Below are 70074 nucleotides of genomic sequence, written 5' to 3' on the forward strand. Positions count from 1 at the left end.
GCAGTGGGTCTGGAGTGAGCCCTCTGCTCCCAGCGCTGGGAGGGCAGAGTAGAGCAGCAGCTTTGCTGGCACCTCCGCTCCAGCCAGGCCAGGCGTGAGGGGCACAGGCCCTGGTGCTCCTGCGGTAAGTACTGCCTCTGGTTCTCTGCAGCCTGGGGCCGCTGCGCCCCAGCAGGATCCCCGTCCAGAAGGCAGCAGCATGCACCCCAGTTTGCTGGGACTCGGCAGCGAGCACCTCTGCCCTCAAGGTCTGGAAATACACCCACGCTGGAGCCCTGGCCCAAAGGTCTCTGCCAGGTAGGGCGCTGCGGGCACTCGGGCTGGTTCATCCATGTGTCCTGCCACAGGTGGGGCCCCCAGACTAGCTGCCAGGTGTCAGACCCCAGCAGCCTCTGCTGGGCTGTGCTGTCTGCGGTGCCGCTGGGGTTAGGAGCCAGGTGGCTGCAATCTTCAGTGCAGGCTGTCAGCTGGGCCCCCCTTCCAGCACTGTACCTGAGGGGGGCATTGCATGGTAATTGCTTGATGCCACTCAGCCCTGGGCACCAAAGCAGGAGCAGCTCAGGCAGCACCTGGGCAAGCTTCCTCCTCCTGAGCCAGCGCCACCCCTCCGGGGGCATTCAGCCTGCCTGGGAGCACAGCGCCTGTGCCCAGACCCTCTGAGGCTACGGACCAGCCGGCGGCTGGCACCTTCCCCACTCCCTGGCTGGCACTGGGGGCGGGGGGCTGCTGACACTCTGGCTCTGTTCCTCTGCAGCATTCCCAGAGGACACTGCATCACTCAGCATGGGGATGCAGACAACAGAGCCGCTCTTCATCTGCGACGACCCCGAGGGGCTGCTCAGCGAGGTACCGGCCCCCACGGACGTTGGGAGGGAGCTGGGGAGCCCGCCCCAAGCAGGGCCCATGTCTCCAGTGCTGCTCCCGGGGCAGGCAGCCCTGGCATCAGAGCTGCAGCTTGGCCCTGTCCTCGCCAGCTTGGGGGGAGCACTGGCGGGTGGCCATGCTCTGCGGTGCGCTGGCTTCTCAGGCTGGCACTGCTCTGGGCGAGCACGTGGCCTGCCACAGAGCCCCCCTCCCAGCCCCCTGAGCCTGCTCTTCTCTGTTGCAGCATCTGCCAAGCCAGGCCCCAGACTCGCCCCCACTCAGCTCCTACCACAAGATCCTGTCCTTCTGCACTGAAGCCTGAGTGCAGCCACCAGCTCCAGCTGTCGCCTGTCTGCACTCGCCTCCGTCTCTAGCTGGGTGCAGCACCTGCCCCCGCGCTGCCCTGCTGCAGGGGAAGTGGGGCTGAGCCGAGCAGCATCCCCACCCTGCCCAGGGCTTGCTCCAGCCTCCCCTTGCAAATGGAGGGAGAGGCTCCTGCTCGCCCTGCAGGGTCCCCTTGCCCAGTTCCCACAGAGCCATTGCTGGAGCAGCCAGGGCTCTGCAGAACACCCGGCCTGAGCAGAGGGGGACACTGCTGGGCTCCCCAGCTAGACCCAGAGCCCTGGGCGGGTCCCCGCTAACCTCCAGCCATGGCCATGTGGAGGACACTCGGTGCAGCCAGCTGGCTGATTTGGGTCACAAGCTTGGGGGTGCCAACAGCAGCCACGGTGCCAGGGGCTGGAGATGGGGGTGATGACCGGGGAGCAGCTGCAGACACCATCACTGTGGAGGCAACTTGAGGGAGCGTCCGTGGGCGTCTCCGCGGGCAGAGTACAGTGCCAGCAGCACCTCAGAGGGCTCCAGGGTGGGTCTCTCCAGTCGGGGCTCTCCCCGGCACACCCCACGGGAACAGCTTGTAACCCGGGCAGGCCCTTGCAAAGGCTGCTTCATGAGCAGAACCAAGTCAGGCCGCGGAGCTGCAGGTCGGCTCCCATCCCTGTGTGCCTGGGCCCCAGGCTAGCAGCTTTGGCCAGCCCCTCCGGGTGGGCAGGGTCAGGGCTGGAGCAGCTCTGCAGCCAGCCCCCAAGGCAGAGCCATCGGTTGCTGCCTCCCACTCAGCCCAGCCGCTCGGGAGTTGTTCAGGGCTTTGACGCTATTTGGATGAGAGAGGGTTTGTCCTGTGACGTGTTTCTATTAAAGTTTGTTTGGAAGAAATGTCCCCTGAGCTCTGTAGTCTGGGGCAGGCCTCTCAACGGTGCCAGGAGCCTGCGGCGCCCAGAGCAGCAGCGAGAGGGCTGCTGGTCCAGGAAGGCAGGAGTAGAGCCCACGGTGTTCACCCGCAGGAGCTGGCAGGCTGCTCGGGGGGAGGCCTAAAGACAAGGCTGGACTGATGGAGGAAGGGCAAGCGAGCCAAGGGCCAGCTTTGCCCCCTTGGAGGAGAAGGGGTTAATGCAGCCTGCATGCTGTGCCCACAGTACAACCGTCAGCACCGCCAGGCTGGCAGGAGCCACCGCTTCCCTCAGAGCCTCTCCCGGGACGGGAGCCCCCGCTGCCAGCAGAGCAGATGATCACTGGGGTCCCTTCTGGCCTGGGGATCTGCCTGGCGCTATCTGTACCCAGGGCTGCTCTGACGCAAGTCACCGGGAGACCTTCCTCAAACACCTGCCTCTTCCCCGGGGCTGCCAAGCCCAGATGTCTCTGCCCGAGAGCATGGGGAGCTGGGGGTGGGGCCAACGGCTTCCCTGTCCCGTCCCCCCCCGCCCCTTGTGATCTAACCTGGGCCCCAGCTGAAGGGCTCCTCCTCTCCTATCAGCCCGAGCAGCATGCTCTGCGCCCCACAGGTAGGGCTCTGCTGGCACCGCAGTGACACCCAGACGCCCGCACACGGGAGGTTCCAGCCCTTTATTTGTGTCTGCACAAAGCTACGGCGCGGTGCGATGTGGAGCCAGGCTGCGGGGCCAGGGGCGGCTGTCAGCTCTGCTTCTGGCCATGGCAGGCCCTGCTCAGGGCTCGGGCTCTGTCGGGGCAAACAAGAACAAACAGCTCAGGGTACAAGGGGAGTCGGGAGGGAGCCGGCGCTAATGCCACGGGGACCAGTCCCCGCCCCCTTACGCGGCTCGACTGCTGCATCTGAACGGCCCCCGGGCAGGCCCTGCAGCTCACAGGCCAGACGTGCTGCCAGGGAAACCAGCTCCAGCCAGACCCACTGGGCCAATGCCCAGCCTCACTGGCCAGCTAGGGGAAGGGGCATCATAAACCAGCCCCTCCCCCCCGGAGACCATGATGCTCATGGGGAGATGTCACCAGCCGCACGGTTCTAACGACCAAGTGCCCAGCGGTGTCTGTGCCACCAGGGGCTGAGACCCCACCCCAGCTCCCAGCAGCCAGCCAGTGCCCAGCGGTGTCTGTGCCACCAGGGGCCGAGACCCCACCCCAGCTCCGAGTCCCCAGCCAGTGCCCAGCGGTGTCTGTGCCACCAGGGGCCGAGACCCCACCCCAGCTCCGAGTCCCCAGCCAGTGCCCAGCGGTGTCTGTGCCACCAGGGGCCGAGACCCCACCCCAGCTCCGAGTCCCCAGCCAGTGCCCAGCGGTGTCTGTGCCACCAGGGGCCGAGACCCCACCCCAGCTCCGAGCTCCCAGCCAGTGCCCAGCGGTGTCTGTGCCACCAGGGGCCGAGACCCCACCCCAGCTCCGAGCAGCCAGCCAGCGCCCAGTGGTGTCTGTGCCACCAGGGGCTGAGACCCCACCCCAGCTCCGAGCTCCCAGTGCTGTCTCCCAGGGGCTGCGGTGCCCAGGTGCCAGAACTGAGGGGGCTGAGGGGGCTGCAGGCTGGGCATTACCTGCGGGGTGGCCCCTCACTCCTGCTTCTTGGGGTTGTTGACAGCCACGTAGTGGCAGAGAACCACGAGCAGGAAGAGCGACACGCCCAGCATGTTGGTGAAGATGGCGAGCTGCACGTCCGTGATCATCCTGCAGGGAGCGGGATGCGTCAGCAGGGGTGGGGAAGGGAGGGGGGGGGGTCCCGGAGCTGAGGGGGTGATCCAGAGGTTGGGGGAGGGAGGTGCCAGGGTGGATTTCACCTCTGCCTTGTCCTCGGGAAGCGGCATGGGGAGCCGGGGGGCCCTTCCCCATCACTCGTCTGGGAGGTCTCCTGGCTTCTCCTGCTGCTGCTCCCCAGGGCGGGTTGGGGCACTGCCTCAGGGCAGCTGGCTTTGCCCTCCTTCACCCCCATTGTGTGCCCGTGCTGGGACCGGTGGGTGAGGGGCTCCCCGGGGCCTGGCTGGAGCTCTCCTGATTGCCCCGTGGAGAGGCTGGAGGACCTTGGGGGGTGTATGGCAGACATGGAGCAGGGGCTGGGTTTGGCCTCTGGGCTCTGCTCCTGCTGGGGCAGGCGGCAGGAACATCCGTAAGGACTCCAGGATCCTCTTGGGCAGGCCCCATCTCCGCTCCAGGGCCGGTTTCCTCCCCTGCGACTCCAGGCGCTCCCTGCTTTCCCTGCGCAGGAAGAGCAGGCTGCCCGCGGAGCTCTCTCTGGCTGGGGCCTGGACCCGCCTCGGGGGCCCCCTCCCAGGTGGCGGGGGTGTGAACGCACCCAGCGGTCTCTGCACCACGCGCGCTAAACCCCACCTGTGCTGGAGCTTCTCCCGCAGGATGTGGCTCTCCAGACGCTCCCTGGCCTCGGCTGTGACCAGAGGCGGCCCCGGGTGGGGCACCAGCAGCTCGGCTGGGCTGGCTCCTGTCAGGGGAACCGGCTCGTAGCGATTCCTCGCCGGCTCCTCGGCCCCCACGCGTCCAGCCAGGCCCATCTGCGTCCAGGCCCCCCCAGCGGCACAGCTGGAGCCTCATCCCAGAGAGGGGAGGAGCAGCAGAGACATTCCTGCTCCCTGGAGGAGCCTTTGGCCTGCTGCGGGCGGGGCAGCCGCTCCTCATGCCCCCTGGCGGGCGGCGCTCCGTTTGCCAGCTGCCTGCCTGACGCTCAGGAGGGGAGCGGGACTCGCTGGGCGGGAAGGGGCCCGGCGCGGGCGGGAGGACCTGGTCGCCTACACGTGTCTGGAGCAGCAGCACCACTGCAGCACATCCAGGTCCCCCATGTGGAGCTGCCCTGCAGGTTCCTCCCTTTGGAGCCGGAGGCGAGACGGGGAGGTGGCCCTGGCCTGGCAGGGACCCACGCGCCGGCCTGGTCGGTGTACACCTGCCACTCGGCTTGCTGGGTCCCCTCATTGCACGGGGGCAGTCTGCAGCCTCACCCAGCAGCTGGCGGAGGGCGCGGTGTCTGGGGGCTCGGCAAGCACGGCTTGGGGGTCCCGGCACAGCTGGTCACGCGGCTGCTGCTTTGCACCTAGAACACAACAGCAGAGAGGGCTTCTGAGGAGAGACGGGGCCTGAACGTAGCGGGGGCCACGCGCACCTGAACCGTGACCCCGCCCACCCGTACCGTCCCAACCCCAAATCCCCCCACCCTCACTCCTAGCCCCGAGGCCCCGCCCCATGCCTGCCCTCCTGTGACCCATTCCCCCCAGGCCTCGCCCCCACACCAAGCTCTGCTCCTCCGCCACTGCTTCCCTCCAAGACCCTTCTTCTCTGCACCCCCTGCCTCCCGTTGCTCGCCCTTACAGTCAGTCACAAGTCAGAGGGCAGGGCCCCCCGGCCCCCCATTCCAGTGCCCTGGCCCCAGGCCACTCTGCGCTGCTGCTCCAGGACCTGGCATGCTGAGCTTGTGAGAGCCGGGGGCCCGATGAAACCCTCTGCCAGCACCACGCCGGGCCCCCTCTCAAACGCTGCCAGCGCCATGAACCCGGCCAGGGCATCGTGCCAGGGCTGTGAACCCGGCCGGTGCGCTGTCCCAGTACCAGAAACCCAGATGGCGCATCGTCCTGGTGCAAAGAACCCAGCCGGTGCCCCATCCTGCAGAAATGGGTCTCCCCAGTGTGCGGGATCCCAGGAAATCTCTCTGGCAAATGCCAGGGGCTGGCAGCACCTAGCAGCCTTGGCCTTGCAAGCCCTGGTACGATGTACAGCAATGGAGTGCCAGGGGCTACACCCCTAGCCAAGACACAGCAGACGGGGTGAAATGAAGATGACGATCTGCTGGGCAGTGAGCAGTGCCTCCTGCTGGCAAAGCTGCCGGGTTCTGCTGGCTCCTGGGATGGGCCAGTAGCCCCCCCCCCCCCCGCCCATGCTCACCATTAGCCTGCACAAAGCCCCGGAGGACATGGGGACAACCTGCCAGAGGGGACAGACAATCGGGCATTTGCCTCCATCGCGGCAAAGCCCCCAGACGACGGTTCGTTAGCACCGTGTCAGCTTATCCCAGCTCCAGGCAGCACCTTGGCTCCCGCTCCCATCCCCAGGGCCAGGCCAAGCCTCAGGGGCCTCGTGTGGGACCCCTGGGCCAGGCTGGAGGGCTTGGGAGAGGCCCTGGGATTCTGAGCCCGGGACCAGCAGGGAGCGTGAGGCAGGGCCTTACCTTCTCCCTCATCCTCCGTCCCCCTCCGCCAGAGCCTGCGGACCAGCAGAGCCTGCGGGAGCCAAGGAAGTGGCAGAGTTACGTGGTACCCAGACTGAGGCCGGGCAGTGCCAGCCTCCCGCCCAGCCCAGCCCGGTGCCAGGGGTGCCCACGCTTCCCTCCACCTCCCGCAGCTGGAGAACTCCAGGCTCCTTCGGCCATGCCCCGGGCTCCCCACCCGAGTGTCATTGGGACATCGGGGCATCGCCACACCAGAGTCACTATCAGAGGGGCAGCCGTGTTAGTCTGGATCTGTAAAAGCAGCAAAGAGTCTTGTGGCACCTTATAGACTAACAGACGTTTGGGAGCGTGAGCTTTCGTGGGTTAATACCCACTTCGTTGGATGCTTGTCTAGCACTAGCTGGTGGTCAGGGCAGTAAGGAGCAACCAATGAATGGCTAGTAGCCAGGATGGGTAAGGAACGGTGTCCCTAGCCTCTGTTTGTCAGAGGATGGAGATGGATGGCAGGAGAGAGATCACTTGATCATTGCCTGTTAGGTTCACTCCCTCTGGGGCACCTGGCATTGGCCACTGTCGGTAGACATGTTGCCAGCACAGAGTGTCCGAGGCAGCAACAGCGGTTCGTTGCCCGGTGTGCTTCGCTCCAATAAACACACCAAGGTGGAGAAGCAGACAAAGTTTATTTGAGATCTCAAAGCGGTGCCAGGAGACAGACACGTCTCAAATCAAGCACCCAGCTACAAGCAGCTTTTCTCTTTTTTATACATAACTTTAACTAAGCCTCTTCTATCCCCCCCCCCCTCTCCCCACCTTTCATTCCCATGCAGCAAATACACTTTGCAGTAGCAATTACATTAAGCAGTTAAGTCATACTTGGCAAAAACCAATCTAGCTCGTTAGTAACTCTTCTGTGAACTGTTATCTTGTCTTACTTTCTTTGATCTGTTATTTTGCCCCTTAGCCAGGAGCAAGCAGGCCTCATTATTGCAGGCCTCATTATTACCTTCTGGTACAGGTGTTGCAACTGATAACCATTCTCTGTTGCTGGCCTGTGAGGTCGATTAAAGTTCAAACATGGAAGCGCTTTGGTTAGACATGGAGTGACTTTAGTTCATTCAGGCCTACTACAGAAAGGCTTCATTGACACTGTGGTTTTCCACCCTCCTGAGTTACCTAGAGTCATGGCTAATGACACCAACAGCCCTGCCCCCACATAACCCCTTATCTCTCAGGCCCTAACCCCGCCCCTTCTCCCCAATCTGCTGCCCCCAGCCCGCCCCTACTCCCTGAGCCCCTGCCCTCACCTCATCCCTTCTCCCCAAGGCTGTGCCTCCATCCTGCCCCTTCTCCCCAAGGCTCTGCCCCACCCCCCCCGGGGCCTGAATGTACATTAAAAAGAGCCTCGGTTAAATGATGCCCCCACATGCAGGTCTAGTACCCAGAAAAAGTGGACGATTGCGACCTAAACTTGATGTAAGCGGGGGATGGTCCCGCTATTGTGGGGAACTTTCCTGGCTTCTGCACGACCCTGGTGAAATGGGCTAGCGAAAGGATCGGAGTCCTCGCTCCCACTCCCTGTACCCAGAGGCCTCCCTGCCCTCGAGGGCTCCCCTGCCACTCTGCTGTCTGGCAGAGTCCTCGTGACCTCCACAAGGCTGGGCCCAGGATTCCTGGGGGGCTCGACCCCCAACCCTGCTGTGGTCACCGGGGACAGGGGGGAGGGTGTCCCCACTCCGGGGTGCCCTCTCTGCACTGGGCACCTCCCTGACCCACTGATCACATCATACAATTTAAAGCAAATACATGTTATTTAATTAACAATTAATTTAAAAAAAGAAGGAAAAATGGGAAAGGTTAAAGGAAAACACGTCCCGCTGCTCTGTGGCAGGGACCATCACCACCAGTGTCTCTGGGATGTCAGGGCACTTCCCAGCCTGCTCCGTGTAGGTCCCAGACCCCTGCCCAGGCCCTGGCCGTGCTCCAGGGATGCTGCGGGTTGCACACTTGCTCTGGGGGTGGCCACATGCTCTCAGGCTCTGGGTGGCAGGACCCTTCCCCAGGGTCCCCCCGCCCTGTCAGGGTGACGATCCCCCCCAGTCTGGCCTGCAGGGCCCATTGGCTGGGGCGTCTCCCTGTGCTGGGCCCACGGCCCCCCTCGCTCTCCTCAGCTGCTCACCGCACCCAGCTCCGGACGGCTCCAGCTCTGGCCCCGGCTCCAGCTCTGGCTCCAGCTCCAGCTCCGGCCCCAGCCCTGGCCCTGGCTCCAGCCCTGGCTCCAGCTCCAGCACCGGCCCCAGCCCTGGCCCTAGCTCCAGCCCCGGCTCCGGCCCCAGCCCTGGCCCTGGCTCCAGCTCCGGCTCCGGCCCCAGCCCTGGCCCTGACTCCAGCCCCGGCTCCAGCTCCGGCTCCGGCCCCAGCCCTGGCCCTGGCTCCAGCCCCGGCTCCAGCTCCGGCTCCGGCCCCAGCCCTGGCCCTGGCTCCAGCCCCGGCTCCAGCGTCATCTTCTACCACTGAGAACAGTCTAGATCCATCCTCTTTGGAACCCCCTTTCAGGTAGTTGAAAGCAGCTATCAAATCCCCCCTCATTCTTCTCTTCTGCAGACTAAACAATCCCAGGTCCCTCAGCCTCTCCTCATAAGTCATGTGCTCCAGCCCCCTAATCATTTTTGTTGCCCTCCGCTGGACTCTCTCCAATTTATCCATTTCCTTCTTGTAGTGTGGGGCCCAAAACTGGACACAGTACTCCAGATGAGGCCTCACCAGCGCTGAGTAGAGGGGAACGATCACATCCCTCGATCTGCTGGAAATGCCCCTACTTATACAGCCCAAAATGCCATTAGCCTTCTTGGCAACAAGGGCACACTGTTGATTCATATTCAGCTTTTCGTCCGCCGTAACCCCTAGGTCCTTTTCTGCAGAACTGCTGCCTAGCCATTCGGTCCCTAGTCTGTAGCAGTGCATGGGATTCTTCCGTCCTAAGTGCAGGACTCTGCACTTGTCCTTGTTGAACCTCATCATATTTCTTTTGGCCCAAATCCTCTAATTTGTCTAGGTCCCTCTGTATCCTATCCCTGCCCTCCAGCATATCAACCACTCCTCCCAGTTTAGTGTCATCTGCAAACTTGCTAAGGGTGCAGTCCACACCATCCTCCAGATCGTTAATGAAGATATTGAATAAAACCGGCCCCAGCACCGACCCTTGGGGCACTCCACTTGATACCGGCTGCCAACTAGACATGGAACCATTGATCACTACCCGTTGAGCCCGACCATCTAGCCAGTTTTCTATCCACCTTACCGTCCATTCATCCAGCCCAGACTTCTTTAACTTGCTGGCAAGAATACTGTGGGAGATGTTCGCAGGCCTGCTTTGGCTACCTGCAGCAAGCAGATAACTGCCAGGAGAAGGATCCCAGCCGATTCAAAGAACAGGGTGCTTGCTGCTTGGTCAGCTCAGGAGGGTGTGAGGACATAAATGCCAAATAAGCAGCGCACGCTTTCAATGCATAGGATTAGCGGCCCGTGTACCTTTCAGTACTGAAGAAATCTGTATGTTAGATACTGTTATTTTTCTTTGACTGGTATGTGCTGTATTGCTGTAATGATAAGAGCATGTTTCGATTTATGAGGCGTCTTAGTTAACCCACAGATTGTCGTCTTATCAACAGAAGGATTTTTTTTTGTTTAGCCTGAGCAGCTTTACTACACTGTGGTGTCTTTCCTCCACATCGGAGCAACTCGGGCTACTGGCATCCCCAGCTGTCCCAATTTGCATATTTGTGTTGTTCTCCACAGGTGGGAGTTCCGCTGTCAGAACAGACTGAACCTGCTCCCTGTCCCTGCAATACAATGGAATTATTTCGGGTGCGGGTGGAATCAGAGTTTGGTGGGTTACACTCAGGCCAGGCCCTTGTCTCCGTCTCTTTAACGGAGCCCTGACTCTGCTCTCCCAGGAGCCCCGCTCTGCCTCAACACCGGTTGCTCCCACAGGCCCAGCTCACTAGGTGACATCTACCCTGTCTTTCCATCCAGACTCCATGGAAGAGTGGAGAACTGAGCAGGATTATGACATCACAGGTATCAAGGAGGCTGAACAGCTGTAACATAAGAATGGCCACACTGGGTCAGACCAAAGGTCCATCTAGCCCAGTATCCGGTCTTCCGACAGTGGCCAATGCCAGGTGTTTCAGAGGGAATGACCAGAACAGGGAATCATCAAGTGATCCATCCCCTGTCATCCACTTCCAATTTCTGGTAAACAGAACCTAGAGACCCTCAGAGCATGGTGGGGCATCCCTGCCCATCTTGGCTAATAGCCATTGATGGACCTATCTTTCATGAAATTATCTAGTTCTTTTTTGAATCCTCTTATAGTCTAGGCCTTCCCAACGTTCTTTGGCAAGGAGTTGACTGTGCATTGTGTGAAGAAATACTTCCTTTTGTTTCTTTTCGACCTGCTGCCTATTCATTTCATGTGGTGACCCCTAGTTCTTCTGTTCTGAGAAGGAGTAAATAACACTTCCTTATTTACTTTTTCCACACCAATCATGATTTTGTAGACCTCTATCATATCCCCTGTAGTTGTTTTTTCTAAGATGAAAAGTCCCAGTCTTATTAATCTCTCCTCCTATGCAAGCTGTTCCACACCCCTAATCATTTTTGTTGCCCTTTTCTGAACCTTTTCCAATTCCAAGATATCGTTTTTGAGATGGGGAGACCACATCTGCATGCAGTATTCCTACGCTTTGTTTCCTATGGTTCAGCCAGTTACTGATCCATGAGAGGACCCTTCCTGTGATCCCAGTACAGCTTCCTTTGCTTAAGAGCCTTTGCTGAGGACCTTGTCAAAGGCTTTCTGAAAACCCCAGTATGTCAGTGCACTGCAAGGCCTTCAGTGGCTTTTAAACTTTCCCATGGGGACATCGGAGACATGGTCCACTTAACTTGTGTTCAGGCCTAACAAGAACTCAGCTGCAACCTGCTGTGAGAAACTCATTTTAACAAGGATGCCCCTGTACCAGCACAGACCACAGGTCAACATGTGTAACTTCAATAACAATGGTATTGGAAGAGCCCAAAATCACCACCACAGGAATGTATTGACTATGACCCCTTACTTCAGATGCACTGTGGCCTAGTGGATAGAGCACTAGATGGAACTCAGGAGACTTAAGTGCTAGTCCTGGCTCTGCTATTGTCTTCCTGGGTGACCTTAGGCAAGTCACTGCTCTTCTCCGTGCCTCAATTTCCCATCTCGAAAAGGGGGCTAATGCTACAGACCTCCTTTGTAACGTGCTTTGAGATCTACTGATTGAACATGTTAGATAAGAGGTAGGGCTCTTTATTATCTTATGATATAGGGTGCTTTTCTTAAAGCGCCCACTGCTGGAGTCAAGTGATTTATCTGAGAATCTCTGCTCTTTATTTTATTGTATTTTATTTTATTTGTTAGCCAATTTTAAGCCCTCGTGGTTGCAAAGAGAAGCTGGAGAACATGAATTGAGTGCACCCTAATGGCTCAGACACCAGAAGGCAAATGAAGAGGTCCCCAGATGCATGTTTTTTGAAGATCTCATTATTTTGAAGCCAATCTCTTGATTTTGGTGGGGCCCAGCTCATGGTGTTGGAATGCTTGGGCTGGCGATACCATGAACGTTTTTCTGCACTGGTAGCACTAGAGAATCACTTCAGGGCTGCTTCTCACTTCAGGCTGGGAGATTCTGCCTCAGTCACAGGGGTTTTAGGAGTTCCCACAAGTAGGGAAAAAATGTCCCTTGCCTAAGGGCTGGAGAGTCCTAGAGCTCGGAAAAGACCCAGGGTTTTCCTGGGAAACCTGATGCCCTCTCTCCTGCCTTATTCTGAGCTCAGCCCACTTGGGCGGCTGCCCCAGCCCATCTCCTGATCTCAGTACAGCATTGACACCTCACAGACTAGAGGGAGATTGCAGGAGGGCAGCCCCATTGTGACCTAGAGATGACATCAGCGCCTGCCTGATGCCAGAGCAGCAACCTGCCCTCAGGTGTAGCCTGGGTACTTGGTGCTGTTTTGAGAGTGCCTGTGTTGAGAGTGTCTTAGTGCCTGAGCCCGGGGAAATGAGTTCACTCCTCCTCTGTCTGCTCTTTGTAGTCTTTTATGCTGTGCTGAGGCTCGTCAGATCTGAGGTAAGTGAGACTCCTAGAGAGATGGAAAGGCTGGATTGATGCCAGCTGAATGCAGGAACCAAACATAAGTATTTTTCAATCAGCAGGCTCGGATCAAACTGATATGGGAATCAATCAATAAAGAATTAAAGGACGGAATATATTTAAAGCAGGTTAACAATGTTTTATGGAAAATGGGCCATGTCAAACATAGATGTGACAAACTTAGACTTGTGTAAGGTGTTTTTCATAGATTCCAAGGCAAGATGGGCCCATTGGATCTTCTAGTCTGACCCTCCTGTCTAACGCAGGCCAAAGAACTTCCCCACAATCATGCCTAGTGCATACCTTTTATTAAAATGTCCAATCTTGATTTTAAAAATTGCCAGTGATGGAGAATCAATCCACCATGACTTTGGTCAATTGTTCCAATGGTTAATTCCTCCCCCTGTTAAAAATGGACGCCTTCTTTCCAGTCTGAATTTGTCTAGTTTCAACTTCCAGCCATTGGACCATGTTAGACCTTTCTCTGCTAGATTGAAGAGCCCATTTGTAATTGTTTCTTCCCCGGGTAGGTATTTATAGACTTTTCCTCAAACCACCCTTAACCTCTTTAAGCGACATTGACTGAGCTCCTAAAGTCTATCACTACAAGGCATGTTTTCTAATCCTTTAATCATTCTTATGGCTCTTCTCTGAACCTTCTGCAATTTATCAACATCCTTCCTGAATGTTAGACACCAGAACTGGACACAGGATTCCAGCACTGGTTGCACCAGTGCCAAAGACAGAGGTAAAATAACCTCTCTCCTCCAACTTGAGATTCCCCTGTTTATGCACACAAGTACCGCAGGACATTTGGATTAAAAATCAGCACTCTACAATATCAATGGAACACAGGTTAAAGGGATTGAGAACAGGCTAATGGCTAACTGACAGATCTTAAAAAGTAATTGTCAAAGGGCTCCTCGAATGTGGGTTTTTCTAATGGGGCTCTGCAGGGATCAGTACTAGGTTTGAGGCTATTCAACATTTTTTCAATGACTTGGAAGTAAATACAAAATTGCTGCTGATAAAAATGTGCTGATGACACAAAGATTGGCAGAATGGTAAATAACGACGAGGACAGGGCAGTCATACAGAGAGTTCCAGAGAGTTGGTTTGGCAAATGGGGCCCATTCAAACAAAATGCGTTTCACACAGCCCAACACAGAGTTATACATCTGGGAACAAGGAGGGCCTATTCAGCTTTGGATTTCACGATCTTTAGTTTTGTATCATCTGCAAATCTGGCCACTTCACTGTTTCCCCCCTTTTCTAGATCATTTATGCATACGTTGAACAACTCTGGTCCCAGTACAGATCCTTGGAAGACCTTGCTATTTATCTCTCTTCATAAGCTCACCATTTATTCCTACCTTTGATTTCCTATCTTTAAAACAGTTACTGGTCCATGTGAAGACCTTCCCTCCTATCCCACGACAACTTATTTTGCTTAAGAACCTTTGGGGAAGGATCTTGTTAAAGGCTTTCTGAAAGTTCAGGTACATGATCTCCACTGGATCGCCCTTGTCAAACAGAGCTGATTGCAGACTCGGTGTGATTCTACAGCTGGGTGTGTCCCTGCCAGTGTGTGTGTGCAGCAGGACAGGGTGAGGGAGCCCAGGCTGGTGGAACAGATGGGCTCAGTGGGACCCCAGTACATCAGGTGGCACCCTGGAATGGGGGTCCAACCCGTCACAACCCCCTCCAAGAATTCTAGTAGATTGGTGAGGCACGATTTCCCTTTTCAAAAGCCATGTTGACTCTTCCCCAACAAATCGTGTTCATCGATGTATCTGATCCTTCTGTTCTTTACTATAGTTTCAACTAATTTGCCTGGTACTGAAATTAGGCTCACTGGCCTGTAATTGCAAGGATTGCCTCTGGAACCTTTTTGAAAAATCAGCATTACATTAGCTACCCTTCAGACATCTGATACAGAGGCTGATTTAAGCAATAGGTTAAATACCACAATTAGTAGTTCTGCAATTTCATATGCGAGTTCCTGCAGTACTCTAGGGTGAATAGGGACTGCCTTCTCTAAAGCATTCATTTAGTCAAACACAAGTTATTGGACTCAATACAGGATGACATTTTCTGGCCTGTGTTATACAGGAGGTCAGACTAGATGATGTGATGATTGCGTCTAGCCTTAAATGCTATGAATCTATGACTGATTTTACACCTCTAGCATGTTCCCTCTTGAAATAGTCCCAGTCTTTTCAATCTCTCTCTGGATACAGGAGCCTTCCCAGGCCTTTCATCATTTTGGACCCTCCTATTTCACCTCATGGCAGGGTGCCCCACCCTTCCCCACTGCCCTCGTAAGGGGAGGTGAAAGTGCTTTGGAATGCAGGAAAAGTAGCTTCCACACCCCAAAGGGATGGGCCCTGATGACAGCTGGGTCTGGGTAAGAAGCTCTTCAAAGGAAGCTTTTGAGCCACGGGAGAAGTCCTTGCTCACCGAAAGAAGCACACTCAGTCTGGGCCTGGGTTGAGAAAACTTGTCCTACAGAAAGGACCCAGAGCTGAGCAGAGTGATGCGCTCTGAACTCAGGGTGCTCGGTACTCTTAGGACTTAGAGTACTTCCATTCCTTTGACAAATGGCATCTCGGCAGCCTCGGGGATCAGTGTTCCCATCGCACTCCCTGACCCGGTACCCAGGCTGGGCCAGGGACGCTAAGGATCCAAGCAACAGACCAAATTCCTTGATGAATCCTGGTCATGTGCCACTTGAGGCATGTTGTGCAGCCTGTAGCCTGATTTGGGGTGGGTTAGTGGGGTCGGTGGAATTTAGCCACTTAATTTAATTTGACTTGATAATTAATTTTCTAATTAATTAGTAATATTAATAATAATTAATCGATATTAATAATATGGGTATGGCTCGCCAATGTGTGTGATCAGAAGATAAAGTTCGTCCTGAATCAGGCTTCACAGAGTTTACACAAGGAGCTTCGGGGTATATGACAGGCACTTACACTGAGACAGAAATAGTCATCAAGACCTTTTATTAAAATCAATGAAACAATAAGGAAATGTAAAAATGTTAAAACAGGTCGAGATTACAGAGTTACAAACTATCACAGTTCTTTAAGAGAGAGATTGATGATAATACACTGTTAGAAACTCACTCTGTGCAGTAGCACTTTGGGTGTTGTTCACACTTATGATAAAGGAAGTTGGTTAATATGGGTCTGAGTTTAACCCTATATAAACTAGGTGCTTTTTAAAAGGTAAAGCAGAAACTAGATTCCTTTATACTTTCAGCTTTGAAAAGAAATAATACCACGGCCTATCAATAGTTAACAGCCTTGTATATGGGTAGCACCGATACGTAGATAGGGGTGAGGCGATGGATAGACAGGAACAGATAGATGGGTGTATCGCCTGCCTAATGGTGATTTGTTTCACCTTTTATAGAGCATTATTCGGAAATCCTTCCTCCTATGCCCAAATTTCGTCTTTCCCCCACGGAAATGTTAGGGTACACCTGCCTCATAGGCTAATATATGTGTGCGTATGAGTGACAGAGATGTATGCATTTGTGGTGTACTTGTTAGATTTGTGGGCAAAAATCCCCATTTTCCACCCTTTACTGCTATTGGCTCAGCTAAAGGTCTCCAGACATTTACGTAGGTATTTGTCTTATTATTACTTTTCTGAGTAAGGGTCCCCAAAGGTTGCCTTCAGCATCACACAGGATGTCTGACCTGGATGTCTGACCTGCATTTCAGCTAGTGCAAATCTAGAAATCTATAAAGCCTATTACATACTTAAATTTATCAAAAAGATATTTATCAAAAATATTGCACTCCCTGAAAACTAAATGCAAAGCGGTACTGTGAAATGTGTGCCAATGGCAATGTCCAAAAGCTGTTACTGGTGTCTAATACAGTAAACCATACAGCCTCTGGATCAAAGGATTTGATTAGATCTGGCATTTTGGCCACTGTGGGGGCACAAGTTGGTGTGACCTGGTTTAGGCGTCTGTAATCTATTGTGAGACGCCACGAACCATCAGGTTTCTTGACAGGCCAAATAGGTGAATTTGCAGTGGAAGTACATTTACGTAGTACTCCCTGTGTCAGCAAAGCCTTGATAGTCTTTTCTATGTACGGATTTGCTTGTTCTGGGTAAGGCTACTGTTTTGGGGCTGAAATTTCTCCTCCTTCTACAACAATAGTGACGGCCATGCATCCACAATCATGTTTGTGTTTAGCAAAAGCATCTGCATGCTTGTAAAGTAATGCCTGTAACTCAGGTTGGTCTGCATGTTTAGCCACTATTTTGTTTAAATCATACTCCTCAGGTTCAGAGTCCTCCACTGGAGAGACCATGCCACACGCAGGTATGACTACTGGAGAGTCATCCTTTGTCTGTTCTACTGAAAGACACAATAATTGGTTATACAAATCAAGAACACATCCCTGTTTGTATAAGAACTCAGTTCCCAATAGACAATTCTTTGGGTCTGCTAATTTCATCAATGCAAAGGTATGATTCTTTCTTAGGTGACCTATTTGTACTTCAAGGGGTGTAGAAAGTGTGGTAACAACCTGATTACTTGCAAAAGTTGCAAGGGTCTTGGTACATCCTGATAATAGAGGAGAGGATCTAGGATCCTCGACATGGAGAATACTAATTGCTGCTCCAGTATCTATAAAAAGATTCCTGTTTTTTCAATATTCCAAAAGCTACGGGAGGTTAACCCGGCTTCTTATAGGCCAGTTAGCCTGAAATAATGGACAAACTGCTATGGGATTCAATCAATAAAGAATTTTGGTTTTTGTAAAACAGCTGCCGTTTCAGGATGATATAGGGGTTATATCAGCACTTGTTTGGGAGGATTTGCATAACCCATTCCTGGCTTCACCACTCAGGAGGAGCATGGCCATCCCAAATGCATGCAGATAAAACCCCAATATCATGCATTCCCGAAATATGTATCTAGGAAACGCTGTTGTCCAGAGGTCGGATTTCTCCCCCAGTCTCTGAATTCCGTGCACGGTGTCTGGGGTTAGTTGCAGATCCTGCAATCCTAAAACCTGCGGAGTTTTATAAGCTCTGCAGGAGAGAGAACTTTGCAGGCTCTCTCCTTCAATGCTTATAAACTCTGCAGGCTCCGGGTACCAGCAATCGCTGTTTCTCCAAGCCCTGGATTATTCCAGTGAGCCCTGTTATGGGTTGTGCTGTGTGCCCTATATTGGCTGCATCACAGGAAAGCACAATGCCGACCCATGAGGCCTCATAGTGCAACACTCTCCCACAAGGAAACACTTCCCCCTGGCCCCACATGGCAATCCCCTCTGGCTCAGTGTCCTCCCAGGTTTATTGAGGAGTTCTCTTCTAACCCTGCTGCTTTCGCTGTGTGTGGCAGGCTTCTCCGAAGAAGAGGAGACACAGAGCCAAAAAGCAGAAACCGAAAGGTAAGCAGCCCCTGACCCCACAGCTGCGGTGGCAGACTCAGGCCCCACGCAAAGCAGAGAAATAGGGTCTGTTCCCCCACCTGCCTCCCCCCTTCCTGCGAAGGCTCAGTCGTGCCCAGAGCCGTGCAGAGGCACTGGCTGGGGCTCCGTTCACAGGCTGCCCCTGAACTCTGGGCAATAGGCTGCTTGGAAGCAGAGGGGACCCAAGCAGCTCAGTGTCTCCTTTATGTCTCACTTCTGGCAGCTTTTGGACGCTGTGAGGAAGAGCTGGAGGCTGGTGCATCCCCAGAGACATGGTAAGCAGTGCCCCCCTCCATGAACCTGCAGTGGGTCAGTCCCCTCCTCTCGCGTCATGCAATTCAGCCCCACCCAGGGGCATCAGCCCGAGTAATCCCTCCCCTGCCCCGACCTAGGTACCAGGCAAGCAACTCTTCTCCTGAGACTCCTGCAATTCATTCCCACCCCGCAGAAGTTGCCATCTCTAATCCACCCCCACGCCTCGTACAGGGGTCATTCCCTTCCTCAAGCATCATGCGGCTCATTTAACCTGGGGGGGGAAGGGTGGTAGATTGTGTCGACCGGACCGGACCGGACCATCCTCCCCTCCCAAGAGGGGGAGAAAATGTTTTCTGGGAGCAGCCCCGTGCACCCCAGGGAGGTGAGGTGGAGAAGTCAGGAGGAAGGCTGGCCTTTCTGGTACGGTGAGTAGGGTGAAAGGGATCCAGCAGCACTTGTGTAATGGCCCCTCCTCCATAGAATCATAGAATCATAGAATCTCAGGGTTGGAAGGGACCTCAGGAGGTATCTAGTCCAACCCCCTGCTCAAAGCAGGACCAAACCCAACTAAATCATCCCAGCCAGGGCTTTGTCAAGCCTGACCTTGAAAACCTCTAAGGAAGGAGATTCCACCACCTCCCTAGGGAACCCATTCCAGTGCTTCACCACCCTACTAGTGAAAAAGTTTTTCCTAATGTCCAACCTAAACCTCCCCCTCTGCAACTTGAGACCATTGCTCCTTGTTCTGCCATCTGCCACCACTGAGAACAGTCTAGATCCATCCTCTTTGGAACCCCCTTTCAGGTAGTTGAAAGCAGCTATCAAATCCCCCCTCATTCTTCTCTTCTGCAGGCTAAACAATCCCAGGTCCCTCAGCCTCTCCTCATAAGTCATGTGCTCCAGCCCCCTAATCATTTTTGTTGCCCTCCGCTGGACTCTCTCCAATTTAGCCACATCCTTCTTGTAGTGTGGGGCCCAAAACTGGACACAGTACTCCAGATGAGGCCTCAACAGTGCTGAGTAGAGGGGAACGATCACATCCCTCGATCTGCTGGAAATGCCCCTACTTATACAGCCCAAAATGCCATTAGCCTTCTTGGCAACAAGGGCACACTGTTGACTCATATTCAGCTTTTCGTCCACCGTAACCCCTAGGTCCTTTTCTGCAGAACTGCTGCCCAGCCATTCGGTCCCTAGTCTGTAACAGTGCATGGGATTCTTCTGTCCTAAGTGCAGGACTCTGCACTTGTCCTTGTTGAACCTCATCATATTTCTTTTGGCCCAATCCTCTAATTTGTCTAGGTCCCTCTGTATCCTATCCCTACCCTCCAGCGTATCAACTACTCCTCCCAGTTTAGTGTCATCTGCAAACTTGCTAAGGGTGCAGTCCACACCATCCTCCAGATCGTTAATGAAGATATTGAATAAAACCGGCCCCAGCACCGACCCTTGGGGCACTCCACTTGATACCGGCTGCCAACTAGACATGAAACCATTGATCACTACCCGTTGAGCCCGACCATCTAGCCAGTTTTCTATCCACCTTACCGTCCATTCATCCAGCCCAGACTTCTTTAACTTGCTGGCAAGAATACTGTGGGAGACTGTATCAAAAGCTTTGCTAAAGTCCAGAAATAGCACATCCACTGCTTTCCCCTCATCCACAGAGCCGGTTATCTCATCATAGAAGGCAATTAGGTTAGTCAGGCATGACTTGCCCTTGGTGAATCCATGCTGACTGTTCCTGATCACTTTCCCCTCCTTTAAGTGGTTCAGGATTGATTCCTTGAGGACCTGTTCCATGATTTTTCCAGGGACTGAGGTGAGACTGACTGGCCTGTAGTTCCCTGGATCTTCCTTCTTCCCTTTTTTAAAGATGGGCACTACATTAGCTTTTTTCCAGTCATCCGGGACCTCCCCCGATCGCCATGATTTTTCAAAGATAATGGCCAATGGCTCCGCAATCTCACCGGCCAACTCCTTTAGCACCCTCGGATGCAGCGCATCCGGCCCCATGGACTTGTGCTCGTCCAGCTTTTCTAAATAGTCCCGAACTACTTCTTTCTCCACAGGGAGCTGGTCACCTCCTCCCCATACCGTGCTGCAGAGTGCAGCTGTCTGGGAGCTGACCTTGTCTGTGAAGACAGAGGCAAAAAAGCATTGAGTACACAAGCTTTCTCCACATCCTCCGTCACTAGGTTCCCTCCCTCATTCAGCAAGGGGCCCACACTTTCCTTGACTTTCTTCCTGTTGCTAACATACCTGAAGAAACCCTTCTTGTTACTCCTAACATCTCCGGCTAGCTGCAACTCCAAGTGTGATTTGGCCTTCCTAATTTCACTCCTGCATGCCTGAGCAATACGTTTATACTCCTCCCTGGTTATTTGTCCAATCTTCCACTTCTTGTAAGCTGTTTTTTTGTGTTTAAGACGAGCAAGGATTTCACTGTTAAGCCAAGCTGGTCGCCTGCCATATTTACTTTTCTTCCTACACATCGGGATGGTTTGTTCCTGCAACCTCAATAAGGTTTCTTTGAAATACAGCCAGCTTTCCTGGACTCCTTTCCCCGTCATGTTATTCTCCCAGGGGACCTTGCCCATCAGTTCCCTGCGGGAGTCAAAGTCTGCTTTTCTGAAGTCCAGGGTCTCTGTTCTACTGCTTTCCTTTTTTCCTTGTGTCAGGATCCTGAACTCGACCATCTCATGGTCACTGCCTCCCAGGTTCCCATCCACTATTGCTTCCTCTACTATTTCTTCCCTGTTTGTGAGCAGCAGGCCAAGAAGAGCTTTTTCCCTAGTTGGTTCCTCCAGCACTTGCACCAGGAAATTGTCCCCTACACTTTCCAGAAACTTCCTGGATTGCCTGTGCACTGCTGTATTGCTCTCCCAGCAGATATCGGGGTGATTAAAGTCACCCATGAGAACCAGGGCCTGTGATCTAGCAACTTCTGTTAGTTGCTGGAAGAAAGCCTCGTCCACCTCATCCCCCTGGTCTGGTGGTCTGTAGCAGACTCCCACCATGACATTACCCTTGTTGTTCATACTTCTAAATTTAATCCAGAGACTCTCAGGTTTTTCTGCAGTTTCATAACGGAGCTCTGAGCAGTCATACTGCTCTCTTACATACAACACAACTCCCCCACCTTTTCTGCCCTGCCTGTCCTTCCTGAACAGTTTATATCCATCCATGACAGTACTCCAGTCATGTGAGTTATCCCACCAAGTCTCTGTTATTCCAATTACATCATAATTCCTTGACTGTGCCAGGACTTCTAGTTCTCCCTGCTTGTTTCCCAGGCTTCTTGCATTTGTGTATAGGCATGTAAGATAACTCACTGATCGTCCTGGTGTCCCAGTATGGGGCAGGAGCCCTCCCCTCTTGCACTCACCTACTTGTGCTTTCTCCCGATATCCCACTTCCCCACTTAGCTCGGGGCTTTGGTCTCCTTCCCCCGGTGAACCTAGTTTAAAGCCCTCCTCACTAGGGTAGCCGGCCTGCTTGCAAAGATGCTCTTCCCTCTCTTCGTGAGGTGGAGCCCGTCTCTGCCTAGCACTCCTTCTTCTTGGAAGACCATCCCATTGTCAAAGAATCCAAACCCTTCTCTCCGACACCATCTGCGTAGCCAATCGTTGATTTCCACGATTCCACGGTCTCTACCCTGGCCTTTTCCTGCCACAGGGAGAATGGACGAGAACACCACTTGCGCCTCAAACTCCTTTATCCTTCTTCCCAGAGCCACGTAGTCTGCAGTGATCTGCTCAAGGTCATTCTTGGCAGTATCATTGGTGCCCACGTGGAGAAGCAGGAAGGGGTAGCGATCCGAGGGCTTGATGACTCTCGGCAGTCTCTCCGTCACATCATGGGTTCCCAGCAGGATTTGAACCCTGGACCTTCACCTCTGAAGCATAAAGCACCCCTTAGAGCTGAAGAAGCAGCTGCATTAGTTGGCAGCTATAGTAGGCTGTTATCCTATATGTGGATTGGCTTCTGTGGAAGGCACATGCTGCCAGCAGGATAGACGCTCACCTCCTCAGCACTAGACAGGGCTTACCTCACAATCCAGCTAACCCCAGCCCAGAACATCCAAGGCCCGGGTATTGCAGGGGAGGAGGCTGCCTCAGTGGAGAAGGGGACAGGGAGCCTTTCGGTGCCGCCCCTCTGGGTAAAAGAGGGCCTGAGGGCAGGGCCTGCACTCAGCTATCTGCTCTCTCTGTTCCACAGCTGCCCTGTGCCCCCGGAGAAGCTCCGCTTGGCTCAGCGCCTCAGGCTGGTTGAGAGGAGGGTACAGTGCATGGCCAGACACCTGGAGGAAGTTCTGATACCGTAAGGGAACTGAGCGGGGGGCACCAGACTGGGGGCTGGGGGGGAGGGGAGAGTGAATGTAGACAGGAGGGAGCAGGGAAAACCAGACACTCCAGGATCCTAAAGTAACAGGGAAAAAACCACTACGAGGCTTTAGCTTCCAAGGTGAGAGACCAGTGACAGTGAGGTGGGGGATGATCAGAAATGAAATGCAGAGACTGCACGGTGGGGTTGTGAGTAGGATCAAATCCTTCTGTACAGCAATAGCTGCCAGCAGGCGACTGTCTAGACCCTGCCCGTGCCGCTGCCCCGTTTGAAAGAAACAGCAATGCAATGACACCCTGGGGGGGTGTCCACCCCACACAGCACTGGAAGGGGCTCAGGTGGCCAGGCAGGCCCATGAACTCCCCAGGGTGCAGCTGCAGGAAGAGCCGGGGAGCAGGGAACTGATTCCAAGCAGGCTCAGCTGGGCAGGACTAGGCAGGGCCTATAAGCCAGGAAGCTGGCACCAGACAGGGGCTGCGGCAGGGGAAGGGCAGCCCCTCCTAGCTAATAACCATTGATGAATTTATCTAGTTCCTTTTAGAGTTTATAGGCTTGGCCTTCACAACACCCTCTGGCGAGGGTTACACCCACATGCTCCCATCTTCCTCCCCCAAACCAGTTGTTGGTAGCTAATCTTTCTCTTAAAATAGCAGTAGGTCCCCGATCATGCTCAAGGCCCCATTGTGCTAGGTGCTGCACATGTGCGTGTGACGAAGGGGTTAGCGTTCTAGATATAATGAGTGCCGGCTCCCCCTCTCGGTCCTTCGTTACCCAGCTGATGTCCTTGTGTTGGGATGTGGTGTGCAATGCATGCCTAGGCACTGCCCCACTGCACTACTGCTGGAAGGCTGTGCCCGAGCCCTGCCTTGGCTCAGCAGGGCCATGTCCCATCTGTCCCTGTCTGCTCTCTCCCACAGGCCGAGTGTGTCGACATCTGCCACGAGCCAGTTCTCCTACTCCTCTAGGGAATCCACCACCTCTGCCCTCCGGAGTCCCAGCTCCTTTTCCCTGAGAGAAGCCGCCATGATTCACTCAGAGCCCCTCCGCCACATGGGGGAGATCATGCCTGTCGGGGGCTGGGAAGGATCCGCTCATCCCATCCAAGCCCAGCCTCTCCCCAGGCCTCCTGCCCACAGCAGACGAGTCCGGCGAGAGCAGACCATGGGTCTGGACCAGACGTCAGTCCGTGGCTTAGACTTCAACATCCGCCAGAAACATCTGCAGAGTCAACTGGGGGCTCCTACCCCATACACAGAGTCGCTGGCCAAGATGATCCCTAACGTCCCTGCTCTGTGCCCACTGGACAGAGACCCCAGGGTGAAGTTCAACATGAGCAGGGTCCCTTTCCTAAGCTGTGAAGTCCTGGAGGAACTGGACTGTCACGTGCAGACAAAGAGACTCCAGCATGAGCAGGGCTTACCCCTCACCCCCCAGAAACCCCACACAGCTCTTCTGCCTCCAGCTCCACAAACCCCCATCCCGGGGGAGCCATTGCTGGGTGAGCGGGACACCAAGCAGCAATTGATATTAGACACAGATCGGCCCAAATGTGGATTTCCAGCAAAGGTCCCGGAGCCCCTCACATCCAACACCAGCCCTCAGCGTGCACAGGCGATCCAGGAGTCATGTGTCTGCCCCTCTGGACCCCTGCCTCAAAAGGCCCACAGGATCATGGCATCCCCTGATGCCATCCTGGCCAGGCCTGTGCCCACGGTGGTGGTCAAGCTGCAGGATCACATTGCTCAGAAATGCTCAGAGATCCAAATGGAGGCGTTCCCAAAGATGGTGAGAGAGTCGCACAGAGATGCTCCCCTCGTGAGAGAGACGGCAATAGCAGAGAAGACGCTCACAGCCACACTCCACCTCTATAGGAGCGAGTTGAGAAAGCCCCTTACCAGTGTGAGCGGCACCAAAGGGACTGAAGAGAAGCTGGAGCTGCACATGGAGCGGAAGGTTCTCTTGGGAGAAGGCTCCTGCCTGGGGCCAGGGGCACAGGCAGGTGAGGGCAGGGCAGATCATCCCAGGACCCAAAGCCACCAGGTTGCCCCAGAGGCCCCAGGCTCTGAGCAGCTAACAAGATCCACCCTTGACTCTCTCATTGCTGGGCAGGCTGCACACGACCTGCAGCTGAAGCACCTGATGGAAATGATGAGCAGCTCCCGCCCCTTGGCGGTCCAGGTCTCAGTCTGCCAGCAGTGCCGCAAGGCATATCCAGGAAAGATGAATGGTAAGAAAACTCAGGAGGAGACATCTGCTGAGCTGCATGGTCTTCGAGCCACCATGGATCCACATGGGCTCGATGGAACTGTGAATTCAAAGCTCTTCAGGGATCAGCTGCCAATTAGAGTCTGCAAGAAGTGCAGTGAGCTTCGACGGAAGAGACCAGCTGGCTCTGCAGGTGCTGACTTGCCCGGAAGATCCCATGGAATCCCACAGCGATGGACTCCAGGAGACTCTTCAGCATCATCCAACCACAAAAAGATGCCAGTGGTGTGGCTCCTTCCAGCAGACAGGAGAAAGACGCAGGATGGAATGGGGAAAACGGCTCCCAGTAAGCAACCAAAGATGGTGTCCATTGCTACAAGTACAACAGGGCTTTTGCAAGCTGGGGAGAAAACAATTGGGAGTCCTGACGGTTCTCCCCCAAAGTCACCAAAGGCCTCTAGAGCTAGGACACCATCCCCTTCAAGGAGCAAAGTTCCAATTCTCAAACGGATGCTAATGTGCCTCAAGAAAACGTGCACTAAGCTTCAAAACGAAGTCAAGTCCCAAATGTCCAAGGACTCTCATTCAAGAACACCTGATGCTAAATTTACAAAGCCACCCCTTGGGAAGGCAAGGGCCTCCAAGGGTGTCTGGTAGTAGTATAAGGGCCCGACCATCAATAAAACACTAACCCCTCCCCTTAACCCCTCAAACCCTGCTCCTTGACCCCGTAAGCCCCAACCACCTGTCACTGGAAGTCCCACCCATGGCGGACACATGACCGGAAGCAAAGTGTGTCATATGACCGCTCTAAGAACTCCTCCCACTGCCCTCTACCAATCAGGATGGGTTTCGCCCCCGTAGACCCGCCCCGAGAGGAGATTTGACCAATCAGGGGGTGTTCCGGGTCGGGGTGACCCATCCAGAAGTGGTTCGTGTGACCCCTCTAAGAACTCCTCCCACTGCCCTCTACCGATCGCGATGGGTTTTGGCTGCACAGGACAGCCCTGAGAGCAGGTTTGACCAATCGGGGGTGTTCCAGGGTGGGGTGACCCTCCAGGAGCGGGTCCTGTGACCCCTCTAAGAACTCCTCCCAGTGCCCTCTGCAATCAGAGTGCAGCACCATCACCCCATAAGTCCCAGCACCGGGGCAGAAGAGGTCCTCTTTTACCCAGAACGCATGCTCTGGAGATCATGGAGACATGGACTCCTTCACCACCCCCGTGAGAACTCCAGACTTTCTTTTAGCCCCGAGGCCTTTGGACTTGTGTGGGGAAAGCGCTACATCAGCGAGAGTTGCGACGAGGGCCCTTTGACTCAGCCATTGATGGATACGCCGGAACCCAAAACCCAGACCCTCGTGAGGCACCCCAATGAGCGTGACCGCCTCTCATTGTCCGCTCCCCTAGAGGGGGAAGGCGAACGCAGCTCGGGGGAGTCACTGGAGGACAAGGTGAACGGAAAAGATGTCGCTCAGGTAAATGAATAAATAAGAAGTGATGGTTGATGATGGGGTGTAATGGGTTAGGAACTGTGGGGTTGTGTAAATCTAAAAACAAGCAGTGGGGGGCTTACACTGCTTCTTTTTCTGAAAATCTCTCAACAGCTCGATGTCTCTCTAGAGGCCTTTGAGAACTTACAGATTTGTGTTAGTAAAAGACGGTCCCAGTAACAGTCATGTCTACATCAGCAGCTCTGTTAAAGAAAATATATTACACCCCCGGGGAAGTTGGGAGCTTCGGCGGGTGACCCTTCTTTTTCAAGTGGCCAAAAAGCCTCGTAAAACGCTTACACTTTACACATACCGGCTCGAATACGTTTTAAAAGAAACAAGACCATTGGGTCAGATGTGGATGCGCAATGGCAGGCAGATTCGGTGAAGATGCATCGGTTCTCCAAATGCAACATCGGTTTTAAGTCCATCTTAACGGTGATAGACATTCTATCCAAATCTGCCTGGGCCTCAGGCCTAAAAGACCAGACGCGTGGTGAGGTATCCAAGGCCTTTACAGCTATTTTCAGCAAAGGTCGCATGCCTCAAAAATTACAAACCGATCGGGGGAAAGACTTTTTAAACAAACCTTTAAGCAGATTGTTAAAGCGGCATGGAGTTCACCAGTGTGTTACTAATAAGGAAGTCAAAGCAGGGGTTGTAGGAGGATGTGGAGATATTTTACAGCCCATATCACCTTTTGCTACATTGACGTGTTACCTGAGTTTCTAAAGAGTTACAACCAGAGTTTTCACAGAACTCTACGTACCAGACCCGCTGATGTTAGCCCTTCAAATTCTCTGAAGGTATGGAAAACGGTTTACAGAGATGGTTTTAAAATAAAACCGGTTGTTGCCTCTTTTAGAAAAGGCGACCATGTGAGACTATTTAAAACCAAAGGAGCTTTTCAAAAGGTTATGAACAGACGTTTACCAATGAGCTATTCCTTGGGCATGCCTAGCCTTGCTCAACACGTGCTTCAACAAGCCCAGCCGTGTATTTTGCAATGATTTTCATAGCCCTATTACCCAATAAAGCCCCCCAGGTGAGGGGATTAAAGACAATTGATGTTTGGGGTTGGTTTTTAAAAAATAAAAATGACCAATTCAGAAAAAAGGACACAGATTATTATTTTTTTAATAAAAATAATCGCTTGTGAGGTCCCCTAAATAATGCCCCAGAGGGGGATTCCAGTCACCCTCCCTTTTCACAAATATCACGAGTCAGTGTCGTGGTACAGGCACCGCTCTTGCAACCTGTCTAGGAGGTTGTATAGTTCTAAGCGGGCATAAGCGGTGGTGAAACAGGCTATGAAGACGTTGGTATTGCCAGAGACAGAGCACTGGTCTTTTGTGAGCTTCCAAGACACACACGCGGTTTCATCGTCGATAAACTCGCAGGATGAAACCTCGTAACTGGGGGAAAACAGGTACTGAAAGAGTATCAGAGGGGCAGCCGTGTTAGTCTGGATCTGTAAAAGCAGCAAAGAGTCCTGTGGCACCTGATAGACTAACAGACGTATTGGAGCATGAGCTTTCGTGGGTGAATACCCACTTCGTACCCATTTTCAGGTACTGAAAGCGTTCATCAGGGTCTCTCACCATGCAGCTGTTGGGTAGGTTTGTTCTTTGGCCAAATTTACCCCACAGAGAATTTAAAACCAGTTTAGCCATTTGGCGTTTAGGGTTTGTCAGTTGGACCGTGTGCTTGATTGTTTGTTTGAACAGTGTGAATTGAGAGGGCTTTGTTCCAGGTGGGACTTGAGTGGGCCCGACTGCTATAAAAAGGCAGTCTATGTGTCTCTTTGAAGGTTGTGGTCACCTGTATCTGAACTGTTTAATGGATAAATTACTCTGTGCTAATTGCCAGGCTGTTTGGGAGAAGGAGAGTTAAGCCCATTGTTTTCTCAGGCTGAAAGGCTGCTGGAAATGAATAAAACCCTGGGACACAATCCTGCTTCATCTCAGATCTGCTTTGGGTTTCAAGAGGGGGAAACCTTAAGGCACAAGGATTGAGATCCCCAGTCACTGACTGGAGTCACCCTGAATATGGAAATTGGACTATAACCTATGGACTATTTCTAAAAGGACTTTTGGCAACTACAAGCTCATCTCTGCTGTGTCTGAACCTCAAGAGTTGAATTCAAGTCTGTATGTGTCTTGATCTTTTAACCAACACTCTTTCTCGTTTTTCTTTTTAAATAAATTTTAGCTTAGTTAATAAGAATTGCCTGTAGCGTGTATTTTGGGTAAGATCTAAGTTATAATTGGACCTGGGTGTGTGGCTGATCCTTTGGGATTGGAAGAACCTTTTCTTTTATATGATGAGATAAGTTTTTCAGGAATCATCAGCATATCTGACAGGTGTGTCTGGATGGAGGCCTAAGGCTGGGCACTTTAAGGGAACTGCGTGGTTTGGACTTCTGAGTAACCAGTGAGGTGCTACAGAAGCTGTTTTGTGCTGGTTGGTAAATCTAAGTATTTGAATAGCCACCAGCATTTGGGGTTTGTCTGCCCAGTTTGGCTTCCAGTTCACCCAGATTGAGTGACCTCAGCTGGCTCCCATGGGCAGCACCATCACAATGATACATCTGAGAGAAGGGAGCAGAAGGAGACTCCACCAATTGGAAGGCACGAGATGCACCGTCCTAGGGATGGGGGTTCCACGACCACCGCTCCCAAGAGAAGGAGAAGGGTGGTGGTGGTGGTTGGGGACAACCTCCTCAGGGGGACTGAGTCATCTATCTGCCGCCCCGACCGAGAAAACCGAGAGGTCTGCTGCTTGCCAGGGGCTAGGATTCACAATGTGACGGAGAGACTGCCGAGACTCATCAAGCCCTCAGACGCTACCCCTTCCTGCTTCTCCACTTGGGCACCAATGATACTGCCAAGAATGACCTTCAGCAGATCACTGCAGACTACGTGGCTCTGGGAAGAAGGATAAAGGAGTTTGAGGCGCAAGTGGTGTTCTCGTCCATCCTCCCTGTGCTCCATGTCTAGTTGGCAGCCGGTTACAAGCGGAGTGCCCCAAGGGTCGGTCCTGGGGCCGGTTTTGTTCAATACCTTCATTAATGATCTGGAGGACGGCGTGGACTGCACCCTCAGCAAGTTTGCAGAGGACACTAAACTAGGAGTGGTAGATACACTGGAGGATCTTAGAGGACTGGGTCAAAAGAAACCTGACGAGGTTCAACAAGGACAAGTGCAGAGTCCTGTACTTAGGACGGAAGAATCCCATGCACTGTTACAGACTAGGGACCGAATGGCTGGGCAGCAGTTCTGCAGAAAAGGACCTAGGGGTTACGGTGGACGAGAAGCTGGATAGGAGTCAGCAGTGTGCCCTTGTTGCCAAGAAGGCTAACGGCATTTTGGCCTTTATAAGTAGGGTCTTTCCAGCCCTCCTTTCTTTTGGACCCGCTGAGGATATAGCAGCCACCAGCGTCATATTTTCCCCAAATCTTCATCAGTTTTCTGAATGAAGCATCATACTTTTCCCAAACACTAGACTATGGGGAAGCTGTGACGAGCTTATGGTGTTGGGAGAATGGTTTGTCAGTCCTTGGTTGTTTATTCACAACCCCTAGAGCGCGTGCTCCGGGTTTGTGAATATGGGCATTTTCGCGCACACAGTTTTCTCAGGGCTTGGTGTGGTGGTTGCCGCTGAGGAACTGGAGTTGTGTTTGTGTGGTTGGTTCTCAAAGGCCTTGATAAAGGCATCGTCGAGCTGTTGAGAGATTTTCAGAAAAGAAGCAGTGTAAGCCCCCACTGCTTGTTTTTAGATTTACACAACCCCGCGGTTCCTAACCCATTACACCCCATCATCAACCGTCACTTCTTAATCATTCATTTACCTGAGTGATGTCTTTTCCATTCACCTTGTCCTCCGGTGACTCCCCCGAGCTGCGTTCGCCTTCCTCCTCTAGGGGAGCGGACAATGAGAGGCGGTCACGCTCATTGGGGCCTCACGAGGGTTTGGGTTTCGGGTTCCAGCGTATCCATCAACGGCTGAGTCAAAGGGCCCTCGTCGCAACTGTCGCTGATGTAGCGCTTTTCCCACACAAGTCCAAAGGCCTTGGGGCTAAAACAAAGTCTGGAGTTCTCACGGGGGTGGTGAAGGAGTCCATGTCTCCATGAACTCCAGAGCACGCGGTCTGGGTAAAAGAGGGCCTCTTCTGCCCCGGCGCTGGGACTTATGGGGTGATGGTGCTGCACTCTGACTGGCAGAGGGCGCTGGGAGGAGTTCTTGGAGGTGTCACACGACCCTCTTCTGGGCGGGTCACCCCAACCCAGAACACCCCCGATTGGTCAAACCTGCTCTCGGGGTGCTCCTATGTCGCTGAAACCCATTGCGATTGGTAGAGGGCAGTGGGAGGAGTTCTTAGAGAGGTCACACGAACCACTTCTGGACAGGTCACCCCGCCCCAGAACACCCCTGATTGGTCAAATCTCCTCTCAGGGCGAGCCTACAGGGGCAAAGCCCATCCTGATTGGTAGAGGGCAGTGGGAGGAGTTCTTAGAGGGGTCACATGACACACTTGCTTCTGGTCATGTGTCCGCCTCGACCCCGGAAGTAATATCCCCCATGGGTGGGACTTCCAGTGACAGATGGTCAGGGCTTAAGGGGTCAAGGGTCAGGGTTTAGGGGCCAAGGGGCAGGGGTAGGGTTTGATTGATGGAAGGGCCCTTATACTCCCGCCGGTTCCCATGCTGCTGAATCCCACCCTGCCAGCAGGCCCACTAACAGAAGGGCCCACAAATTCCACCATCTCCCTACCATCCAGCGGGCCTGTAAGCATGGGCCAAAGTGGCTGAGAACAATGGCGTGTTGTCCTGGGACACAGAGACTGACGTATAAAAGACTCTCCTTGGGGGTGTGACGTTTAACCCCGGATTCCAAGATGAAAGCGGGGCCTGGGGCTTGGACGAGACTGAGGGTGTGAACAGCTCACTGGATTTGTTACTTGACCTCCTCTGGTTCAAGAATCAATCCTTCCTAGGCAGATGCATGGCCAAAGTCTCTTCCTTACAGATGTTTTGGCCACATGTGTGAATAAAAGCCAACAATCCATGGAGGAGGAGAACAGCAAACCCTCTACGTTTTCAGAAGCTGACCTGGTGCTAGACATGGAGGGGAGGCAGCAGTGGGGTGAAATGCCCCAGAGATGTTTATATTAGAGGGTGGAAAGCAGGGGACTCCATGGGGCACTTGGTTTGCACAGGGCTCAGAAGAGAAACTTCCTAGGAGATATGGGGCCGGGCTTTCCTGGGGTGATGGAAAGATGGAGTTTGGCATTTCCAAGTTGGCAGACACAAGACCCGAGGAAGGGGCTGGGGCAGGAAGGAAGTGACGCCCTTGACCCAAAGAGCGAAAGAAGGCGAGATCTGCCACAGACCCGAGGGGAGTGCCATCCACATGGAGTATGTGTGTTGCCGGCCCAGAGGGCCCGAGGGGGAACAGCGGGGTTCGTTGCCCAGCGTGCGTCACACTAATTAACACACCAGGGTGGAGAAGCAAAGCAAGTTTATTGAAGATCTTGAAAAGGCGCTAGGAGAAGCAATATCTCAAATCAAGCGCACTGATAAAAGCAAGTTCCCCTTTTTATATTCCAAGTTGTCTGTACTGGCCTTTGTTTCTCCCTGTCTCCCCCTTCCTCCCTCCCCTTGCAGCAGATACATTAAGCAATAAATTGTAGCTTGTTAGAAACCTTCCCATTCGCATGTTTCTCTCTGGCCTTTACGACACAGACGCATGCAGACTTTCCCCCCCATTTTCCCCCGTATCACTACTGCTTTTTGCTGTTTCGAGCTGCACTGCAGCTGCGAGCTAAGAAAGCTGACAGTTACACATTTTTGCTTTTTGGCTGTTAGCAGTTTCGGCTGGTTAAAGTTCACAACATGGAAGAACTTTGGTTCACTCAGGCCTAGAGCAAGAAGACTTCATCGACACTCGTGGTCTTTCATCCTCCCGAGTTACCTAGATTTATGCCTAGTGACACCAACAGCTGTGACCCCCATTTCCCCTCTCTCCAGCACGCCATCCAAGAGCTGAGATGTCATGGGGCTGGGGTGTCGGAGCAGGGGAGGAAGTTGCTAATAATTAAAGGAGGCTTTAGTATAATGAATGGCCACAGCCAAGCTGTGGAAAACAGATCGCAAGGCCTGAGGCTTGGACAGCTGAGGTGCCCTGCAACTTAAACCCCAGTCCACTGCGCCTGCATTCCACATATTAGCTGAGCTCCCTGGGCTCGAGTACCTGCAGCCCAGGAACGGAGCACGGCCGAGGTCTGGAGAGCAGAACGTGGGCCATCTACCGAGTGGCTGGAGAGAAGGTTCTGCTAACCCCCTTCGAGAGGCAGGTACTGTTACAGCAGGACTCTCCGGCCTTAAAGGGACAGCAGCCTCAAGCACAAGCCATCGATTGGCTAGCCATCCCCAGCACCACTGGGGGGGGGGGGGGGAGCCTGGATGGGGTGGCACTAGGGCCCAGGGAACGTGGTGTAGCTGATACCTCTACAAGGAGCTTCTCAAGCCCGGGAATTATTGAGGTATCTAGCCCAAGGGACCTGATGAGATCAACTTATAACTACACCAAGTACTGCTTGGTTTGCCCCAAGCCAGAAAGGCCCGGGAAGGTGATGGGTCTATTACAGGAGGGGATGGGTGAGGTTCTTTGGCCTGCAAGGTGAAGGAGCTCAGACTAGATGATCCCAAGGGTCCCACCTGGCCTTAAAGTCTATGAGGAACTGTAACGATGCTGGTTCTGGCGGGACCCAACTGAGAGCGCCAATTCAGGACAAATTGCTTAACACAGGGCAGTCACAGCCCTAGGCTGGGGTTTTTCCACCTCTAAGGCAAACCAAACCAGCCAGACAAAGAGGACTTTGGTCTCACCCCACTGGCTAACCACAAGTCACACAAGCAATTCCCTTAGACACTCCAGTCTCCCAGTATCACCAACAGTGCCACTCGTCCTGGGGATGAATGGTTATGAAAACCAACACCCCAATAAAAGAAAAAAGGTTCCCTCGATCCCAAAGGACCAAGCCCCAGCCCGAGGTCAATATACACATCAGATCTTACCCACAAATCACGCTGTTGCCAATCCTTTAGAATCGAAAATCTAAAGGTTTATTCATAAAAGGAAAAAGATCTAGATGAGAGCTAGAATCGGTTAAATGGAATCAATTACATGCAGTAATGAGCAAGTTCTTGGTTCAAGCTTGTAGCAGCGATGAAATAAACTGCAGGTTCAAATCAAGTCTCTGGAACATCCACAGCTGGGATGGGTCATTCAATCCTTTGTTCAGAGCTTCAGTTTGTAGCAAAGTCCTCCAGAGGTAAGAAGCAGGATTGAAGACCAGATGGAGATGAGGCATTAGTCTTATATAGGCTTTTCCAGGTGTAAGAACCTCTTTGTTCTTACTGTGGAAAATTACAGCAAAATGGACTCTGGAGTCACATGGGCACGTCCCTGCACTTTGCTGAGTTACAAGGCGGATCTGCCTGCTCTCCATGGGTCAGTTGTAGCTGATGGTCCTTAATGGGCCACCAAGCAGGCTAGGCAGAGCTAACACCAACTTGATTTGCAATAAATACTTGCTATAAATTTGTTATTACTAATGAAAATGTTTGTAACTAATGTGTTGCTATTACCAAGAACTGAAAGAATGTGCAATGTGCCTAATCTTTTGGAAAATCCCTTGAACACGTTAAGAGGAATACACGAGAACACACTTTATGTTAGAAGGCCTTGTAATGCTAATGTTGCACTGTTAATGCCTGTAAACAGTCTTGGAACTTTTCACAGGGAAAAGACGTTCCAGACCTGATGTGCTGTATGAAAGGGAAAACTGAGGCACGCGACCATATTGCTTTCACGGCCAAATGCCAAGATTCCTGTACTATGAACAACAGGTGAACAGGGGCTGCTAGCAGAGAGTTTCGCAAGGGAGTTTGGAAGGGCAGTGGGAAGGGAGCGGGAGTCCCTCATCGGTCCTAACCCTTCCCCTGTAGTCCCCCTTAAAACCTATAAACCAAACCCCATTTCAAAGCTCCATTCTGTAAACCACCCTTCCATTAACTAGGAGACAATGCAGGCAGAAGCCCAACAGCAGAGTGGGGGCTATCCAGTTTATTGCGCTGAGTGTTGCATGTATGATTACCTGCCCTGTGGGCGGGTGGCGTATGTGTGCAGTCGGTGCAAGGAGCTCCTGGCCCTCAGAGACCATGTACGGACTTCGGAGGCCAGGGTAGCAGAACTGGAGGAGCTAAGAGAGGCAGAGAGGTATGTGGATGAGGCTTTCCGGGACACTGTAGAATTGTCCCACCTCCGCTCAGACAGCCCCTGTGCTGTTGAGGAGGAAGAACGGCCCAGGGAAGCAGAGCAGTCAATGGGAGCAGAGGGAAACCTTGATATAATAGGCATCACAGAAACCTGGTGGACTGAGAGCAATCAATGGGACACAATCATTCCGGGGTACAAAATATATCGGAAGGACAGAACAGGCCGTGCAGTGGGAGGAGTGGCACTATATGTGAAAGAAAATGTAGATTCAAATGAAGTAAAAATCTTAAGGGAATCCACATGTTCCATAGAGTCTCTATGGATAGAAATTTCATGCTCTAGTAAAAATATAACAGTAGGGATCTATTATCGACCACCTGACCAGGACAGTAATAGTGATGATGAAATGCTAAGGGAAATTAGAGAGGCTATCAAAATTAAGAACCCAGTAATAGTGGGGGATTTCAATTATCCCCATATTGACTGGGAACATTTCACTTCAGGACGAAATGCAGAGATAAAATTTCTCGATACTTTAAGTGACTGCTTCATGGAGCAGCTGGTACGGGAACCCACAAGGGGAGAGGCGACTCTAGACTTAATCCTGAGTGGAGCGCAGGAGCTGGTCCAAGAGGTAACTATAGCAGGACCGCTTGGAAATAGTGACCATAATACAATAGCATTCAACATCCCTGTGGTGGGAAGAACATCTCAACTGCCCAACACTGTGGCATTTAATTTCAAAAGGGGGAACTATACAAAAATGAGGGGGTTAGTTAGACAAAAGTTAAAAGGTACAGTGACTAAAGTGAAATCCCTGCAAGTTGCGTGGGCCCTTTTAAAAGACACCATAATAGAGGCCCAACTTCAATGTATACCCCAAATTAAGAAAAACAGTAAAAGAACTAAAAAAGAGCCACCGTGGTTTAACAACCATGTAAAAGAAGCAGTGAGAGATAAAAAGACTTCCTTTAAAAAGTGGAAGTCAAATCCTAGTGAGGCAAATAGAAAGGAGCACAAACACTGCCAACTTAAGTGCAAGAGTGTAATAAGAAAAGCCAAAGAGGAGTTTGAAGAACGGCTAGCCAAAAACTCCAAAGGTAATAACAAAATGTTTTTTAAGTACATCAGAAGAAGGAAGCCTGCTAAACAACCAGTGGGGTCCCTTGACGATGAAAATACAAAAGGAGCGCTTAAAGATGATAAAGTCATTGCGGAGAAACTAAATGGATTCTTTGCTTCAGTCTTCACGGCTGAGGATGTTAGGGAGATTCCCAAACCTGAGCTGGCTTTTGTAGGTGACAAATCTGAGGAACTGTCACAGATTGAAGTGTCACTAGAGGAGGTTTTGGAATTAATTGATAAACTCAACATTAACAAGTCACCGGGACCAGATGGCATTCACCCAAGAGTTCTGAAAGAACTCAAATGTGAAGTTGCGGAACTATTAACTAAGGTTTGTAACCTGTCCTTTAAATCGGCTTCGGTACCCGATGACTGGAAGTTAGCTAATGTAACGCCAATATTTAAAAAGGGCTCTAGGGGTGATCCCGGCAATTACAGACCGGTAAGTCTAACGTCGGTACCGGGCAAATTAGTTGAAACAATAGTAAAGAATAAAATTGTCAGACACATAGAAAAACATAAACTCTTGAGCAATAGTCAACATGGTTTCTGTAAAGGGAAATCGTGTCTTACTAATCTATTAGAGTTCTTTGAAGGGGTGTGACAGAGCGGTTCTGGCGGGACCCAACTGAGAGTGCCAAATCAGGACCAATTGCTTAAACTGGGCAGTCACAGCCCTAGGCTGGGGTTTTTCCACCTCTAAGGCAAACCAAACCAGCCAGACAAAAAGGACTTTGGTCTCACCCCACTGGCTAACCACAAGTCACACAAGCAATTTCCTTAGACACTCCAGTCTCCCAGCATCACCACCAGTGCACTCGTCCTGGGGATGAATGGTTATGAAAACCAACACCCCAATAAAAGAAAAAGGTTCCCTCGATCCCAAAGGACCAAGCCCCAGACCCAGGTCAATATACACATCAGATCTTACCCACAAATCACACTGTTGCCAATCCTTTAGAATCTAAAATCTAAAGGTTTATTTACAAAGGGAAAAAGGTAGAGATGAGAGGTAGAATTGGGTAAATGGAATCAATTACATACAGTAATGGCAAAGTTCTTAGTTCAGGCTTGCAGCAGTGCTGGAGTAAACTGCAGGTTCAGATTAAGTCTCTGGAATACATCCCCCGCTGGGATGGGTCGTTCAGTCCCTTGTGTAAAGCTTCAGTTTGTAGCAAAGTCCCTCCAGAGGTCAGAAGCAGGATTGAAGACCAGATGGAGATGATGCATCAGCCTTATATAGACTTTTCCAGGTGTAAGAATCTCTTTGTCCACACTGTGGAAAATTACAGCAAAAATGGAGTCTGCAGTCACATGGACAAGTCTCTGCATACTTTGCTGAGTCACAAGGCGTGTCTGCCTTCTCTCCATGGGTCAATTGTGTAGCTGATGGTCCTTAATGGGCCATCAAGGCAGCTAGGCAGGGCTAACACCAGCTTGTCTGGGATATTTCCCAGAGAAAGAGCATAATACAAAATACAGACAGTACAGAGCCAATACTTATAACTTCAACTACAAAATGATACACAGACATACAGACAGCATAATCATAACCAGCAACCCAGAACCTGGTCTTAGACACCTTATATGACCCCCTTTACTTAGGATTTGGTGCCACTACAGGACCTTGGTTGCAACCCATGTTCTATATGGTTCCCATTTATATCAATAACGTCACACCCCCAACGCAAAAGTGATGCAGGAAGGGATGCAGGAAGGGATGACAAAACATCACTGACTGCATCCTAAAGCTCCCACTCTGGACAATGCATCAGCCACGATATTTTTCCCCTTCCTTTATGACGATATCCATTTCATACTACTGAAGAAGGGCCAAAGCGCAGCAACCTAACTGGAATTAGTACCTTTGGCCAGCCAGAGAGGGCCTGATCACTCAACACAGTGAAACTTTTGTTGTACAAATAGGGCCTAAGCTGCTTGACAGCCCAGACAATGGCATAACATTCCTTCTCAATGGGAGCGTAATTCTGCTCAGTGGGGGACAATTTCTTGCTTAGATACGCCACGGGATGTCTTTTATCCCCTTCCCCTTCTTGCATCAGTACTGCCCCAAGCCCGATATTGGAAGCATCTGTACACAGCAGAAAAGGTTTGCTGAAATCTGGGCTGGCCAAAACTGCTCTTTAGCCAAAGCACTCTTGATGCTTTGGAATCCCTGCTCACAGGCCTCGGTCCATCGCACCTGGTCTGGTTTTCCTTTTCGTCAGGTCTGTGATGGGAGCAACGATGTCACTGAATCCCTGAACAAACCTCCTGTAATAGTTGGCCAGACCAATGAACGATTGGACCTGTTTCTTAGTTCTAGGGACAGGCCAGTTTTTAATGGCCTCCACCTTCAAAGGCTCAGGGCGCAGTTGCCCATTGCCCACCCTGTGCCCCAGGTAGGTCACCTCAGCAGCTCCCATTCTGCATTTAGACACCTTAACAGTTAGATTGGCCTCCCTGAGCCGGTGCAGCACAACCCCGATGTGGTTAAGGTGATCTCGCCACGAACTGCTGAATATGGCCAGGTCGTCTATATAGGCCCTGGCAAAAGACTCTAATCCCCGTAGGACCTCGTTTATAAGTCTCATGAAAGTAGCCCCTGAATTACGCATCCCAAAGGGCAACACTTTGAACTCATACAGGCCAGATTCCACTATGAAAGCGGATTTTTCTTGTGCATCAGCATCTAGGGGAATTTGCCAATATCCCCTAGTCAAATCCAGGGTGCTTATAAACTTTGCCCCCCCCCCCAGTGTATCCAATAGATCCTCTATTCTGGGTGTGGGGTAAGGGTCAGGCTGAGTGATCGCATTTAGCTTCCTGTAATCCACACAAACCTCATGGTTTTATCCTTCTTTGGCACCATCACAATGAGAGAGGCCCAGGGGCTCATGGAGTGGGTAATTACCCCCATTGTCAGCATGCTTTTTACTTCCTCCTGGATCTGCCTTTGCATCTCTCCCTTGGCCCTGTAAGCTCTGCTGGGAGCTGGGCGGGGACCCACCGTCTGAATGGAGTGTGTCATCCTATCAGTGAGCCCTGGCCTGCTGGAGAATGTTTGCTTGTGGTGTTTTAATAACATTAGCAGCTCCTTTCTTTGAGGGGGGGATAAACCCTCCCCCATCTCAATGCTCTCAAGAGGCGTCTCTTCCTGGCTTTCAGCAACCATGTCAATCAAAGGGACAGACACTGCCTCTTCCTCAGCACAACAGATCATGTTCACATTTACCTCCCTTGCATGGTAAGCCTTCATTCTGTTCACATGCACTGTCTGCACACTTCCCCGAATGTGGGGTTTCCTCACATCATAGGTAACCTCATTAATCCTCTCCACTACCTCCATGGGTCCGGTCCAAACATCTTTCATTTTGTTCCTCCGGACAGGATCTAGCACCACCACCATGTTCCCTATTTCAAACGCTCTCTCCTTAGCATCTCTGTCATACTAGGCTTTCTGAGTATCCTGGCTGTCTTTCAGATTCTGCTCAACCAACTTCATCATCTCCTGCAAACTCTCCTTGAATTCAGCCACATACTCGGCCACTGGCTGCTCTGTCTCCTTCACATTACCTTCCCACGAGTCACGGACCAAATCTAGGGGCCCCCGGACCTGCCTCCCATAGAGCAGCTCAAAGGGAGCAAACCCTGTAGACTCTTGGGGCACACTCCTGTACGCATACAATAGATACGGCAACAGAACATCCCAGTCATTCTGGCGTCTATCAACGTACATTTTCAGCATAGACTTTAGGGTTCCATTGAACCTTTCCACTAGGCCATTAGTCTGGGGGTGGTAGGGAGCAGCCTTCAGGTGCTTTACCCCACATAACTCCCACAACTGCTTGAATACCACGGACATGAAGTGAGACCCACGGTCAGACAATATTTCTTTAGGAAAACCCACCCTGCTGAAAATAGAGAACAAGGCCACTGCCACTGTCTCTGCCTCAATATTAGCCAAGGCTACAGCCTCAGGATATCTGGTAGCAAAAACTACCAACACCAGAATGTATTTCTTCCCATTTTTGGAGGGTCTTGGGAATGGCCCCACAATATCCACAGCCACTCTGGCAAAAGCCTCCCTAATAACAGGCAGAGGCTGGAGGGGCACCTTGCTAGGCCCCCTTAACCCCTTACGCTTCTGGCACAGTTCACAGCTCCTGCAGTAATCTCTCACCGACCCAAAGAGGTGAGGCCAGTAGAAATTTTGCTCTAGCCTGTCACATGTTTTGCCTACACCCAGGTGTCCTGCAAATGGACCATCATGAGCCAACTTCAACAAATCACTGCGGTAACTCTCCGGTACCACAAGCTGTTTGTGAGCTGCTGCTTGGGAATTCTTCCTTCCCCTGGGCGGCTCCCTATACAACAGCCCATCCTGCATGAAAAACCTGCCTCTCTCTTCACTGGCTGGGACCTGACTTTGGGCATCATTCCTGGCTCTCTCCAGAGATACATCCCTTTGCTGAGCCGCAATGAATTCATTTTGGGTTTTGTTTGAATTCAGAGCCATCTCTGAAACTTCAGACAAATCCTCACCTGCTTCATCATGAGAGACACTCTCTGTCTGTTCGCCGTCTCCCTCACTGGCCTCAGTCAAGGTATCTGTCCCAGGCACCAACTCTTTCTGCGACCTGGTCACCACATTCACGTGGCCATTCACCCTCAGTATGTTATTTCCTACCAAAACATCCGCCGGGATTAAATCCCGGACCGCAGCCTTCACCTCCCCTTGAAAGCCATCCCACTCAAGGTGGATTCTAGCCATTGGCAGGTCCACAGAGTACTCAGATAGTGCCACTATTGTCACATATTCCCCGGGCAACATGTCCTCTGGCTTCACCAGACGTCCCTTGACTATAGTTACATCAGAGCCCGTGTCTCGCCATCCCGTGCATTCAACACCACTGACCTTTGCCTCCTTAATAAACCTCTCACTCCCTTGCCACGCCTCAGTTCTGACATAACTGGTGAGCTCATCCCCTCCCCCCAGGCCACTGGAGACGATGGGGTTGGCATTAGCCATCGCTGTGCTTGCCCCTGGACTCAAGGTGGTGCTGTTGAGGCTTGGTTCAGCCTGAGTGCTCAGGGTAATGGAGTTGGCCTGCACTGGCTTTGGGCTGCCCTTCAGGGTCGGGCAATCGGGTCTGATGTGGCCCAGCATACCACAGTGATAGCAGGTCACCTGTTCCGTCCTGGGATGCGAGTTCCTACCCTCCATCCCCCCTTTAGAGGAGTCAGGGCCAGGTTTACCTTTAAATCCTTCCCGAGCCCTGTTTTGGGTAGGGGCATCCGCAATCTCTGCCGCCCGTAGGACTGACTCAGGGTCCCTAGCACACACAGCTGCTCTCACATGGTCAGGCACAAAGTCTAGGAACTGTTCTAAAGTTATCAAATCCAGCAGTTTGTCAAAACTCCCATGTGCCTTTGCTCCCATAACCCACTTTTTAACAAAACCCATCAGCTTCTGAGCACATTCCACAAAAGTACAATCCTTAGACATTTTAAACTCTCTAAATTTAACTCTGTAGGATTCAGGAGTGACCTTGAACCGCCTTAACACAGAATCTTTAAACAGCTCATAATCCAAGGCTTCCCGTTCCCCCAATTCATTAAATACCTCCCTGGCTTTTCCAGTCAGTCTGGTCAGCAGGACAGGCATTCGCTGACCTTCTGGGATTTGATACAGACTGCAGAGTCGTTCAAAGGTAGATAGAAACGCCTCTATATCCTCAGTATCACTGTAAATGGGACACATCCTTTCCCAGTTTTTCTCATGGCGGTGGGGAAGTGGAGTACCAGGGGGTGATGACTTTCTCCGCTCTTCCACTTGGAGCTGAAGTTTGGCCGTCTCCTGTTGCATCCTGTGAGTCTCCTGTTCAGCAGCCAGAAGCTCCAGACGCCCCTTATGAGCTATCTCTTCTCTCTCATCAGCCTCCTTCTTTCTCCCATCAGCCTCCTTCTCTAATTCAGCTATTTTTTGCCTTTCCAGCAACCGAAGATCTGTTAGATTCCGTTCACGCTCAAGTTGCAGTTTATCTGTCGCTTCTTGCCCTCCAACTGTTTCTGCAGCGTCAGGCAAGGGCCAAGCTCCCTGATCATTGGCCATTAACAGATTTCTGAGTTCCTCCTTTGTAGCTTTCTTTCTAAAGCTTATCCCCTTTTCTGAGCACAAATTTTCCAGGGCTCTTTTGCCCAGTCCCGCATAATCTCTCTGCTCAGCCATTGCAGCAGCTCTCTAACCAATCAAACTCTCAAACCCCAAAATTCGAATTTGGATAGCGTGGGGTTCTGACCCAAAGCTTAATTGACCTGGTTCTGTGGATCCAAGCACGACTACGCCACTGTGATGGAGCGATTCTGGCGGGACCCAACTGAGAGTGCCAAATCAGGACCAATTGCTCAAACAGGGCAGTAACAGCCCTAGGCTGGGGTTTTTCCACCTCTAAGGCAAACCAAACCAGCCAGACAAAAGGGACTTCGGTCTCACCCCACTGGCTAACCACAAGTCACACGAGCAATTTCCTTAGACACTCCAGTCTCCCAGTATCACTACCAGTGCACTCGTCCTGAGGATAAATGGTTATGAAAACCAACACCCCAATAAAAGAAAAAGGTTCCCTCAATCCCAAAGGACCAAGCCCCAGACCCAGGTCAATATACACATCAGATCTTACCCACAAATCACGCTGTTGCCAATCCTTTAGAATCTAAAATCTAAAGGTTTATTTACAAAGGGAAAAAGGTAGAGATGAGAGCTAGAATTGGTTAAATGGAATCAACTACATACAGTAATGGCAAAGTTCTTAGTTCAGGCTTGCAGCAGTGCTGGAGTAAACTGCAGGTTCAGATTAAGTCTCTGGAATACATCCCCCACTGGGATGGGTCGTTCAGTCCCTTGTGTAAAGCTTCAGTTTGTAGCAAAGTCCCTCCAGAGGTCAGAAGCAGGATTGAAGACCAGATGGAGATGATGCATCAGCCTTATATAGACTTTTCCAGGTGTAAGAATCTCTTTGTCCACACTGTGGAAAATTACAGCAAAAATGGAGTCTGCAGTCACATGGACAAGTTTCTGCATACTTTGCTGAGTCACAAGGCGTGTCTGCCTTCTCTCCATGGGTCAATTGTGTAGCTGATGGTCCTTAATGGGCCATCAAGCCAGCTATGCCGGGCTAACATCAGCTTTGTCTGGGATACTTCCCAGAGGCAAAGCCTAATACAAAATACAGACAGTATAGAGCCAATACTTATACTTAAACTACAAAATGATACACAGACATACAGACAGCATAATCATAACCAGCAACCCAGAACCTGGTCTTAGACACCCTATATGACCCCCTTTACTTAGGATTTGGTGCTACCACAGGACCTTGGTTGCAACCCATGTTCTATATGGTTCCCATTTATATCAATAACGTCACACATGGGATAAAAGGAAAGGTCCTTTCATGGATTGAGAACTGGTTAAAGGACAGGGAACAAAGGGTAGAAATTAATGGTAAATTCTCAGAATGGAGAGGGGTAACTAGTGGTGTTCCCCAAGGGTCAGTCCTAGGACCAATCCTATTCAATTTATTCATAAATGATCTGGAGAAAGGGGTAAACAGTGAGGTGGCAAAGTTTGCAGATGATACTAAACTACTCAAGATAGTTAAGACCAAAGCAGATTGTGAAGAACTTCAAAAAGATCTCACAAAACTAAGTGATTGGGCAACAAAATGGCAAATGAAATTTAATGTGGATAAATGTAAAGTAATGCACATTGGAAAAAATAACCCCAACTATACATAAAACATGATGGGGGCTAATTTAGCTACAACGAGTCAGGAAAAAGATCTTGGAGTTATCGTGGATAGTTCTCTGAAGATGTCACGCAGTGTGCAGAGGCGGTCAAAAAGCAAACAGGATGTTAGGAATCATTAAAAGGGGATAGAGAATAAGACTGAGAATATATTATTGCCCTTATATAAATCCATGGTACGCCCACATCTCGAATACTGTGTACAGATGTGGTCTCCTCACCTCAAAAAGATATTCTATCACTAGAAAGGTTCAGAAAGAGCAACTAAAATGATTAGGGGTTTAGAGAGGGTCCCATATGAGGAAAGATTAAAGAGGCTAGGACTCTTCAGTTTGGAAAAGAGAAGACTAAGGGGACATGATAGAGGTATATAAAATCAAGAGTGATGTTGAGAAAGTGGATAAGGAAAAGTTATTTACTTATTCCCATAATACAAGAACTAGGGGTCACCAAATGAAATTAATAGGCAGCAGGTTTAAAACAAATAAAAGGAAGTTCTTCTTCACGCAGCGCACAGTCAACTTGTGGAACTCCTTACCTGAGGAGGTTGTGAAGGCTAGGACTATAACAATGTTTAAAAGGGGACTGGATAAATTCATGGTGGCTAAGTTCATAAATGGCTATTAGCCAGGATGGGTAAGAATGGTGTCCCTAACCTCTGTTCGTCAGAGGATGGAGATGGACGGCAGGAGAGAGATCACTTGATCATTGCCTGTTAGGTTCCCTCCCTCAGGGGCACCTGGCATTGGCCACTGTCGGTAGACAGATACTGGGCTAGATGGACCTTTGGTCTGACCCGGTACAGCCTTTCTTATGTTCTTATGTTCCTATGTGTCTCTAGCCTCTGTTTGTCAGAGGGTGGAGATGGATGGCAGGAGAGAGATCACTGATCATTGCCTGTTAGGTTCACTCCCTCTGGGGCACCTGGCATTGGCCACTTTCGGTAGATATGTTGCCAGCACAGAGTGCCCGAGGCAGCAACAGCGGTTCGTTGCCCGGTGTGCTTCGCTCCAATAAACACACCAAGGTGGAGAAGCAGACAAAGTTTATTTGAGATCTCAAAGCGGTGCCAGGAGACAGACACGTCTCAAATCAAGCACCCAGCTACAAGCAGCTTTTCTCTTTTTTATACATCACTTTAACTAAGCCTCTTCTATCCCCACTTCCCCTCTCTCCCCACCTTTCATTCCCATGCAGCAAATACACTTTGCAGTAGCAATTACATTAAGCAGTTAAGTCATACTTGGCAAAAACCAATCTAGCTCGTTAGTAACTCTTCTGTGAACTGTTATCTTGTCTTACTTTCTTTGAGCTGTTATTTTGCCCCTTAGCCAGGAGCAAGCAGGCCTCATTATTGCAGGCCTCATTATTACCTTCTGGTACAGGTGTTGCAACTGATAACCATTCTCTGTTGCTGGCCTGTCAGGTCGATTAAAGTTCAAACATGGAAGCGCTTTGGTCAGACATGGAGTGACTTTAGTTCATTCAGGCCTACTACAGAAAGGCTTCACTGACACTGTGGTTTTCCACCCTCCTGAGTTACCTAGAGTCATGCCTAATGACACCAACAGCCCTGCCCCCACATAACTCCTTATCTCTCAGGCCCTAACCCCGCCCCTTCTCCCCAATCTGCTGCCCCCAGCCCGCCCCTACTCCCTGAGCCCCTGCCCTCACCTCATCCCTTCTCCCCAAGGCTGTGCCTCCATCCTGCCCCTTCTCCCCAAGGCTCTGCCCCCCCCGGGGGCCTGAATGTACATTAAAAAGAGCCTCAGTGAAATGATGCCCCCACATGCAGGTCTAGTACCCAGAAAAAGTGGAAGATAGTGACCTAAACTTGTTGTAAGCGGGGGATGGTCCCGCTATTGTGGGGAACTTTCCTGGCTTCTGCACGGCCCTGGTGAAATGGGCTAGCGAAAGGATCGGAGTCCTCGCTCCCACTCCCTGTACCCAGAGGCCTCCCTGCCCTCGAGGACTCCCCTGCCACTCTGCTGTCTGGCAGAGTCCTCGTGACCTCCACAAGGCTGGGCCCAGGATTCCTGGGGGGCTCGACCCCCAACCCTGCTGTGGTCACCGGGGACAGGGGCGAGGGTGTCCCCACTCCGGGGTGCCCTCTCTGCACTGGGCACCTCCCTGACCCACTGATCACATCATACAATTTAAAGCAAATACACGTTATTTAATTAACAATTAATTTAAAAAAAGAAGGAAAAATGGGAAAGGTTAAAGGAAAACACGTCCCGCTGCTCTGTGGCAGGGACCATCACCACCAGTGTCTCTGGGATGTCAGGGCACTTCCCAGCCTGCTCCGTGTAGGTCCCAGGCCCCTGCCCAGGCCCTGGCTGTGCTGCAGGGATGCTGCGGGTCGGACACTTGCTCTGGGGGTGGCCACACGCTCTCAGGCTCTGGGTGGCAGGACCCTTCCCCCAGGGTCCCCCCGCCCTGTCAGGGTTACGATCCCCCCCAGTCTGGCCTGCAGAGCCCCTTGGCTGGGGCGTCTCCCTGTGCTGGGCCCACGGCCCCCCTCGCTCTCCCCAGCTGCTCACCACACCCAGCTCCGGACGGCTCCAGCTCCAGCCCTGGCTCCAGCTCTGGCCCCGGCTCCAGCTCTGGCTCCAGCTCCGGCTCCGGCCCCAGCACTGGCCCTGGCTCCAGCCCCGGCTCCAGCTCCAGCACCGGCCCCAGCCCTGGCCCTAGCTCCAGACCCGGCTCCGGCTCCGGCTCCGGCCCCAGCCCTGGCCCTGGCTCCAGCCCCGGCTCCAGCTCCGGCTCCGGCCCCAGCCCTGGCCCTGGCTCCAGCCCCGGCTCCAGCTCCGGTTCCGGCTCCAGCCCTGGCCCTGGCTCCAGCCCCGGCTCCAGCTCCGGCTCCGGCCCCAGCCCTGGCCCTGGCTCCAGCCCCGGCTCCGGCTCCGGCCCCAGCTCCACTCTGCCTCAGCACGGCTGCTGCTGCTGCTCCCTGGGCTGCTTCCCTGGCCCCCCTGGCTCTGGGGCTGCAGCTCTGCTCCCAGCGGCTCAGCCTGGGCCCCCGCTCTCTCCTTAGCTCGGCCCCACTCCTCTGACCCAGGCAATTCCAGCTCACATGGGACCCCCCCTGCCCTCCCGACTCCCTGATTAGCTGCCCGCCCTGTCAATCAGGCTGACCTGGAGCATTGGCCTCTCCCCATTGCCCCTGGGGACTGTCAGTCTCAGGCTCCTGATTTCCCATCGACCCCTCCCCTTTTAGTGCTGGGCGCTAGCAACCAGCCCCCCCACTGACGGTCCGGAAGGGGGCACAGTCCCTGCCACTGACGAGAAATGCTGTGCTGAGCTTTCCATTGCCGGCTGTGCCCAGAGTACAGCGTCCTGCCAGCGCCTGGCGGGTTGTGTCAGGCAGACTTGTGGGGTCCCCAGGAAGGGGGACCTGCAGGCCCTGGCTGCCTGTCTCTTTCTCTCACAGACACACACACACACACACACACACGCTACACAAGGCAGGCTGGGCAGCCGCAGACATGTGCCCTCAAGCGACCTGGGTCTAGGCTCTGCTACTGACGTGCTGTGTTGTCTTGGCGCAGTCATCTAAACTCCCAGGGGAACATTTTCAAAAGCACCTAACTGATTTAGGTGCCCAAGCTCTGTGCCAATGGGATTTAGGCCCCCCTCGGGGGGGGGCACTTATTCTTGACATTTTTACCCCTTGCCTGTTAGTCTCTCTGTTGTTAAAAGGGGGCGGATGGCCCTGGTCCCCCTTTGTAAAGCACTTGGAGACCTGGGGATGAAAAGTGCTATCCATAGACCATGGTTAGGTTTTGAAAGGTATTTAGGTGCCTAACTCCCATTGAAATCAGCGTTAGCACCTAAATACCTTAAAAAACCTGGCCCTGGGTGTTCAGAACGAGTACACTACAAAGTAAACCAAATTCCACACCCGGTGCGGACGCTGGGATTGGCCTCTTCCAGAGGGAGATTCTATCTATGCAGGGGCTGGCTCTGGTCAGACCAGCAGTACCTGGCCAATGGCTGTTCAATACAGCTCCATTTCTGATGCGGACAAACCCACAGACATGCTGGCCGGACAATGCTCCTCAGCTCATTCCTTCACCACGGCTTCTGATCTTTTTGGATCATTAACTCCAGAATTTTTTCTCTCCATTATCCACCAGCTTACCGAGCTCGCTGAATAATTTGCAAATGTGGTCGTTAAATAACTTATCCGCTATTGTTTTCCAACAACATATTTGGCTAACAATTATCCACCACTCCCCCAGCTCTGCCAGGAAGGAAAGGCGATGGAAGCGACACAATAGCAGGAAAAATATTCCACACCCCAGGGCGATGGGGATTTTCTCTGTGTGCCCAAGAAATCCCACTCTACATCAGATCTTCTCCGGCTGGATCAGCACTCATTCAAACACCCACAAAACTGCTGCACACAACTGCTTCTGCTCATACTTTTCAGCAAAAGACCCTGATTTTTTCCCCAGAAAGCAGGAGAGAATTCGATTTTTTTATATAATTTTGATGAATAATATTGATGTTTATTTTAGAGCATTTCCCCCCATTTTTATCTATTTAAATGTTCACACTTGCAGGGAATTATAGGGGTGGAGGTCAGAGAATGGGGGGTTCAGACAATTATTGAATGGCAGACATTGAGGTTCCAAAAGCGAAAGCTTTATAGCTGTTAAAAATCAAAATGTCACCATCACAGGTCAAAATAGACCAAGTCAATATCTTTCACTGAAACTCTCCGATATTCTCCAGCAGCATTTTTCTTACTTTGAGTCATAGAATCATAGAATCATAGAATCTCAGGGTTGGAAGGGACCTCAGGAGGTATCTAGTCCAACCCCCTGCTCAAAGCAGGACCAATCCCCAACTAAATCATCCCAGCCAGGGCTTTGTCAAGCCTGACCTTAAAAACCTCTAAGGGAGGAGATTCCACCACCTCCCTAGGTAACCCATTCCAGTTCTTCACCACCCTCCTAGTGAAATAGTGTTTCCTAATATCCAACCTAAACCTCCCCCACTGCAACTTGAGACCATTACTCCTTGTTCTGTCATCTTCTACCACTGAGAACAGTCTAGATCCATCCTCTTTGGAACCCCCTTTCAGGTAGTTGAAAGCAGCTATCAAATCCCCCCTCATTCTTCTCTTCTGCAGACTAAACAATCCCAGGTCCCTCAGCCTCTCCTCATAAGTCATGTGCTCCAGCCCCCTAATCATTTTTGTTGCCCTCCGCTGGACTCTCTCCAATTTATCCATTTCCTTCTTGTAGTGTGGGGCCCAAAACTGGACACAGTACTCCAGATGAGGCCTCACCAGCGCTGAGTAGAGGGGAACGATCACATCCCTCGATCTGCTGGAAATGCCCCTACTTGTACAACCCAAAATGCCATTAGCCTTCTTGGCAACAAGGGCACACTGTTGACTCATATTCAGCTTTTCGTCCACCGTAACCCCTAGGTCCTTTTCTGCAGAACTGCTGCCCAGCCATTCGGTCCCTAGTCTGTAGCAGTGCATGGGATTCTTCCATCCTAAGTGCAGGACTCTGCACTTGTCCTTGTTGAACCTCATCATATTTCTTTTGGCCCAGTCCTCTAATTTGTCTAGGTCCCTCTGTATCCTATCCCTACCCTCCAGCATATCAACCACTCCTCCCAGTTTAGTGTCATCTGCAAACATAAGAATGGCCACACTGCAAACATAAGAAACATAAGAATGGCCACACTGAGTCAGACCAAAGGTCCATCTAGCCCAGTATCCGGTCTTCCGACAGTGGCCAATGCCAGGTGTTTCAGAGGGAATGACCAGAACAGGGAATCATCAAGTGATCCATCCCCTGTCATCCATTTCCAATTTCTGGTAAACAGAACCTAGAGACCCTCAGAGCATGGTGGGGCATCCCTGCCCATCTTGGCTAATAGCCATTGATGGACCTATCTTTCATGAAATTATCTAGTTCTTTTTTGAATCCTCTTATAGTCTAGGCCTTCCCAACGTTCTTTGGCAAGGAGTTGACTGTGCATTGTGTGAAGAAATACTTCCTTTTGTTTCTTTTCGACCTGCTGCCTATTCATTTCATGTGGTGACCCCTAGTTCTTCTGTTCTGAGAAGGAGTAAATAACACTTCCTTATTTACTTTTCCACCAATCATGATTTTGTAGACCTCTATCATATCCCCTGTAGTTGTCTTTTCTAAGATGAAAAGTCCCACTCTTATTAATCTCTCCTCCTATGCAAGCTGTTCCACACCCCTAATCATTTTTGTTGCCCTTTTCTGAACCTTTTCTAATTCCAAGATATCGTTTTTGAGATGGGGAGACCACATCTGCATGCAGTATTCCTACGCTTTGTTTCCTATGGTTCAGCCAGTTACTGATCCATGAGAGGACCCTTCCTGTGATCCCAGTACAGCTTCCTTTGCTTAAGAGCCTTTGCTGAGGGACCTTGTCAAAGGCTTTTTGAAAATCCCAGTATGTCAGTGCACTGCAAGGCCTTCAATGGCTTTTAAACTTTCCCATGGGGACATCGGAGACATGGTCCACTTAACTTGTGTTCAGGCCTAACAAGAACTCAGATGCAACCTGCTGTGAGAAACTCATTTTAACAAGGATGCCCCTGTACCAGCACAGACCACAGGTCAAAATGTGGAACTTCAATAACAATGGTATTGGAAGAGCCCAAAATCACCACCACAGGAATGTATTGACTATGACCCCTTACTTCAGATGCACTGTGGCCTAGTGGATAGAGCACTAGATGGAACTCAGGAGACTTAAGTGCTAGTCCTGGCTCTGCTATTGTCTTCCTGGGTGACCTTAGGCAAGTCACTGCTCTTCTCTGTGCCTCAATTTCCCATCTCGAAAAGGGGGCTAATGCTACAGACCTCCTTTGTAACGTGCTTTGAGATCTACTGATTGAACATGTTAGATAAGAGGTAGGGCTCTTTATTATCTTATGATATAGGGTGATTTTCTTAAAGCGCCCACTGCTGGAGTCAAGTGATTTATCTGAGAATCTCTGCTCTTTATTTTATTGTATTTTATTTTATTTGTTAGCCAATTTTAAGCCCTCGTGGTTGCAAAGAGAAGCTGGAGAACATGAATTGAGTGCACCCTAGCGGCTCAGACACCAGAATGCAAATGAAGAGTTCCCCAGATGAATGTTTTTTGAAGATCTCATTATTTTGAAGCCAATCTCTTGATTTTGGTGGGGCCCAGCTCATGGTGTTGGAATGCTTGGGCTGGCGATACCATGAACGTTTTTCTGCACTGGTAGCACTAGAGAATCACTTCAGGGCTGCTTCTCACTTCAGGCTGGGAGATTCTGCCTCAGTCACAAGGGTTTTAGGAGTTCCCACAAGTAGGGAAAAAATGTCCCTTGCCTAAGGGCTGGAGAGTCCTAGAGCTCGGAAAAGACCCAGGGTTTTCCTGGGAAACCTGATGCCCTCTCTCCTGCCTTATTCTGAGCTCAGCCCACTTGGGCGGCTGCCCCAGCCCATCTCCTGATCTCAGTACAGCATTGACACCTCACAGACTAGAGGGAGATTGCAGGAGGGCAGCCCCATTGTGACCTAGAGATGACATCAGCGCCTGCCTGATGCCAGAGCAGCAACCTGCCCTCAGGTGTAGCCTGGGTACTTGGTGCTGTTTTGAGAGTGCCTGTGTTGAGAGTGTCTTAGTGCCTGAGCCCGGGGAAATGAGTTCACTCCTCCTCTGTCTGCTCTTTGTAGTCTTTTATGCTGTGCTGAGGCTCGTCAGATCTGAGGTAAGTGAGACTCCTAGAGAGATGGAAAGGCTGGATTGATGCCAGCTGAATGCAGGAACCAAACATAAGTATTTTTCAATCAGCAGGCTCGGATCAAACTGATATGGGAATCAATCAATAAAGAATTAAAGGACGGGAATATATTTAAAGCAGGTTAACAATGTTTTATGGAAAATGGGCCATGTCAAACATAGATGTGACAAACTTAGACTTGTGTAAGGTGTTTTTCATAGATTCCAAGGCAAGATGGGCCCATTGGGATCTTCTAGTCTGACCCTCCTGTCTAACGCAGGCCAAAGAACTTCCCCACAATCATGCCTAGTGCATACCTTTTATTAAAATGTCCAATCTTGATTTTAAAAATTGCCAGTGATGGAGAATCAATCCACCATGACCTTGGTCAATTGTTCCAATGGTTAATTCCTCCCCCTGTTAAAAATGGACGCCTTCTTTCCAGTCTGAATGTGTCTAGTTTCAACTTCCAGCCATTGGACCATGTTAGACCTTTCTCTGCTAGATTGAAGAGCCCAATTGTAATTGTTTCTTCCCCGGGTAGGTATTTATAGACTTTTCCTCAAGCCACCCTTAACCTCTTTAAGCGACATTGACTGAGCTCCTATAGTCTATCACTACAAGGCAGGTTTTCTAATCCTTTAATCATGCTTATGGCTCTTCTCTGAACCCTCTGCAATTTATCAACATCCTTCCTGAATGTTAGACACCAGAACTGGACACAGGATTCCAGCACTGGTTGCACCAGTGCCAAAGACAGAGGTAAAATAACCTCTCTCCTCCAACTTGAGATTCCCCTGTTTATGCACACAAGTACCGCAGGAGATTTGGATTAAAAATCAGCACTCTACAATATCATTGGAGCACAGGTTAAAGGGATTGAGAGCAGGCTAATGGCTAACTGACAGATCTTAAAAAGTAATTGTCAAAGGGCTCCTCGAATGTGGGTTTTTCTAATGGGGCTCTGCAGGGATCAGTACTAGGTTTGAGGCTATTCAACATTTTTTCAATGACTTGGAAGTAAATACAAAATTGCTGCTGATAAAAAATGTGCTGATGACACAAAGATTGGCAGAATGGTAAATAACGATGAGGACAGGGCAGTCATACAGAGAGTTCCGGAGAGTTGGTTTGGCAAATGGGGCCCATTCAAACAAAATGCGTTTTCACACAGCCCAACACAGAGTTATACATCTGGGAACAAGCAGGGCCTATTCAGCTTTGGATTTAATGATCTTTAGTTTTGTATCATCTGCAAATCTGGCCACTTCACTGTTTCCCCCCTTTTCTAGATCATTTATGCATATGTTGAACCAGGGCAGCAGGAAGCCTGCTAAACAACCAGTGGGGCCCCTGGATGATTGAGATACAAAAGGAGTGCTTAAAGATGATAAAGTCATTGCGGAGAAACTAAATGGATTCTTTGCTTCAGTCTTCACGGCTGAGGATGTTAGGGAGATTCCCAAACCTGAGCCGGCTTTTGTAGGTGACAAATCTGAGGCCACCTTAAGATCTGCTATTGTGGCCATCCTGCAGCAAAAAAACTTCAGGACCAGACTTCAAAGAGAAACTGCTGAGCTCCAGTTCATCTGCAAATTTGACACCATCAGCTCAGGATTAAACAAAGACTGTGAATGGCTTGCCAATTACAGAACCAGTTTCTCCTCCCTTGGTTTTCACACCTCAACTGCTAGAACAGGGCCTCATCCTCCCTGATTGAACTAACCTCGTTATCTCTAGCTTGCTTCTTGCTTGCATATATAAACCTGCCCTGTAATTTTCCACCACTTGCATCTGAAGAAGTGGGTATTCACCCACGAAAGCTCATGCTGCAGAACGTCTGTTAGTCTATAAGGTGCCACAGGATTCTTTGTTGCTTTTACAGATCCAGACTAACACGGCTACCCCTGTGATACTTGACACAGGTACATGATCTCCACTGGATCGCCCTTGTCAAACAGAGCTGATTGCAGACTCGGTGTGATTCTACAGCTGGGTGTGTCCCTGCCAGTGTGTGTGTGCAGCAGGACAGGGTGAGGGAGCCCAGGCTGGTGGACCAGATGGGCTCAGTGGGACCCCAGTACATCAGGTGGCACCCCGGAATGGGGGTCCAACCCGTCACAACCCCCTCCAAGAATTCTAGTAGATTGGTGAGGCACGATTTCCCTTTTCAAAAGCCATGTTGACTCTTCCCCAACAAATCGTGTTCATCGATGTATCTGAGCCTTGTGTTCTTTACTATAGTTTCAACCAATTTGCCTGGTACTGAAATTAGGCTCACTGGCCTGTAATTGCCAGGATTGCCTCTGGAACCTTTTTGAAAAATCAGCATTACATTAGCTACCCTTCAGACATCTGATACAGAGGCTGATTTAAGCAATAGGTTAAATACCACAGTTAGTAGTTCTGCAATTTCATATCCGAGTTCCTGCAGTACTCTAGGGTGAATAGGGACTGCCTTCTCTAAAGCATTCATTTAGTCAAACACAAGTTATTGGACTCAATACAGGATGACATTTTCTGGCCTGTGTTATACAGGAGGTCAGACTAGATGATGTGATGATTGCGTCTAGCCTTAAATGCTATGAATCTATGACTGATTTTACACCTCTAGCATGTTCCCTCTTGAAATAGTCCCAGTCTTTTCAATCTCTCTCTGGATACAGGAGCCTTCCCAGGCCTTTCATCATTTTGGACCCTCCTATTTCAACTCATGGCAGGGTGCCCCACCCTTCCCCACTGCCCCCGTAAGGGGAGGTTAAAGTGCTTTGGAATGCAGGAAAAGTAGCTTCCACACCCCAAAGGGATGGGCCCTGATGACAGCTGGGTCTGGGTAAGAAGCTCTTCAAAGGAAGATTTTGAGCCACGGGAGAAGTCCTTGCTCACCGAAAGAAGCACACTCAGTCTGGGCCTGGGTTGAGAAAACTTGTCCTACAGAAAGGACCCAGAGCTGAGCAGAGTGATGCGCTCTGAACTCAGGGTGCTCGGTACTCTTAGGACTTAGAGTACTTCCATTCCTTTGACAAATGGCATCTCGGCAGCCTCGGGGATCAGTGTTCCCATCGCACTCCCTGACCCGGTACCCAGGCTGGGCCAGGGACGCTAATGATCCAAGCAACAGACCAAATTCCTTGATGAATCCTGGTCATGTGCCACTTGAGGCATGTTGTGCAGCCTGTAGCCTGATTTGGGGTGGGTTAGTGGGGTCGGTGGAATTTAGCCACTTAATTTAATTTGACTTGATCATTAATGTTCTAATTAATTAGTAATATTAATAATAATTAATCGATATTAATAATATGGGTATGGCTCGCCAATGTGTGTGATCAGAAGATAAAGTTCATCCTGAATCAGGCTTCACAGAGTTTACACCAGGAGCTTCGGGGTATATGACAGGCACTTACACTGAGACAGAAATAGTCATCAAGACCTTTTATTAAAATCAATGAAACAATAAGGAAATGTAAAAATGCTAAAACAGGTCGAGATTACAGAGTTACAAACTATCACAGTTCTTTAAGAGAGAGATTGATGATAATACACTGTTAGAAACTCACTCTGTGCAGTAGCACTTTGGGTGTTGTTCACACTTATGATAAAAGAAGTTGGTTAATATGGGTCTGAGTTTAACCCTATATAAACTAGGTGCTTTTTAAAAGGTAAAGCAGAAACTAGATTCCTTTATACTTTCAGCTTTGAAAAGAAATAATACCACAGCCTATCAATAGTTAACAGCCTTGGATATGGGTAGCACCGATGCGTAGATAGGGGTGAGGCGATGGATAGACAGGAACAGATAGATGGGTGTATCGCCTGCCTAATGGTGATTTGTTTCACCTTTTATAGAGCATTATTCGGAAATCCTTCCTCCTATGCCCAAATTTCGTCTTTCCCCCACGGAAATGTTAGGGTACACCTGCCTCATAGGCTAACATCTGTGTGCGTATGAGTGACAGAGATGTATGCATTTGTGGTGTACTTGTTAGATTTGTGGGCAAAAATCCCCATTTTCCACCCTTTACTGCTATTGGCTCAGCTAAAGGTCTCCAGACATTTACGTAGGTATTTGTCTTATTATTACTTTTCTGAGTAAGGGTCCCCAGAGGTTGCCTTCAGCGTCACACAGGATGTCTGACCTGGATGTCTGACCTGCATTTCAGCTAGTGCAAATCTAGAAATCTATAAAGCCTATTACATACTTAAATTTATCAAAAAGATATTTATCAAAAATATTGCACTCCCTGAAAACTAAATGCAAAGCGGTACTGTGAAATGTGTGCCAATGGCAATGTCCAAAAGCTGTTACTGGTGTCTAATACAGTAAACCATACAGCCTCTGGATCAAAGGATTTGATTAGATCTGGCATTTTGGCCACTGTGGGGGCACAAGTTGGTGTGACCTGGTTTAGGCGTCTGTAATCTATTGTGAGACGCCACGAACCATCAGGTTTCTTGACAGGCCAAAGAGGTGAATTTGCAGTGGAAGTACATTTACGTAGTACTCCCTGTGTCAGCAAAGCCTTGATAGTCTTTTCTATGTACGGATTTGCTTGTTCTGGGTAAGGCTACTGTTTTGGGGCTGAAATTTCTCCTCCTTCTAGAACAATCATGTTTGTGTTTAGCAAAAGCATCTGCATGCTTGTAAAGTAATGCCTGTAACTCAGGTTGGTCTGCATGTTTAGCCACTATTTTGTTTAAATCATACTCCTCAGGTTCAGAGTCCTCCACTGGAGAGACCATGCCACACGCAGGTATGACTACTGGAGAGTCATCCTTTGCCTGTTCTACTGAAAGACACAATAATTGGTTATACACATCAAGAACACATCCCTGTTTGTATAAGAACTCAGTTCCCAATAGACAATTCTTTGGGTCTGCTAATTTCATCAATGCAAAGGTATGATTCTTTCTTAGGTGACCTATTTGTACTTCTAGGGGTGTAGAAAGTGTGGTAACAACCTGATTACTTGCAAAAGTTGCAAGTGTCTTGGTACATCCTGATGATAGAGGAGAGGATCTAGGATCCTCAGCATGGAGAATACTAATTGCTGCTCCAGTATCTATAGAAAGATTCCTGTTTTGTCAATATTCCAAAAGCTACGGGAGGTTAACCCGGCTTCTTATAGGCCAGTTAGCCTGAAATAATGGACAAACTGCTATGGGATTCAATCAATAAAGAATTTTGGTTTTTGTAAAACAGCTGCGGTTTCAGGATGATATAGGGGTTATATCAGCACTTGTTTGGGAGGATTTGCATAACCCATTCCTGGCTTCACCACTCAGGAGGTGGATTCCCAAATGCATGCAGATAAAACCCCAATATCATGCTTTCCCGAAATATGTATCTAGGAAACGCTGTTGTCCAGAGGTCGGATTTCTCCCCCAGGCTCTGAATTCCGTGCACGGTGTCTGGGGTTAGTTGCAGATCCTGCAATCCTAAAACCTGCGGAGTTTTATAAGCTCTGCAGGAGAGAGAACTTTGCAGGCTCTCTCCTTCGATGCTTATAAACTCTGCAGGCTCCGGGTACCAGCAATCGCTGTTTCTCCAAGCCCTGGATTATTCCAGTGAGCCCTGTTATGGGTTGAGCTGTGTGCCCTATATTGGCTGCATCACAGGAAAGCACAATGCCGACCCATGAGGCCTCATAGTGCAACACTCTCTCACAAGGAAACACTTCCCCCTGGCCCCACATGGCAATCCCCTCTGGCTCAGTGTCCTCCCAGGTTTATTGAGGAGTTCTCTTCTAACCCTGCTGCTTTCTCTGTGTGTGGCAGGCTTCTCCGAGGAAGAGGAGACACAGAGCCAAAAAGCAGAAACCGAAAGGTAAGCAGCCCCTGACCCCACAGCTGCGGTGGCAGACTCAGGCCCCACGCAAAGCAGAGAAATAGGGTCTGTTCCCCCACCTGCCTCCCCTCTTCCTGCGAAGGCTCAGTCGTGCCCAGAGCCGTGCAGAGGCACTGGCTGGGGCTCCGTTCACAGGCTGCCCCTGAACACTGGGCAATAGGCTGCTAGGAAGCAGAGGGGACCCAAGCAGCTCAATGTCGCCTTTATGTCTCTCTTCTGGCAGCTTTTGGGTGCTGTGAGGAAGAGCTGGAGGCTGGTGCATCCCCAGAGACATGGTAAGCAGTGCCCCCCTCCATGAACCTGCAGCGGGTCAGTCCCCTCCTCTCGCGTCATGCAATTCAGCCCCACCCAGGGGCAGCAGCCCGAGTAATCCCTCCCCTGCCCCGACCTAGGTACCAGGCAAGCAACTCTTCTCCTTAGACTCCTGCAATTCATTCCCACCCCGCAGAAGTTGCCATCTCTAATCCACCCCCACGCATCGTACAGGGGTCATTCCCTTCCTCGAGCATCATGCGGCTCATTTAACCTGGGGGGGGAAGGGTGGTAGATTGTGTCGACCGGACCGGACCGGACCATCCTCCCCTCCCAAGAGGGGGAGAAAATGTTTTCTGGGAGCAGCCCCGTGCACCCCAGGGAGGTGAGGTGGAGAAGTCAGGAGGAAGGCTGGCCTTTCTGGTACGGTGAGTAGGGTGAAAGGGATCCAGCAGCACTTGTGTAATGGCCCCTCCTCCATCACGGGTTCCCAGCAGGATTTGAACCCTGGACCTTCAGCTCTGCAGCATAAAGCACCCCTTAGAGCTGAAGAAGCAGCTGCATTAGTTGGCAGCTATAGTAGGCTGTTATCCTATATGTGGATTGGCTTCTGTGGCAGGCACATGACACACGCTGCCAGCAGGCTACACGCTCACCTCCTCAGCACTAGACAGGACTCACCTCACAATCAAGCTAACCCCAAACCAGAACATCCAAGGCCCGGGTATTGCAGGGGAGGAGGCTGCCTCAGTGGAGAAGGGGACAGGGAGCCTTTCGGTGCCGCACCTCTGGGTAAAAGAGGGCCTGAGGGCAGGGCCTGCACTCAGCTATCTGCTCTCTCTGTTCCACAGCTGCCCTGTGCCCCCGGAGAAGCTCCGCTTGGCTCAGCGCCTCAGGCTGGTTGAGAGGAGGGTACAGTGCATGGCCAGACACCTGGAGGAAGTTCTGATACCGTAAGGGAACTGAGCGGGGGGCACCAGACTGGGGGCTGGGGGGGAGGGGAGAGGGAATGTAGAGAGGAGGGAGCAGGGACAACCAGACACTCCAGAATCCTAAAGTAACAGGGAAAAAGCCACTACGAGGCTTTAGCTTCCAAGGTGAGAGACCAGTGAAAGTGAGGTGGGGGATGATCAGAAATGAAATGCAGAGACTGCACGGTGGGGATGTGAGTAGGATCAAATCCTTCTGTACGGCAATAGCTGCCAGCAGGCGACTGTCTAGACCCTGCCCCTGCCCCTGCCCCGTTTGAAAGAAACAGCAATCCAATGACACCCTGGGGGGGTGTCCACCCCACACAGCACTGGAAGGGGCTCAGGTGGCCAGGCAGGCCCATGAACTCCCCAGGGTGCAGCTGCAGGAAGAGCCGGGGAGCAGGGAACTGATTCCAAGCAGGCTCAGCTGGGCAGGACTAGGCAGGGCCTATAAGCCAGGAAGCTGGCACCAGACAGGGGCTGCGGCAGGGGAAGGGCAGCCCCTCCTAGGTAACAGCCATTGATGAATTTATCTAGTTCCTTTTAGAGTTTATAGGCTTGGCCTTCACAACACCCTCTGGCGAGGGTTACACCCACATGCTCCCATCTTCCTCCCCCAAACCAGTTGTTGTTAGCTAATCTTTCTATTAAAATAGCAGTAGGTCCCCGATCATGCTCAAGGCCCCGTTGTGCTAGGTGCTGCACATGTGCGTGTGACGAAGGGGTTAGCATTCTAGATAGAATGAGTGCCGGCTCCCCCTCTCGGTCCTTCGTTACCCAGCTGATGTCCTTGTGTCGGGGTGTGGTGTGCAAGGCCTGCCTAGGCACTGCCCCACTGCACTACTGCTGGAAGGCTGTGCCCGAGCCCTGCCTTGGCTCAGCATGGCCATGTCCCATCTGTCCCTGTCTGCTCTCTCCCAAAGGCCGAGTGTGTCGACATCTGCCACGAGCCAGTTCTCCTACTCCTCTAGGGAATCCACCACCTCTGCCCTCCGGAGTCCCAGCTCCTTTTCCCTGAGAGAAGCCGCCATGATTCAGTCAGAGCCCCTCCGCCACACGGGGGAGATCATGCCAGTCGGGGGCTGGGAAGGATCCGCTCATCCCATCCAAGCCCAGCCTCTCCCCAGGCCTCCTGCCCACAGCAGACGAGTCCGGCGAGAGCAGACCATGGGTCTGGACCAGACGTCAGTCCGTGGCTTAGACTTCAACATCCGCCAGAAACATCTGCAGAGTCAACTGGGGGCTCCTACCCCATACACAGAGTCGCTGGCCAAGATGATCCCTAACATCCCTGCTCTGTGCCCACCGGACAGAGACCCCAGGGTGAAGTTCAACATGAGCAGGGTCCCTTTCCTAAGCCGTGAAGTCCTGGAGGAACTGGACTGTCACGTGCAGACAAAGAGACTCCAGCATGAGCAGGGCTTACCCGTCACCCCCCAGAAACCCCACACAGCTCTTCTGCCTCCAGCTCCACAAACCCCCATCCCGGGGGAGCCATTGCTGGGTGAGTGGGACACCAAGCAGCAATTGATATTAGACACAGATCGGCCCAAATGTGGATTTCCAGCAAAGGTCCCGGAGCCCCTCACATCCAACACCAGCCCTCAGCGTGCACAGGCGATCCAGGAGTCATGTGTCTGCCCCTCTGGACCCCTGCCTCAAAAGGCCCACAGGATCATGGCATCCCCTGAGGCCATCCTGGCCAGGCCTGTGCCCACGGTGGTGGTCAAGCTGCAGGATCACATTGCTCAGAAATGCTCAGAGATCCAAATGGAGGCGTTCCCAAAGATGGTGAGAGAGTCGCACAGAGATGCTCCTCGTGAGAGAGAGACGGCAATAGCAGAGAAGACGCTCACAGCCACACTCCACCTCTATAGGAGCGAGTTGAGAAAGCCCCTTACCAGTGTGAGCGGCACCAAAGGGACTGAAGAGAAGCTGGAGCTGCACATGGAGAGGAAGGTTCTCTTGGGAGAAGGCTCCTGCCTGGGGCCAGGGGCACAGGCAGGTGAGGGCAGGGCAGATCATCCCAGGACCCAAAGCCACCAGGTTGCCCCAGAGGCCCCAGGCTCTGAGCAGCTAACAAGATCCACCCTTGACTCTCTCATTGCTGGGCAGGCTGCACGACCTGCAGCTGAAACACCTGATGGAAATGTTGAGCAGCTCCCGCCCCTTGGCGGTCCAGGTCTCAGTCTGCCAGCAGTGCCGCAAGGCATATCCAGGAAAGATGAATGGTAAGAAAACTCAGGAGGAGACATCTGCTGAGCTGCATGGTCTTCGAGCCACCATGGATCCACATGGGCTCGATGGAACTATGAATTCAAAGCTCTTCAGGGATCAGCTGCCAATTAGAGTCTGCAAGAAGTGCAGTGAGCTTGACGGAAGAGACCAGCTGGCTCTGCAGGTGCTGACTTGCCCGGAAGATCCCATGGAATCCCACAGCGATGGACTCCAGGAGACTCTTCAGCATCATCCAACCACAAAAAGATGCCAGTGGTGTGGCTCCTTCCAGCAGACAGGAGAAAGACGCAGGATGGACTGGGAAAACGGCTCCCAGTAAGCAACCAAAGATGGTGTCCATTGCTACAAGTACAACAGGGCTTTCGCAAGCTGGGGAGAAAACAATTGGGAGTCCTGACGGTTCTCCCCCAAAGTCACCAAAGGCCTCTAGAGCTAGGACACCATCCCCTTCAAGGAGCAAAGTTCCAATTCTCAAACGGATGCTAATGTGCCTCAAGAAAACGTGCACTAAGCTTCAAAACGAAGTCAAGTCCCAAATGTCCAAGGACTCTCATTCAAGAACACCTGATGCTAAATTTACAAAGCCACCCCTTGGGAAGGCAAGGGCCTCCAAGGGTGTCTGGTAGTAGTATAAGGGCCCGACCATCAATAAAACACTAACCCCTCCCCTTAACCCCTCAAACCCTGCTCCTTGACCCCGTAAGCCCCAACCACCTGTCACTGGAAGTCCCACCCATGGCGGACACATGACCGGAAGCAAAGTGTGTCATATGACCCCTCTAAGAACTCCTCCCACTGCCCTCTACCAATCAGGATGGGTTTCGCCCCCGTAGGCCCGCCCCGAGAGGAGATTTGACCAATCAGGGGGTGTTCCGGGTCGGGGTGACCCATCCAGAAGTGGTTCGTGTGACCCCTCTAAGAACTCCTCCCACTGCCCTCTACCAATCGCGATGGGTTTTGGCTGCACAGGACAGCCCTGAGAGCAGGTTTGACCAATCGGGGGTGTTCCAGGGCGGGGTGACCCCCCAGGAGCGGGTCCTGTGACCCCTCTAAGAACTCCTCCCAGTACCCTCTGCAATCAGAGTGCAGCACCATCACCCCATAAGTCCCAGCGCCGGGGCAGAAGAGGCCCTCTTTTACCCAGAACGCGTGCTCTGGAGATCACGGAGACATGGACTCCTTCACCACCCCCGTGAGAACTCCAGACTTTGTTTTAGCCCCGAGAGCCTTTGGACTTGTGTGGGAAAAGCGCTACATCAGCGACAGTTGCGACGAGGGCCCTTTGACTCAGCCGTTGATGGATACGCTGGAACCCGAAACCCAAACCCTCGTGAGGCCCCAATGAGCGTGACCGCCTCTCATTGTCCGCTCCCCTAGAGGAGGAAGGCGAACGCAGCTCGGGGGAGTCACCGGAGGACAAGGTGAATGGAAAAGACATCACTCAGGTAAATGAATGATTAAGAAGTGACGGTTGATGATGGGGTGTAATGGGTTAGGAACCGCGGGGTTGTGTAAATCTAAAAACAAGCAGTGGGGGCTTACACTGCTTCTTTTCTGAAAATCTCTCAACAGCTCGACGATGCCTTTATCAAGGCCTTTGAGAACCAACCACACAAACACAACTCCAGTTCCTCAGCGGCAACCACCACACCAAGCCCTGAGAAAACTGTGTGCGCGAAAATGCCCATATTCACAAACCCGGAGCACGCGCTCTAGGGGTTGTGAATAAAAAACCAAGGACTGACAAACCATTCTCCCAACACCATAAGCTCGTCACAGCTTCCCCATAGTCTAGTGTTTGGGAAAAGTATGATGCTTCATTCAGAAAACTGATGAAGATTTGGGGAAAATATGATGCTTTGTTCAGAATACTGGTGGCTGCTATATCCTCAGGGGGTCCAAAAGAAAGGAGGGCTGGAAAGACCCTACTTATAAAGGCCAAAATGCCGTTAGCCTTCTTGGCAACAAGGGCACACTGCTGACTCCTATCCAGCTTCTCGTCCACCGTAACCCCTAGGTCCTTTTCTGCAGAACTGCTGCCTAGCCACTCAGTCCCTAGTCTGTAGCAGTGCATGGGATTCTTCCGTCCTAAGTACAGGACTCTGCACTTGTCCTTGTTGAACCTCGTCAGGTTTCTTTTGACCCAGTCCTCTAAGATCCTCCAGTGTATCTACCACTCCTAGTTTAGTGTCCTCTGCAAACTTGCTGAGGGTGCAGCCCACGCCGTCCTCCAGATAATTAATGAAGGTATTGCACAAAACCGGCCCCAGGACCGACCCTTGGGGCACTCCGCTTGAAACCGGCTGCCAACTAGACATGGAGCACAGGGAGGATGGACGAGAACACCACTTGCGCCTCAAACTCCTTTATCCTTCTTCCCAGAGCCACGTAGTCTGCAGTGATCTGCTCAAGGTCATTCTTGGCAGTATCATTGGTGCCCACGTGGAGAAGCAGGAAGGGGTAGCGTCTGAGGGCTTGATGAGTCTCGGCAGTCTCTCCGTCACATCGTGAATCCTAGCCCCTGGCAAGCAGCAGACCTCTCGGTTTTCTCGGTCGGGGCGGCAGATAGATGACTCAGTCCCCCTGAGAAGGGAGTCCCCAACCACCACCACCCTCCTCCTTCTCTTGGGAGCGGTGGTTGTGGAACCCCCATCCCTAGGACTGTGCATCTCGTGCCTTCCAATTGGTGGAGTCTCCTTCTGCTCCCTTCTCTCAGATGTATCATTGTGACGGTGCTGCCCGTGGGAGCCAGCTGAGGTCACTCAATCAGGGTGAACTGGAAGCCAAACTGGGCAGACAAACCCCAAATGCTGGTGGCTATTCCAATACTTAGATTTACCAACCAGCACAAAACAGCTTCTGTAGCACCTCACTGGTTACTCAGAAGTCCAAACCATGCAGTTCCCTTAAAGTGCCCAGCCTTAGGCCTCCATCCAGACACACCTGTCAGATATGCTGATGATTCCTGAAAAACTTATCTCATCATATAAAAGAAAAGGTTCTTCCAATCCCAAAGGTTCAGCCACACACCCAGGTCCAATTATAACTTAGATCTTACCCAAAATACACGCTACAGGCAATTCTTATTAACTAAGCTAAAATTTATTTAAAAAGAAAAAAGAGAAAGAGTGTTGGTTAAAAGATCATAGAATCATTGAATCATAGAATTCAAGATCAGAAGGGACCATTATGATCATCTAGTCTGACCTCCTGCAAGATGCAGGCCACATAAGCCGATCCACCCACTCCTTAGCAAGCAACCCCTGCCCCATGCTTCGGAGGAAGGTGAAAAACCTCCAGGGCCATTGCCAATCTTCCCTGGAGGAAAATTCCTTCCCGACCCCAAATCTGGCGGTCAGCTGAACCCCGAGCATGCGGGCAAGACTCTCCAGCCAAACCCTCTGGAAAAGGTTATATCATACCATTGACCCATTGTACTATTTACCAGTGTGGCACTTAATTGACCTATTGACTAAGCCCGTTATCCTATCATACCATCCCCTCCATAAACTTATCTAGCTTAATCTTAAAGTCATTGAGGTCCTTCGCCCCCACTGTTTCCCACGGTAGGATGTACCAGGATGGCACTCCACTGATGGTTAGAAACCTTCGTCTAATTTCAAGCCTGAATTTCCTGACTGACAATTTATATCCGTTTGTCCTCGTGTCCACATTAGCACTGAGCTGAAATAATTCCTCTCCTTCCCTGGTATTTATCCCTCTGATATATTTAAAGAGTGTAATCATATCTCCTCTTATCCTTCTTTTGGTTAAGGAAAACAAACCGAGCTCCTCAAGTCTCCTTTCATACGAAAGGCCTTCCATTCCTCGGATCATTCTAGTGGCCCTTCTTTGTACCCGTTCCAGTTTGAATTCATCCTTCTTAAACATGGGAGACCAAAACTGCACACAATACTCCAAATGAGGTCTCACCAACGCCTTATATAACGGGACTAGATCAAGACACATACAGACTTGAATTCAACTCTTGAGGTTCAGATACACAGCAGAGATGAGCTTGTAGTTGCCAAAAGTCCTTTTAGAAATAGTCCATAGGTTATAGTCCAATTTCCATATTCAGGGTGACTCCAGTCAGTGACTGGGGATCTCAATCCTTGTGCCTTAAGGTTTCCCCCTCTTGAAACCCAAAGCAGATCTGAGATGAAGCAGGATTGTGTCCCAGGGTTTTATTCATTTCCAGCAGCCTTTCAGCCTGAGAAAACAATAGGCTTAACTCTCCTTCTCCCAAACAGCCTGGCAATTAGCACAGAGTAATTTATCCATTAAACAGTTCAGATACAGGTGACCACAACCTTCAAAGAGACACATAGACTGCCTTTTTATAGCAGTCGGGCCCACTCAAGTCCCACCTGGAACAAAGCCCTCTCAATTCACACTGTTCAAACAAACAATCAAGCACACGGTCCAACTGACAAACCCTAAACGCCAAATGGCTAAACTGGTTTTAAATTCTCTGTGGGGTAAATTTGGCCAAAGAACAAACCTACCCAACAGCTGCATGGTGAGAGACCCTGAGAACGCTTTCAGTACCTGAAAATGGAGTGCAGTGGGTATTCACCCACGAAAGCTCATGCTCCAATACGTCTGTTAGTCTATCAGGTGCCACAGGACTCTTTGCTGCTTTTACAGATCCAGACTAACACGGCTGCCCCTCTGATACTCTTTCAGTACCTGTTTTCCCCCAGTTACGAGGTTTCATCCTGCGAGTTTATCGACGATGAAACCGCGTGTGTGTCTTGGAAGCTCGCGAAAGACCAGTACTCTGTCTCTGGCAATACCAACGTCTTCATAGCCTGTTTCACCACCGCTTATGCCCGCTTAGAACTATACAACCTCCTAGACAGGTTAATAATTGGAGATATACCAATTTCTTAGAACTGGAAGGGACCTTGAAAGGTCATCAAGTCCAGCCCCCTGCCTTCACTAGGAGGACCAATTTTTGCCCCAGATCCCTAAGTGGCCCCCTCAAGGATTGAACTCATAACCCTGGGTTTAGCAAGCCAATGCTCAAACCACTGAGCTATCCCTCCCCCTAGGTTGGGAGAGCGGTGCCTGTACCACGACACTGACTCGTGATATTTGTGAAAAGGGAGGGTGACTGGAATCCCCCTCTGGGGGATTATTTAGTGGACCTCACAAGCGATTATTTTTATTAAAAAAATAATAATCTGTGTCCTTTTTTCTGAATTGGTCATTTTTATTTTTTAAAAACCAACCCCAAACATCAATTGTCTTTAATCCCCTCACCTGGGGGGCTTTATTGGGTAATAGGGCTATGAAAATCATTGCAAAATACACGGCTGGGCTTGTTGAAGCACGTGTTGAGCAAGGCTAGGCATGCCCAAGGAATATCTCATCGGTAAACGTCTGTTCATAACCTTTTGAAAAGCTCCTTTGGTTTTAAATAGCCTCACATGGTCGCCTTTTCTAAAAGAGGCAACAACCGGTTTTATTTTAAAACCATCTCTGTAAACCGTTTTCCATACCTTCAGAGAATTTGAAGGGCTAACATCAGCGGGTCTGGTACGTAGAGTTCTGTGAAAACTCTGGTTGTAACTCTTTAGAAACTCAGGTAACACGTCAATGTAGCAAAAGGTGATATGGGCTGTAAAATATCTCCACATCCTCCTACAACCCCTGCTTTGACTTCCTTATTAGTAACACACTGGTGAACTCCATGCCGCTTTAACAATCTGCTTAAAGGTTTGTTTAAAAATTCTTTCCCCCGATCGGTTTGTAATTTTTGAGGCATGCGACCTTTGCTGAAAATACCTTTAAAGGCCTTGGATACCTCACCACGCGTCTGGTCTTTTAGGCCTGAGGCCCAGGCAGATTTGGATAGAATGTCTATCACGGTTAAGATGGAATTAAAACCGATGTTGCATTTGGAGAACCGATGCATCTTCACCGAATCTGCCTGCCATTGCGCATCCACATCTGACCCAATGGTCTTGTTTCTTTTAAAACGTATTCGAGCCGGTTTGTGTAAAGTGTAAGTGTTTTACGAGGCTTTTTGGCCACTTGAAAAAGAAGGGTCACCCGCCGAAGCTCCCAACTTCCCTGGGGGTGTAATATATTTTCTTTAACAGAGCTGCTGATGTAGACATGACTGTTACTGGGACCGTCTTTTACTAACACAAATCTGTAAGTTCTCAAAGGCCTATAGAGAGACATCGAGCTGTTGAGAGATTTTCAGAAAAAGAAACAGTGTAAGCCCCCCACTGCTTGTTTTTAGATTTACACAACCCCACGGTTCCTAACCCATTACACCCCATCATCAACCATCACTTCTTATTCATTCATTTACCTGAGCGACATCTTTTCCGTTCACCTTGTCCTCCAGTGACTCCCCCGAGCTGCGTTCGCCTTCCTCCTCTAGGGGAGCGGACAATGAGAAGTGGTCACACTCATTGGGGTGCCTCACGAGGGTTTGGGTTTCGGGTTCCAGCGTATCCATCAACGGCTGAGTCAAAGGGCCCTAGTCGCAACTCTCGCTGATGTAGCGCTTTCCCCACACAAGTCCAAAGGGCTAAAACAAAGTCTGGAGTTCTCACGGGGGTGGTGAAGGAGTCCATGTCTCCATGATCTCCAGAGCACGCGGTCTGGGTAAAAGAGGGCCTCTTCTGCCCCGGCGCTGGGACTTATGGGGTGATGGTGCTGCACTCTGACTGGCACAGGGCGCTGGGAGGAGTTCTTAGAGGTGTCACACGACCCTCTTCTGGGCGGGTCACCCCAACCCAGAACACCCCCGATTGGTCAAACCTGCTCTCGGGGTGCTCCTATGTGGCTGAAACCCATTGCGATTGGTAGAGGGCAGTGGGAGGAGTTCTTAGAGAGGTCACACGAACCACTTCCGGACAGGTCACCCCGCCCCAGAACACCCCTGATTGGTCAAATCTCCTCTCAGGGCGAGCCTACAGGGGCGAAACCCATCCTGATTGGTAGAGGGCAGTGGGAGGAGTTCTTAGAGAGGTCACATGACACACTTGCTTCCGGTCATGTGTCCGCCTCGACCCCGGAAGTAATATCCCCCATGGGTGGGACTTCCAGTGACAGATGGTCGGGGCTTAAGGGGTCAAGGGGCAGGGTTTAGGGGCCAAGGGGCAGGGGTAGGGTTTGATTGATGGAAGGGCCCTTATACTCCCGCCGGTTCCCATGCTGCTGAATCCCACCCTGCCAGCAGGCCCACTAACAGAAGGGCCCACAAATTCCACCATCTCCCTACCATCCAGCAGGCCTGGTAAGCATGGGCCAAAGTGGCTGAGAACAATGGCGTGTTGTCCTGGGACACAGAGACTGACGTATAAGAGACTCTCCTTGGGGTGTGACGTTTAACCCCGGATTCCAAGATGAAAGCGGGGCCTGGGGCTTGGACGAGACTGAGGGTGTGAACAGCTCACTGGATTTGTTACTTGACCTCCTCTGGTTCAAGAATCAATCCTTCCTTGGCAGATGCATGGCCAAAGTCTCTTCCTTACAGATGTTTTGGCCACATGTGTGAATAAAAGCTAACAATCCATGGAGGAGGAGAACAGCAAACCTTCTACGTTTTCAGAAGCTGACCTGGTGCTAGACATCGACGGGAGGCAGCAGTGGGGTGAAATGCCCCAGAGATGTTTATACTAGAGGGTGGAAAGCAGGGGACTCCATGGGGCACTTGGTTTGCACAGGGCTCAGAAGAGAAACTTCCTAGGAGATAAGGGGCCGGGCTTTCCTGGGGTGATGGAAAGATGGAGTTTGGCATTTCCAAGTTGGCAGACACAAGACCCGAGGAAGGGGCTGGGGCAGGAAGGAAGTGAGGCCCTTGACCCAAAGAGCGAAAGAAGGCGAGATCTGCCACAGACCCGAGGGGAGCGCCATCCACATGGAGTATGTGTGTTGCCGGCCCAGAGGGCCCGAGGGCGCAACAGCGGGGTTCGTTGCCCGGCGTGCGTCGCACTAATTAACACACCAGGGTGGAGAAGCAAAGCAAGTTTATTGAAGATCTTGAAAAGGCGCTAGGAGAAGCAATATCTCAAATCAAGCGCACTGATAAAAGCAAGTTCCCCTTTTTATATTCCAAGTTGTCTGTACTGGCCTTTGTTTCTCCCTGTCTCCCCCTTCCTCCCTCCCCTTGCAGCAGATACATTAAGCAATAAATTGTAGCTTGTTAGAAACCTTCCCATTCGCATGTTTCTCTCTGGCCTTTACGACACAGACGCATGCAGACTTTCCCCCCCATTTTCCCCCGTACCACTACCGCTTTTTGCTGTTTCGAGCTGCACTGCAGCTGCGAGCTAAGAAAGCTGACAGTTACACATTTTTGCTTTTTGGCTGTTAGCAGTTTCGGCTGGTTAAAGTTCACAACATGGAAGAACTTTGGTTCACTCAGGCCTAGAGCAAGAAGACTTCATCGACACTCGTGGTCGTTCATCCTCCCGAGTTACCTAGATTTATGCCTAGTGACACCAACAACTGTGACCCCCATTTCCCCTCTCTCCAGCACGCCATCCAAGAGCTGAGATGTCATGGGGCTGGGGTGTCGGAGCAGGGGAGGAAGTTGCTAATAATTAAAGGAGGCTTTAGTATAATGAATGGCCACAGCCAAGCTGTGGAAAACAGATCGCAAGACCTGAGGCTTGGATAGCTGAGGTGCCCTGCAACTTAAACCCCAGTCCACTGCGCCTGCATTCCACATAGTAGCTGAGCTCCCTGGGCTCGAGTACCTGCAGCCCAGGAACGGAGCACGGCCGAGGTCTGGAGAGCAGAACGTGGGCCATCTACCGAGTGGCTGGAGAGAAGGTTCTGCTAACCCCCTTCGAGAGGCAGGTACTGTTACAGCAGGACTCTCCGGCCTTAAAGGGACAGCAGCCTCAAGCACAAGCCATCGATTGGCGAGCCATCCCCAGCACCACTGGGCGGGGGGAGAGGCTGGATGGGGTGGCACTAGGGCCCAGGGAAGGTGGTGTAGCTGATACCTCTACAAGGAGCTTCTCAAGCCCGGGAATTATTGAGGTATCTAGCCCAAGGGACCTGATGAGATCAACTTATAACTACACCAAGTACTGCTTGGTTTGCCCCAAGCCAGAAAGGCCCGGGAAGGTGATGGGTCTATTACAGGAGGGGATGGGTGAGGTTCTTTGGCCTGCAAGGTGAAGGAGCTCAGACTAGATGATCCCAAGGGTCCCACCTGGCCTTAAAGTCTATGAGGAACTGTAACGATGCTGGTTCTGGCGGGACCCAACTGAGAGCGCCAATTCAGGACAAATTGCTTAACACAGGGCAGTCACAGCCCTAGGCTGGGGTTTTTCCACCTCTAAGGCAAACCAAACCAGCCAGACAAAGAGGACTTTGGTCTCACCCCACTGGCTAACCACAAGTCACACAAGCAATTCCCTTAGACACTCCCGTCTCCCAGTATCACCAACAGTGCCACTCGTCCTGGGGATGAATGGTTATGAAAACCAACACCCCAGTAAAAGAAAAAGGTTCCTCGATCCCAAAGGACCAAGCCCCAGCCGAGGTCAAT

At 51.3% G+C, this 70074-nt stretch overlaps 3 protein-coding genes and 1 long non-coding RNA gene across 4 annotated transcripts; 3 read left to right on the forward strand and 1 right to left on the reverse strand.

Moving 5' to 3' along the window:
- Nucleotides 1-229: 229 nt before the first annotated feature.
- LOC120392639 lies at nucleotides 230-1156 on the forward strand. The gene is made up of 3 exons (XR_005591751.1): nucleotides 230-286; nucleotides 755-846; nucleotides 1109-1156. It is a non-coding gene; the product is annotated as an uncharacterized LOC120392639 (long non-coding RNA).
- A 1591-nt stretch (nucleotides 1157-2747) lies between these two features.
- LOC120392643 (dolichyl-diphosphooligosaccharide--protein glycosyltransferase subunit 4-like) lies at nucleotides 2748-3841 on the reverse strand. Its single transcript, XM_039517405.1, has 2 exons — nucleotides 3705-3841; nucleotides 2748-2881 (listed from the first exon to the last, which is right to left on the reverse strand). Exon 1 carries the CDS (start codon nucleotides 3831-3833, stop codon nucleotides 3720-3722), a length of 114 nt encoding a protein of 37 aa, XP_039373339.1. The 5' UTR covers nucleotides 3834-3841; the 3' UTR covers nucleotides 2748-2881; nucleotides 3705-3719.
- An 8466-nt stretch (nucleotides 3842-12307) lies between these two features.
- On the forward strand, nucleotides 12308-25503 carry LOC120392642. Its single transcript, XM_039517403.1, has 5 exons — nucleotides 12308-12492; nucleotides 17894-17942; nucleotides 18187-18238; nucleotides 22440-22541; nucleotides 23483-25503. Exons 1-5 carry the CDS (start codon nucleotides 12325-12327, stop codon nucleotides 25425-25427), a joined length of 2316 nt encoding a protein of 771 aa, XP_039373337.1. The 5' UTR covers nucleotides 12308-12324; the 3' UTR covers nucleotides 25428-25503.
- Nucleotides 25504-54045: 28542 nt separating this feature from the next.
- On the forward strand, nucleotides 54046-61401 carry LOC120392641. The gene is made up of 7 exons (XM_039517402.1): nucleotides 54046-54072; nucleotides 57015-57063; nucleotides 57308-57359; nucleotides 58188-58289; nucleotides 59231-60190; nucleotides 60423-60538; nucleotides 61379-61401. The coding sequence occupies exons 1-7, from the start codon at nucleotides 54046-54048 to the stop codon at nucleotides 61399-61401; spliced, it is 1329 nt and encodes a 442-aa protein (XP_039373336.1).
- Nucleotides 61402-70074: the final 8673 nt, after the last annotated feature.

Source organism: Mauremys reevesii, unplaced genomic scaffold, assembly GCF_016161935.1.
Source record: "Mauremys reevesii isolate NIE-2019 unplaced genomic scaffold, ASM1616193v1 Contig107, whole genome shotgun sequence".
NCBI lineage: Eukaryota > Metazoa > Chordata > Testudines > Geoemydidae > Mauremys > Mauremys reevesii.

Bases quoted from the DNA above. Each gene is read 5' to 3' on its own strand.
- LOC120392643 (XM_039517405.1), bottom strand. From the start codon at position 3,833: ATGATCACGGACGTGCAGCTCGCCATCTTCACCAACATGCTGGGCGTG.
- LOC120392642 (XM_039517403.1), top strand. From the start codon at position 12,325: ATGCCAGAGCAGCAACCTGCCCTCAGGTGTAGCCTGGGTACTTGGTGC. The intron at 12,493-17,893 runs GTAAGTGAGACT...TGTGTGTGGCAG, and splicing joins TGAGGCTCGTCAGATCTGAG to GCTTCTCCGAAGAAGAGGAG. The intron at 18,239-22,439 runs GTAAGCAGTGCC...TCTGTTCCACAG, and splicing joins GGTGCATCCCCAGAGACATG to CTGCCCTGTGCCCCCGGAGA.
- LOC120392641 (XM_039517402.1), top strand. From the start codon at position 54,046: ATGGGCCCTGATGACAGCTGGGTCTGG. The intron at 57,064-57,307 runs GTAAGCAGCCCC...CTCTTCTGGCAG, and splicing joins CAAAAAGCAGAAACCGAAAG to CTTTTGGGTGCTGTGAGGAA. The intron at 60,191-60,422 runs GTTGAGAAAGCC...ATTGCTGGGCAG, and splicing joins CTCCACCTCTATAGGAGCGA to GCTGCACGACCTGCAGCTGA.